Genomic DNA, 72,089 nt, shown 5'->3' on the forward strand with positions numbered 1-72,089 from the left:
AAAACCTTGAACTTCTCCCCGTACAAATAGTGTCTCCACCCCTTAAAGGCAAAGATAACTACTGCCAACTCCAAATCATGTGTCGGATAGTTCAACTCATGAGTCTTCAACTGTCGAGACCCATAAGCTACCACAGGTTCAGTCTGCATCTAAACACAACCCAAATCTTCTCACAAAGCATCACAATAGACCACGTAACCCAAACCACGTTCAGGTATGATCAAAATTGGAGTTGATGTCAACCTGACCTCCAACTCCTGAAAAGCAAAATCACAAGCCATATTCCATATGAACTTGACCCCCTTGCGAGTAAGTCGAGTCAAGGTGCCGCTAAACGAGAGAAATCCTGAACAAATCTCCTATAATAGTCGGCTAGGACAAGAAAGCTCTGAATCTCAAACACTGTCTTCGGAAGCTCCCAATCCATCATAGACTCAATCTTCGACTGATCCACTGCAACACCGCCCCCCGACATGATGTGTCCAAGGAACTTCACCTCTGGTAGCCAAAATTCGCATTTCTTGAACTTAGCATATAATCGGTTATCCCTAAGGATCTGCAAAACTGCTCTCAAGTGATACTCATGCTCCTCCCTCGAAGCTGAGTACACGAGAATGTCATCAACGAACACCACCACAAACTTGTCAAGATAGTCACTGAATACGCGGTTCATCAAGTCCATAAAAGCTGCTGGAGCATTGGTCAAACCAAATGGCATCACCAGAAACTCATAATGGCCATACCGTGCACGAAAAGCGGTCTTGGATATATCCTCATCCTTAACCCTCAACTGATAGTAACCTGATCTCAAATCAATCTTCGAAAAGCATGTCGCTCCCTTCAACTGATCAAACAAGTCATCAATCCTAGGCAAAAGATATCTGTTCTTGATCGTTGCTTGATTCAACTTGCGATAATCGATGCAAAGTCTCAAAGACCTATCCTTCTTCTTCGCAAAAAGAACCGGTGCTCCCCATGGTGAAGCACTAGGACGAATAAAGCCCTTAACCTTCAAATCATCGAACTAACCTTTCAACTTATCAAGCTCTGCCAGTGCCATACGGTACGGTGCCACAGAGATGGGTGCCGTGTTGGGAATGACATCAATGGCAAAAACCACTTCCCTTAAAGGAGGTAACTCCGTTAGCTCCTTTGGAAAGACATCAACAAAATCCTCAACACCTATTAGAAAAACACGGCCCAAACTACTATCCTCGTTAACTAGCAAACTAGCCAAGTAGGATCTATGGCGACTCTAGTCACCAATGCTGAAAACCATAGCCGGGTATGAATCACTCCGATCTCGCACAAAATGGAAACAATCTCCCTTGGGAGTTCAAACGGTCACCCTCCCGCGGAAGCAATCGATTGTAGCCCGAAAGAATGACAACCAATCCATCCCAAGAATGACATCAAAACCCGTCATGTCGAGAACAACAAAATTGAACTCTAAGGTCCGCCCAGCTATCTCAATAGCACAACCCCAACAAACACGATCCAAAGACACTGGACCCCCTACTGGTGTGTCAACATAGAGAAAACTGTCCTGAAGTGTGACCTCCAGACCCAATGAATGTGCAAATGATGTAGAAATGAAAGAATGTGATACACCCGTGTCAACAAGAACTTGTACCCAAGAACTGAAAACTGGAAAGATACCTTGAACTGAAGAGGTGCCTATGGAAGCATCTGCCTGCGGAAGAGCATAGGCTCGTCCCTGTGCTCTGCTGTGAACTGCCATGATAGCCTGACTGATGTGTAGAAACAGTAGGTGTAGAACCCCTGGCTGGATAAGTGCCAACCGGCGCCACTGACTGTGGTGCCTGAGGAACTCTGAAACCAAAATGAACCCTTACAGACTATGCCGGTACCATCTGCGAATTTGTGCCACTACGTGGCTTATTCAACAATCTTAGACAATTCTTCTTGAAATGACCTGGTTTCTTGCAATAGAAGCAAGCTCCCTGCCCTGTCTTCATAGAAACTGAAGTCTGACTAGCCTGTGGATGAAGCTGTGGGCAGCGAGGCTTGATGTACCCTAGCTGCTGACAATGGTAACAAACCACTCCCTGAGCTGATCCAGTAGATACAAGAACTGTGGGTGTAGAACGATTCTACTGTGATGCCCCTTGTGAGTGAGTATTGTTCCCTACCCTGGCCTTCTTCCACTGACTCCCGGAAGATGATGGATTATCTCCGCTAGGCTGCTTAGGTGAACCCCTGATCCGTTACTGATCCCGCTCCTCTGCTTCAGCTAGCATAGCCCTTTGGACCACTTCCATGTAGGTCCTCAAATCAAGAATTGAGACTCGTGGCCTGATGTCAAGATGTAACCCATCCTGAAACTTCATTGCCCATGCCTTGTCTGTCGGCTACCATGTCCTCGGCATAACGAGAGAGAGAAATAAACCGTGTCTCATACTCAATGACACTCATAGTGCCCTGATAAAGACTTGCAAACTACATCCTCATCTCTCGCCTTATAGCCCTCGGAAAGAAGCGCTCGAAAAATATATCTCTAAACTCATTCCAAGTCATCAACTTAACATTGTGGACATTGGTCATAGACCTCCACCATATATCTGCATCCCCCATGAACAAAGAAGCAGTTAAGGAAATCCTCAACCTATCCGTGGGTACTGCCATACTGTCTAACTTGCGAACCATAAGGTCCAACCAAGCTTCCGAGACTAGCGGATCTGAACTCCCTGTAAATGGATTAATCTTGACCCTCTATAGTCGCATGAAGTACTCCAGTGCCTCATTGACTATCAATGCCAGTGCTGGAATCTGCACTCCTGCCACCTGCCTACGTATCAACTCCTGTAGGGATTCAGCAATCCCCTGATTGATTCCCTGAGCCACTCGCTCCTCATAAGTCGGTGCCCATGGCGGATTAGCATCCACGCCACGAACAGGAATGCTAGGCCTTCCCGGACCCCTCGTGAACTCGATGTTAGCCACCTATTCCTCAGTGCCCTGACGTGAAGACTCTCCACGCGTGACAACTATGATGCTAAATGCACGAAGGAAATGTGGTCAACAATAACACAAGTTATTATAACCAAGTGAAACTCACACTATGAATGCACAGAACACAAAGCAAGACAAGATATGCAACATACTATCATGCTAAAATAATTAACAAAAGCTTCTTAAATAGTTAAGCACTTAAGTAGATAGGCATACATGTCAAACAAAGGTTCTCTTAAGCACATAGGCATTTAAGCATAAAGACATGTCATACTACTAAGCATGTTATCACGAAACACCTAAACATGTTATGAAGTCAAAACATGTCATCAAAAGTATGTGAATGCATCAAAGTAAATCAACAAAAGCATGATATGCACCCAAAACCTATCGTCCTAAGGTATTCAGACCTAGGAGCTCTGATACCACTTGTGACGGCCCAAGTTTTTTTACCCGGTGCGTCAGTGATGAACTGAAAGTTAATCCGATAACGGATCCAAAATGCGGAAGCAAAAGGTAAATCGAGGTCTTAAGAGGTAAGAGTCACTCCTAAGACACAAATGTGACCCTCCATGAGTTCACAAAGCTCAAAGAGAGCGAAGACGGAAACAAGGGTCAAAAAGGACAAAATTTGCTATCCAAGGGGCAAAAAGGTCAATTCACTATTAAAAGAAGAAACTTGACTCTAAAAAAGTTAAAATGGTGACTATAACCTAATCTAATCATTTTGAAACATTCCAATAGGTTCCATGAACATTGGCTAAGAATCCCACAAAATGTCCCGTCCCGGTTGAAGTGAAAACTGACACTGCTTCACTAAAATATACATAACTCCATTTGTGTTTAGACTTTTAGAATGGAATTGATACCATTGGAAAACTGACTCAAAATCCTTGAGTTTAGGCTCAAGAATCACCCTATTTGGATTAGAAACGAAGAAGTTATGACCCGTTGAAGTTGCACGATCAGTGCTGAAACTCAACAAAAGCAAGGCTCGGGTTCTAGCTATTTCGGTCAACCGAAATGAAGTTTTGGATGACCGAAATGAAGATGTTGAGACCTAAAATCATGATGAAAAGGTTCGTGTTGCTTTGGTAGACCGAAATAAGGGTTCGGTCGACCGAAATGACCTTTGAACAGTGTTTTTGGCTACTGGAATGTGATGTTACTGTGCAAATAGAAAACCATATACCATCGTTCGACCGAAATGGAGTTTTGGTCGACCAAAACACCACGAAAAGCTGCTGAAGAACCTGCTAAAAGCCTAAGGTGCTAAGGTCCAACTTCTACTTTGAATCCCTTTATGAAATGGTTCAAAATGGATGTGCAAAACTGATTTTCAATGAGTTTTGTGAATGTGAACATGTCAACAACAGTGATATGAGTAAATGAATATAAAACAATGGCCCATGGCCCTATACACATCATTTACAAGATTTTTACCCCTCAAACCTCAAATTTTGTTTAAAAGACAATTGAAGCAAAAATGTTATACCAAAAGTGTCTAAGTACCAAGGTAAACATGCTTGGCCCTTAGCCTCTTTACATAAATGTTTCTAATGTCAAAAGTGATTACTTAAGCATCTTACACATCAAAGAGATTACATAATCTTCAAAAGTACCATACATTCGTGGTATACAAAATATAACTTCAAAATTTAAGCATGATAAACACTTGCATGTCAATATATAAAAATGTTTCAAATAGCTCAAAAGCTTCTAAGGATGATGTGCATCCAAGAACATAGTCACTTTACCTAAAAAACAACCCAAACCACTAGGGTGAGTAATCAAGTTACTCATAGGAGAAGCATATGCGTATACCCTAAAGTTTCAATATCATTGCAAGATCAATATAGACGAATACAAGGAAGTATTCCACTTAATGTCTATGTTCAAGATGTGCTAAGGGATCATCTTAAGCTAACTTAAATGATTCTTTAGCAATACAAATCAATATCAGTGTACTTAACAACATCAATTCGCCAATAACAAGAATTTCAAGCTACAATTAAGCATTGGTTGTCAACTTGAAATTTAATGCGAAAACAAGTAATGAAAGACTTGGACATCACGTCTCGGACTTAACCAAGATCAATAGGGTTATTCTGGGTATTAACCCATTGAGAAGACCACCCTAGTGCGCACTATCTCAATTGTAGAGAACTCAAACCTCCCGCACTAAAGCCAAATTTTAGCCATGTCACATGTAACAATGTCCTAAGAGAATCCAAAATATATTAAGTTCAAAAATTATATATATATAATAAGGCATATCAACCACCTTACAAAAAGAAGTACTTTGAAACCACACAAACCATGTCTTAGGGTTCCAAGTCTAGAATGACATGCCAAATGACAAATTCACATCATGATATTATGCACAATACAATATCACAAATTTATCAATTTAAGTAATGCCTCAATAACAAGCTCTATATACTAATTATCAACATTTAGCAATAGGCTCATAAATTAATCACAATTTGTAATTCACAAGAACATAGAATTATTATCACAAAAATATAGCAATTCAAGTCAATAAGAATTACATATAACACTAATAATTCTACTAGAGTTCTATATTACTACCACATGTGAATTTACTAGAATTTAACATCTACTAAATTATATAATCCTTCTACACATGGTTTACACATATCATACATGCTTAAATCAATAAACCCTAAGTCAGGAAGTGAGGGTTTCCTATAATATGCAATACTATCGTATCAAAAGCATGTACATAATATATATCAACCACAAGGACTATAAAACACTTAGAATATAAACATACTACCACCCCTACCTCAATAGAGAATTGAATCTCTATAATCCAAGCTACCAAGCACAAAATGGAAAACAAGCTTAGGATTCTTGAAGAGGAGAGTGAGGGGAATCTTTTCTCTCCCAAGGTTTTTACTCTAAGGTGAATGGAAGAGTGCCAAATGTGAAGTCAAAGCTCTATAATAAGCTTTCCTCTAATGGAGTCTTTGCTAGGGTTCATGAGAGATAATGAAATGAAGAAGGTAAAGTGTAAAATGGTGAGTGGAAGGGCTAGAAATCCTCCACTCACTATGTGCTCTTGCACTACCTCTCTCAGACACACAATGCAAGACTAAATCTTAATCCTACACTTGTCACTAATCTAATGTTCCACCCTAGGCTTAATCCTAAGCCTACACTTGTCACAAATCGAAGGCTACATGTGCACCAATCCTAGGCCAACAAGTGGGTGTATCTCCACCCTCCAAATGTCAAGAAGTCATGGTGCCAAGTCTCTTCACCCAAATGCAAACAAATGGCTTCATGAGAGTGTGACACTTGTCACACTTTCCAAAAATTGCAAAATGGTCCTTTTTCAAAATATCTTCCAAAATAAATTACAAAAAGGTCCCTAAAATGAAAAATAATTATTTTACATAATTACACTAAAACCCCAAAAGTTATAAATAATTACACTAAAGTATGCATTCATGCCCTTTACAAGAAAAGTACTAATCTAGCATGCTTTTCAAGAAAAGTGAAAATACCAATGTCATGGAAATCAAATATCATGAATGCATACAAAAATGGAATCAAATCCGAGCACAACAAGTGAGGTTATGCAAGAAAAAATGAAAAATGGAAAAAGACAAAATAGGAAAAAGACAAAATAGGAAAAAGACAAAAAAAGGAAATCACTGAAAATGAAAAAGGAGGAAAAAGACCGGATCATTACATTTATTATGCCTTAATTATTGTGTATGAGTTTTGAACTTAATTATGATTTTGGATTCTCTTGGGACATTGTTACAAATGACATGGCTAGAGTTTGGCTCTAGTGCGGGTGGTATGAGTTCTTTACTTTTTTAGCGCGCACTAGGGTGGTATTCCTAGTGAGTTAGTGTCCGGAATAACCGCATTGGTCTTGGCTTTATCCTAGATTTGATGTCCAAGTTTTCCACTAATTGATTTCGCATTCGATTTCTAGTTGACAACTAATGCTTAATTGTGACTTGTAATTTTTGTTATTGGCGAATTGATTTTATTAAGTTCATTGACACTAACAATGTGTTATAATAGAATCAAGTAAGTTAGCTTAAGATGATCCTTTAGAACACCTTGAACATAGACGTTAAGTGGAATGATCCCTTATATTCCTCTATTAATCTTGCAATGATATTAAAACTTTAGGGTATACGCATATGTTTCTTCTTATGAGTAACTTGATTACTCATCCTAGTCGTTTGGGTTATTTTACAGGTAATGAGACTATGTTCTCAAATGCTCATCATCCTTAGAGGCATATGAGCAATTTGGAACATTTTTGTATATTGTCATGCAATTGCTTAGCATCCTTTACTTTTGTTGTCATATTTTTGCATACCATGGATGTATGGTATTTTAGAATCTCATGTGGCTTCCTTGATGTGTAATGTGTACTTAAGTACATTTTTTGTAATGACCCGGTCATTTTCCTCCTTTTCCTTTTTCTCAAATTTTACAGATAAATTTTTTCTGTTTAATTTTCTTTTCTGAGTTCTATTTCTCATCACTGGGTGTCATCTTGAGTGCTTGGAAATGGTTTCCGAGACTCTTTCGGTTGGATTGACAACTTCCTTTAAGGACCGAGTCATTTCCGTATTTTCACTTTTTTGACACTATTCACTTTTCGTCCTTTTCCCTGTTCTGTCTTTGTACCGTTTGTCACTTTTTGGCATAACCTCACTTTTCATGCTCAGAGTTGGTTTTTGACTTCACGTATCTTCATTCTAAGTGGTTTCCACGAAATATGTATCCTTACTTTTATAGAAAAGTACTCTGGTTGCTCCCGGTGTCCATAAGGGTATGGATCACAGTTCTTCATAAACATTTTCTTTTCTTGGGGTGTTTTTCATAAATATCTTTTGAAGATATTTTATTTCAGGGGTTTTTAAGAAAATATTTTAGGAAGATATTTTCATTCTCGGTCATTAGTGCAGTTAACCCTTTTTGGAGGGGCCATTGTGCAATTAACGAAAGTTATTGCAAAATACCTCGTTTTGAGCCTGGATCCTCATATGGGATTCATTTTCACAATTGTTCGAGTCGTGTACTCTTAGAATTTCCTCCTAGTTGTTTTCCCTAGTTTTAGGGATCTCTGACCCCGATTACCGCCGAACTTATTCGGGGCATATCCCTCTGCTCGGGACTCGACTATCGACGCCATTTCTTCCGTTAATATATTTTCTCATTTTAGCTCTCTTTCATTCATAGAGTTTTGCCGTTTGAGCGCCTCTGCTCAAATTCCACTTTTCTGAACCAGGCGGGGCCCTTTCGGGGCACTTTTAGGGTTTTGCTATAATTAGAATATCTTAAAGTGAAAAGTCACTTTTTCCATCATCTTCCCCACTCCTTGGCCGGCAGCCAAGGCAGCCCCTTGGGCTGCCACCACTTCTTCTTCTTCTCCACTTGATTTCCTTGGTATTGTCTTCCGCCTTAACATTTATCGTAGGCCTTGACAACGCGCACTTTTTTCCCTTGTTAGAATACTTTTTTGATCATTTTTGAGTTTAGGTTTCAAGTTTAAGTTTGGATTTTCCTGGTACCTCAAAGGTTAAAGTTGCTTCCCTCGTTGTCCCTGACATAACCTAGGAGTATCGTCGGATTTGGAGCACTTTTCTTTCGGTGGGGATTTGAGATTTCATCTCAAATTGAGGTAGGGGATGTCTTAGGTTTACTTAAGTGTTGTATTGATTGTTTTATAGACTTATACAACTTGTATGCATGTTCTTGTTTAAGTTCTAGAAATTAATTTAATTTGATTTAAATTCTACTTAATTGTGCCTTGCTTATATTCCATTTTTAACTTGGTATATGGCATGGCCATGACTTAATCCTGGATATATATTAATTTGGGATCATTTGAATAACCTTTAAAATTTAGAGATTTAATTAATTTTAAATTAATTAAATTATACGTGATGATATCTTGCTCATTTTGCACTTTTGATTTGATATATGAAAACACCATAGAATGGACATTCACATATATTATTTTAAGAATTTTTGGGTAACTATTGAAAATTAGTAATTTAATTATTTTTATGTAAATTAAATTCCACATATTTATATCTTGCTCACTTTGTAAAATTGATGTGATATTTGCAATCACCATAGAATGGACATTCAAATATATTATTTTGAGAATTTTTGGACAACTATGATTTCTAGAGAAATTAATTAATTAGGTTAATTAATTTTTACTTAGTGTTCTAATGATTTGGACATCTATTTCATGGGGCTTTTGCCTTTTTATCATGTATCATGACTTGTTGCAACTTAACTTCACTAACGTAGTTAATGAACTCGCACCCTTACATTGGAATGATTTAATTATTCAAGTGTTGTTAAACAAATAATTAAATCATTAATCTTATACTAGTGGTATATTTACATCAGTGGGTTCCTTGTGTTATAAACGCTAGTTTGTAGTCTATGTAGATGCACATTATGATTTCTTGACATTTCACTTGCCATCATAGTTGAGAACTTAGGGCATTACTTGTGTGTTCCAAAATCTTGGATGTGCATGGAATGTGGTTTAATGCATTACTTATATCTTGATACACTCTTGGTTGCACAACTTATTGATTTTGGAACTTTGGATATCAATCAGGAATTGACATGGCTAGGACTTGGTTCTAGTACGGGATATAGAGAGCTCCCTGCACTATAGTGTGCATTAAGGGAAGGTACCCATGGGTTAGTAGCCCTAAAGTGATCCAAGAGTGCGGTTTTAATCCGGGCAATATTCGAGTATCCACATTGGTTAATTTCACTCTTTAAATTTCAATTTGCTATTCCTTGAGGATTTAAAACTTATCGTGTTATATGGAATGCTTCAATCTTGTTAATTACATAGATATTATGCTTATTCTTCGATTTCAATCCTTAAATTTCAAGTGTTGTATTCCTTGAAGATTTAAGACCTTTTCATGTCATATGGAATATACTAACCTTGTTTAATTGCATAGACTTTATGCTTCATCTCGGATTTCACTCTTTAAATTTTAAGTGTTGTATTCCTTGAGGATTTAAAACTTTTCGTGTTCTATGAATTATTCCAACTTTGTCTAATTGCATAGATATTATGCATTATCCTTGATTTCATGTATTATTCTTGTCATGTTAATTGCATTGAAAATGTGATCCTTGTATCCAAGTATCCTTTTTGTCGTGTTGTATGGATTATTCCAAACCTTATTCAATTACATTGATAATGTAACTCATGTTAAATTATAAACCTGTCGTGTTCCTTGGATTATTCCAACCTTGTTCAATTTCATATATATCTTGATTCATGTTGCTTCATGTTGATATGACTTAGGAATGATCCTATATAAGCATCTTGACTTAGATTCTAGGTGGTATGAACCGTTTCAGTAGTTATTGCATTCTAGGTTAAAAGTTGATAACTTTGGATACCTATGCCTTGTTGCGTTACACAATGTGCTCCTATACTGTTTAAATTGCATGAATGATGTGGTTTATTCTAAAAATACTCTAAGGTAGCTTAGGATGCTCCTTGAGTCTCATCTTGACATAGACGTTAGGTGGCATGAGCCCCTTTAACATGTTTCACCCTAAGGTGATATAATTGTAAAATGCTAGGTGGATGCATGCTCATCTCCTACGAGTAGCCTTATGTTACTCACCCCAAAGTTACTATGGCATTTTTCAAGTATGAAGACTTAGTTCGTGATGCTCATCATTCCTTGGATGACTTGTAGCTTTCAAGTTTCCATTTCATGCAAATGTTAGCATGAAATATCATTTTGTAGCCTTATATGTCAAAACTTGTATCCTTGATTCCATGTATGTAATATGTACATTAGTGCACCTTTTGCAATGTATTTGACATATATGAAATGAGGCCGGTGGCCAATGATCATCATTTTGCATCCTATGTAATTTTTGACTTCATGGAATATTGTAAAAATATTGAAAAATGACAAGTCATTGTCTCACCGTGGTTGCATCGGGTGTGGGAATTCCATTTTTATTCTTTCATAGAGTCTTATTAATCATGTATGAAGTGTGGCCAAAGGCCAAATTGTCATTTAACTCCATTTTATATTTTTGGATTTCATATTTTCCATTTCAAGTTCATTTTTACCTTTTTGGCCGTTGGGGGTCAGATTTGCCATCAACGGTATTTTTAAGTCATGGACCATTGTAACATATCCTAATAGGTAAGTTGCTTTTGCGTGCATGATCGGTTTCAAGAAAAACTTCTTCTTTGGTGAAATGAGCCTCCTATGGACTCATTTTACATTTTTTAAGCATAATCTGATTTAAGGGTATTTTGGGGTCTTATTTTTAAAAATAAATTCCAGTCTTGATATGGTCACTTAGAAAACGTGATTTTAGTGGGGGTTTCTTCTTCGTGTTTTCCAAGAAAATGTCGTCTTGGTACCAGAAATCCCTTGCGATGTTCAGCTTTTAGTTTTACATTTTAACAACTTTTTAACCCTCATGACCTGATTTCATGGAGGGGCATTTTGGGCATTTTACAGATAGTTGTTTTTTTATTTTATTTCACGTTGTTAAGTAGACAACTCGTTTTTGGGGGGGCTTCTTCTTTGTGTTTTTTCAAAAAAATATCATCTTGGCCCTCAAAAACCCTTTTTTTCTCGAAAAACCCCTACTGTCATCTTTTTGCTAACCTGTAGTACAACTGTTCGAGTGGGCTTGATCTTGTAACTGGTTAAATGACTTGTGGCAGTGTTATGGTCATCTTGTTTTGCCTCATAACCGGTTAGGAAAGTTTGGTAACTGGTTAGATGGTCTTGGGTTGACTATTTTGACCTTTTTACCCCTTTTTTCTTCCGTTAGCCGTATCTTCTTCATCTAGACTCCGAATTAAGAGATTTTTGAGTCTAAGTTTATTGATTTTTCATCATCTATCCAACGATGTGCTCAATTGCACCTGGATATTCCTAAATAATTACCAGTTTACCCCTTTTAGCCTTAAGTGCTCGTTTTCTTCGTCTTGCCGTTTCTCCTTTGTCCGAACTCCGAATCATGCGATTCTTGAGTCCATCTCAATTAATTTTTTATTGTCTTTCCAATGGTGTACTCGGTAGCACCCACTTTTACCATGGAAATGACTATTTTTCCCCTTGGTTCATTCTTGTCCCTTTTTGAAACGTCGCTTCCGTATTTATTTTCTTTAGGTTCCATGACCTCATTGAGGGTCACATTGGTGTCCTAGAGATGTGTTATATCTCTAGAGACCATTGTTTTATCTTTTGCTTTTGTATTCTGGATTTGTTGTCGGATCTATGTTCGGTTCATCGTAAGACGCACTGGCCTAAAAACCAGGGCCGTCACAAGTGGTATCAGAGCGTTCAGGTTCAGATACCTTGGATGACGGGTTTTAGGTGCATATCATGCTCACGTTGTTATGCTTTGATATGTCATTTGTATCTTGATAACATGTCTTGTTTGATAACATGTTCACATGTTTTGGTGTTTTAAGACATCTAATAATTGTTAAGGATGTTTTATATGTATATATGCTTCTAGATAACATGGTCTGGGTAGCTATCATATCCTGGTGTGATATCGTGTCTGCGTGCTTATGCTAGTATGACCGTATGCGACGTATGTCAGCATACCTTACGCTTTTCATTCACGTATATTGTCGTACCATGTACTTACGTGCTTCTTCATAACATGTTTTGATTTGATAACGTGTCTGTTTGCTTATGTGGCAACTTGTTTAGAAGCTTACTTTGACTGTCTTAACATATGATATATGCTTGTTTACCTTAGTAAATTGTACCTGTTTGTTATACTAGCATGTGGTATATGTTTATCTTCCTGAGTACATTGTATACGATTGTTCATCTTAACATGATTATATGTAGCATTTCGTCATGCTTTACGTCCTTTTCCTGTTTATACTGACATGGTTTACGTGATCTTACTACTTGTGCGAGTAGATAGTCCGTTGCTATGTTGCATGCTAGCTGTTTCCTTTTTTATTTGGTTTTGACATTGTCTCTTAAGATCTGTCGTATCCCATGGATGCATTCTTATTTCATGAAGTTTTTTCATGAATAGGAGAAATTCATTCTGTAAGGACCCATATCGAGAACCTTCTTGTCTATTTTGTTTGTATGATATTTTGAATCATGGGGTTATTAGTTTTTCCAACATTGAGGATTTAAGGCCTTAAACGTAGCAATGCCTGTGACATTATTGTCAGAGTTTTGGTATTGGCCAACATGGTCTGGCCGGACATCATTGGGCCATACCCCACTCTTGCAAAATGCCTGGTTCCCGTAGTGCTTCTGGTAATGATCATTTCTGACATTAATGTCATCCATATCGATAAGTTTTTCAAGTTGACCTAGTCGGGACAGGTTATGAACTAGTGCCTTATACTGTCATACTACCGTACCAAGTTGTGTGTTGTGGGCAGGTATTAGGTGCCGTTGATGCTAACTTATTGACGAGTAAGTATGGGCGAGCACTAGGCACTGTCGTTGCTACCACACATTTGAGTACGTTGTGGGCGGGCTCTGGTCGTTGTTCATACTACCTTGTCACTCTCTTCTTTTGTTGTGTTATAACATTTCGTTGTCTTGGGATTCTCTTGGTGGTTGACATTGAGTTAACGTGCCGATTCATATGAGGTGTTGTCTCGGTTCGTGGTGTCGTGTTCCTTCAGTTGATCTTGAGACTTCTGGAGTTGTCCTTCGGTGCCTTATAAGCTGTCCTTTGATTTGACCTTTTGTTCAGTCCTTGCTCTGTTCTTTTTTCGGTATGTTCCTAATTTCGGGGACGAAATTCCTTTAAGGAGGGTAGGTTGTAATGACCCGGGCATTTACCTCCCTTTCCTTTTTTTCAAATTTTATGGATAAATTTTTTCCATTTAATGTTCTTTTCCGAGTTATGTTTCTCGTCACTGGGCGTCGTCTCGAGTGCGTGAAAATGCTTTTTGAGACTCTTTCATTTAGATTGACAACTTCTTTTAAGGACCGAGTCATTTCCCCATTTTCATTTTTTTAGACACTATTCACTTTTCATCCTTTTCCCTATTTTGTCTTTTCCCCGTTGTTGCCCAAGTAATGACTCTAGAGGGGGGTGAATAGAGTTTTAGCAAACAATGGTCAATTTTTGATTTCAAATGATGTGCAATTACAAGGCTAATCTCTCAACAATAGTTTAACAAAGCAATATGAATTTTAAGTTGGTTGTACCAGCAATTATCAAGAGATTAATCTAAATGAACTTGAAGCAATAAATGAAAGAGATAAAGATAGAGATTGCAAACAAGTACTCAGCGATTTTAGCAAGGTTCAGAAACTCCTACTCCTCGGCTCAAGACCCCTCTTGAGACTTCCCAATCCACTATGGCTTCTCCTTACGGTGGAGAGCAAACCTTTTACAAGAAGCTCTTCTTTGCTTCTAAGTGCTAAGAGAAACACCTTCTCTTAGTCTTCCTTGGACCACACCAGTCCTTACAAGATTTAAAGAAAATAGACAGGGTACAAGATGATCTCTTTCAGATCTAAAGTATAAATTTTAGCTCACTCTAAAGTATGTATGAATAGATTAAAGCGTAATGCACTTTGAAGATTATGAAGTGTGTGAATGATGATTCAAAGATCGTATGATTATAAGGATATGATTCTTAATGGTTGCAATGCTATTTTACGAAGACAACAAGTTATTATATAGAGTTACAGACATGTCTGATGTGAATTCTAGCTGTTGGACACACAGTTCGAGGCAAAATAACCGTTTAAAATTTGAGTCCGCACAGGTTCGATCGACCAAAATAAAACACCAATGTGTTCCGGTAGACCGAAATAACTCTAGGTTATCTGTCATAATATATTTTGGTAGATCGAAGAAATTTTGCCTTCTGTTTTGGTTGACCGAAATAGATTGAGCATATGATGTAAAAGTCTCTGTTTAAATCGGTCGTCTAATTCATTTGATCCTTCTATTTCGGTCGTCCGAAATAACTAGAGGTTGGATTCCATGAATTCATTTCGGTAGGTTGAAATGATTTGGTGCTCTATTTTGGTAGACCGAAATAGCTTGAAGTTCAGTTCCAAACTCTCTATTTATATCGTCGACTATTTTAATTTGTCCTTCCATTTCGGTCGACCAATGAGGTTCTATGCATGATATGGATATGTGAGCTTCAAAATGTTCATACATGCTTTAACAAAGGATCCTATTCACTCACCAACTTAGCTACCCCTTTTTACATTGGTATTTGCATGATCGTTTAACTGTTTGTGTAATCTTAACAACTTCCTTTTGAATGTTGATTTCTTAGCGACCCTTTCATGTAATGCCTTGACTTGATGAATGCTTAGATCTGTAATTTGCTCAAGATAAACATTAGACCACACAGAACAACATTAATGAATTATGATCATCAAAAGCCTTGGATTTAAGGTCAACAATCTCCCCCTTTTTGATGATGATAATTCATTGATGTGTTCGATAAATAAGAATATAAAATATGAGCAGTTCTCCCCCTATCAATGTGCATAGTTTTTGAAAATGAAATTATACATGTAAGAGATTACAAATCTCCCCCTTTCCTTGTGCATCCATTTTAACATTCTAAGCAAGCTTTAGATAACATATGCATTTCATAGTCAAAACACATATTTTATTAATCAATAAAGTCAAATTACAGCATGGCCATCAAAAAAATAATAATGTCTTATAAAGTAATCAATAAAGCATGGATATGGAGACATATAGACATTTAGACCAAAAGAAACATCCATAACTACTACATATCCATAACAACACATCATCTCATCCTTTCTCCCCCTTTGTCATTTATCAAAAAGGTGGGGGGGGGGGGGGGGTGGGGGGAACATCAGAAATGAGGGAGTCCTATGACTCGGAGATCAGCAAGGTCATGCTTCATGAGGTCAACTTCATTGGCCACTTCTTTAAGACGTTCTCGTAATGCGAGAATGTGTTCTTTATTTTCTTTACCAATGGCAATTTGATCTTTAGAAAGAACAATACTTTCTAAGAGAAGCTCACGGAGGGATTGGTCTTTTGATGGAGGGACTGGGGAAGCATAAGTGGTTTCTTGATGTGCTTCTTCTCCTACTTCCTCTTCTTGCCTTCTTCTCATTCTCTCTCTTCATCACCACCCATTTCAGCACCTTCAGCTTGCTGCTCTGCCATAACAATTTATTGGCCTTCATTTACTAGATCACCAAACTTAGGGTTATACCAAATGTTGTCTTCAGATTTTTTAAGACCCATTCAGCCCACCAAATCTCTATCAATCCGATAGAGATTGGTCAATTCTTTCACATCCTCTCCTGCTAGCTGTACCTTATAGGCTCTGAATATCAAGGTAAGAGGCGTAGCATAGAACAGATGAGTTTTTTGCTTCCTCGCACAATCTTGCATATAGTGATAGATGAGGAAAGTGAGATCAAACTTCTTCCCATTCATAGAACACCAAATTAGAAAAGCTTCCATAAATGATACATCCGAGTGGCCACCGGATTTTGGAAGGATGGTATAGATAATAACATGATAAATGAGGCGAGCTTGCACGGTTAATTGACTGGCAATTATTTTGTCCCTGTTCTTAGTAGGAAAGTGGCTCATTTGTTAAACCGCTTGTAGAGGATTAAACCCTTCCCCATTATACCAGTCATAGGCAGTGAAGTAGGTAATATCCCTATGAGGAATTTTGAGAATGCTGCGTATACTAGACAGGGTAAGGTGAATGTGAGTACCTACGATGAAGGAATCGAAAGTGTTTTGCCTTAGTTGTTTCTCAAGATGAGTGTAAAACAATCTTACAAGCTTGAGGTAAAAAGGGACTTTGAGGGATACAAATCCACCCAAGCTGATAGCTTCAAATAGAGAGAAGGTATGTTGAATCAGTGCTTTGTTTTCACTGCTATCGAAAAATTTTCCCTTCTCAACAACCTTATGGATGAAATTGGTTTCATAGATTTCTTTGAACTCAGGTTCTCGAAAGAGACGCATTGTTGGTGTAGGATAGGGGTTGGGTGGTTCAGAGCCACCGGCATCTAGATCATGAGAACTCTTATGATGTTTTTCTAAGTATCTATCCATTCTAGATGAATTCTTCCTGGAAGCCATGGGAAACAGATTCAAGATTTTTCTCTAGTAGATGAGAGATTTAAGAAAGGATGATGACAAGGTTTGTGCAACAAAATCTAAACTAGAGTGTTATAATGAAGATTAATAATAGAGAATATGAATTTGACAAGGAATTGAGTGATTTTTAGAGAAAGATTTGAAATTTACCTTAGATGCGAAGAGGGGAGAGAGAGAGGGGTTTGCAATTTCCTTCTGTGAGAGAGAGAAGGGGTTTTGAGTTTGAGAAGAAGGATAGGGTTCGCGGGCCATTTAAAATCGAATTTGGGCCGTTACGAGTTTGGGCCCCGAAGCATCGATCAACCAAAATAGCTCCATCGGTCGGCCGAAATGGCATTTTTATGAAACGTTAGTTTTTTTGTTTCGGTCGACCGAAACTAAGTTTGGTCTACCAAAATGAATGTAGAGGCAGCCTTGTGAGAGATTTGTCATTGAATTTCATTTTCCATTGCCATTCTGATTTCTTGACGAAGTGTGCAAAATCTATCTTCTTGAAGTGGCTTCGTGAGAATGTCAACCAATTGATTCTCGGTACAAATGAATATTAATTCAATATCACCTTTAGATACATGATCCCTTAAGAAATGATATCGAATCTCAATATATTTTATTTTTGAATGCTAAATGGGATTCTTTGATATACAGATGGCGCTAGTGTTGTCACATTTGATAGGAATCTTATTGAAGAATAAGCCAAAGTCCTCAAGCTGTTGTTTGATATAGAGGGATTGTGCACAACAGTTGCCAACAACCACATATTCAGCTTCAGCAGTGGATAAGGCAACTGAATTTGTTTCTTGCATAACCAAGACACAGGTGATTAACCTATAAAGTGACATGCACCGCTTGTACTTTTTCTATTAACTTTACAACCGGCAAAAACAGCATCCGTAAATCCTACAAGTTCAAAAGATGTGTACCTAGGATACCACAATCCTAAGCTAATAGTGCCATTTAAATATTTAAAAATACATTTGACATCATTCAAGTGAGACTCTTTAGGAAAAGATTGAAACCTAGCACATAAACACACACTAAACATAATGTCCGGTCTACTAGCTATTAACATCCTTGCCTTTCTCATCCTTATCAAGCTTCAGGGATGGACTCGTGTGAGTTTTGGCATGTTTGGCGTCCTCCGAGCCAAATTTCTTTAGCAAATCTTTAGTATCCTTTGATTGGGAAACAAAAATTCCATCAAGAGTTTGTTTAATTTGCAGCTCTAAGAAGAAGTTGAGCTCACCCATCATGCTCATTTCAAACTCATTTTGCATGGAGGTGGCAAACTCTTTGCTTAGCAAATCATTAGTTGATCCAAAAATAATGTAATCAACGTAAATTTGAATGATCAACAACTTGCCATTAATGATTTTGGTAAAAAGTGTATTGTCAATTTTACCTCTACCAAGACCATTTGAAAGTAGAAATCCACTAAGTCTTTCATACCAAGCTCTAGGAGCTTGTTTCAAACCATATAATGCTTTAGACAATATATAAACATGGTTTGGACTTACATAGCTTTCAAAGCCTGGTGGTTGTTCAACATATACTTCTTCATCTATAAAACCATTTAAGAAAGCACTCTTAACATCCATTTGGAATAATTTAAAATTTTTGTGAGATGCAAATGCAAGCAACATTCTTATAGCCTCAAGTCTAGCAACGGGAGTAAAAGTCTCTTCATAATCTATACATTCTTCTTGGTTATAGCCTTTTGCAACAAGTCTAGCCTTGTTCCTAACAATAGTTCCCGACTCATCCTTTTTGTTCCTAAAAACCCATTTTGTACCGATGATAGCTTTATTTTAAGGTCTAGGGACAAGATGCCAAACCTTATTTCTTTTGAATTAAATGAGTTCTTCTTGCATTGCCAAAAGCCAAGATTCATCATTTTTAGCCTCATGTATATTTTTAGGTTTGAATTGAGAAACAAATGCCACAAAGTTGCATCAATAACTTGATGCAACTTTGTACTAACACCTTTGGATGGATCACCAATAACTTGATCTAATGGATGATTGTGAACTAACTTCCATTCATTTGGAGTAGTTCTATTTTGAGAGATATCATCACTTGAATTGGTATTTTGAGAGACATCAATAGGAGACTCATTTATACTGAGTTCATTGATACTCTTCTCAAGCACCATAGGGATTCATTTGTATTGAGTTCATTGGTACCCTTTTCAAGTTCAATTTCTGCATCATTGCTCATCACACCATTTATGGGAGAAGTTGGGGATTCATCAAACATAACATATATGGATTCAACCACAACTAAAGTTCTCTTATTATATACTCTAAACGCTTTACTTCTAGAAGAATAGCCAAGAAAGATGCCTTCATCGGATTTGGCATCAAATTTTCCTAGATTGTCTTTGCCATTAAGAACGAAACATTTACACCCAAAAACTTTGAAATAACTAATATTAGGTTTCTTTTTGTTCCACAACTCACAAGGTGTTTTGTTGAGAATTTTCTAATGGCAACTATATTTATGACATAGCATGAAGTATTAATGGCTTAGGCCCATAGAGATCTAGGTGATTTGTGCTCATTTAGCATGGTTTTAGCCATCTCTTGGAAAAATCTATTTTTCCTTTCAACAACTCCATTTTTGTTGGGGAGTCCTAGGTGCCAAAAGATTGTGATTATAGCCATTTTCGTTGCAAAATCTTTCAACGTCTTAATTGTCAAACTCTCTACCCCTATCGCTTCTACTGGTTTTAATCTTACATTGTTTTTCATTTTCGACTCTTTTGAAAATTTTTGAAAGAATTGAATGCACCTCATTTTTGCATGCAAGAAAGAATACCCAAGTGAATCTAGAGTAGTCATCAACAATTAGAAAAAACATAAAGTTTACCGCAAAGGCTAGCAATTTTCTCCGGTCCAAATAGATCCATGTGAATCAATTCAAGTGGTTTTTAAGTGGTTATATCCTTTTTCCTTTTGAAAGAAGACTTGACTTGATTACCTATTTGGCAAGCACTACAAGGTTTGTCTTTTGAAAAATTTGTCTTTGGGAGACCTTTGACTAATTCGTTTTTAGACAATCTTGAGATTAAATCCATGCTAGCATGTCCTAACCTTCTATACCACAACCAACTATGTTCATTTGATGCCATAAAGCATTTAGCATCTTGATCATGAAGTTCTCCTAAGAGCAAATTATATACATTACTACTTCTAGGAGCACAAAATATTTGAGTTTCATTTCTTTTAACAATACACTTATCCGTTTTAAAGATCACATCAAAACCATTGTCACAAAGTTGACTAACACTAAATAGATTATTCTTTAAACCTTCAATAAGCAAAACATTTTTAATAGACAAGGAAGGAGAAATACCTATGATTCCAATGCCAATTACCTTGCCTTTAGAATTGTCTCCAAATGTGACGCGTCCTCCGTTGTATGCCTTTAGAGAAGAGAATTTTGAGTAGTCTCCCGTCATGTGTCTTGAACATTCGCTATCTAAAAACTATTTGTACTTAAAGGATGTGAAGGTCTTTAAATCATCCTACAAGAGAGATTTTAAATAGTCTTCACTTGGTACCCAAATGTTGTTGGGTCCATAAGAGTTAGCTAGAAGCACGTATATTCCTTTAGGAACCCACTTCTTGATAATATTCGGCCTTCTCTTTGAGCAATTTTAAATGAGATGACTTAATCTTTTACAATAGTTGCATCTAGAATTTCTGTTCTTACTTTTAACAAAATAGTTAGCCAAAGGCTCTCTCTTTTTCAATAGGTATGCTTTTTTGTCAAAAGGATCAAATCCTAATCCATTTTTATTAAAGACACTTCTTTGTGCACCTAGCTTGAGTTTTAGATTTTTTGTGCCTTGAGTAAACTTTGCTAGATCATTAGTTTGGTCTTCAATAATTAATTTCAAGGATTCATTTTCATTTTGAAAAGTTTGAAGTTTATTTTCAATGATAAGCTATTCTCTTCTTTGAGAAACACATTTTTTTGACCATTTTACCCAGTTTATCATGAAATTCTCTAAAACCATCAAGTAGTCCATTATAAGCATCAACTAAATTATCATAAGACATTTCACATTCAGATGAAGAATCAAGATTAGAGTTTACCTCATCCCTGTTTGCCATAAGACAAAGAATAGCCTTTTCCTCATCACTTTCGGAGCCGTTTGAGTCATCATCTTCCCAAGTGGCTTGCATTGCTCTTTTCTTTTTTCTTCTCCTCTTTAGAAGCAAGACAATCAGCTTTGAAATGTCCCTATTTTTTGCAATGAAACCAGGTAGGAGTGTCTCATTTACTTTGTTCATTGGATGATTCACCCTTTTTGAATCTTCCCTTGTTAAATTTCTTCCTATGAAGAAATCTTTTAAAGGATTGAGTAATGAGGACTAGATCATCATTTTCACTTTCGTTGTCGGCAACTTCCTTTTCTATTTGAGAGGATTTGAGAGCAATTTCTTTCTTTCAATTATGATCTCCTTCTTTATCTTTTAGGGTGATCTCCCATGTAAGAAGAGAGCCAAGAAGTTCATCCAGATCAAGTGTGTTGAGGTTGTGAGCCTCCTTAATAGCTCTGGCTTTTGCATCCCATTTTTCAGGTAAGCTTCTTAGAATTTTCCTTGTAAAGATCAGAGTTAGTAATAGTTCTACCAATATGCTTTAAGCCATTTATAATGTCAGTAAATCTTACAAACATTGCACTAATAGACTCATTTTCATTCATATGAAATAGTTCATATTGATGCATGAGAATGTCAATTTTGGATTCCTTAACTTGTGATGTCCCTTCATAAGTAATCTGAAGTTTATCCCAGATTTCTTTAGCTGTGGTACAAGTATAGACTCTATTATACTCACTAGGGCTTATGGCACAATTTAGATTAACTTTGGCTTTAGCATTTAGGGAAATAAGTTTGTAATCCTGAGTGTCCCATTCAGCTTCATTTTTAGGGACTTTTCTTATGTCAACAACTTTCATTGGAACAAAGGGTCCATTAACTATAACTAACCAAATTTGATAGTCTACAGATCGAAAAAAGTCTATCATTCTATTTTTCCAATAACCATAGTTTGTTCTATCAAACCAAAGGGGTTCAGAATTAGATTGACCTTTTTGGTGAAAGTGACCGTTTAAGTTTTCCATGATCGTTATCTAATACACTTAAGTCTTTTAGAGATTAGGCTCTGATACTAATTGTTGCCCAAGTAATGACTCTAGAGGGGGGGTTGAATAGAGTCTTAGCAAACAATGATCAATTTTTTATTTCAAATGATGTGCAATTGCAAGGCTAATCTCTCAACAATAGTTTAACAAAGCAATATGAATTTTAAGTTACTTCTACCAGCAATTATCAAGAGATTAATCTAAATGAACTTGAAGCAATAAATGAAAGAGATAAAGATAAGATTACAAACAAGTACCCAGTGATTTTAGTGAGGTTCGGAAACTCCTACTCCTCGGCTCAAGACCCCTCTTGAGATTTCCCAATCCACTATGGCTTCTCCTTACGGGTAGAGAGCAAACCTTTTACAAGAAGCTCTTCTTTGCTTCTAAGTGCTAAGAGAAACACCTGCTCTTAGTCTTCTTTGGAACACACCAGTCCTTACAAGATTTGAAGAAGATAGATAAGATACAAGATGATCTCTCTCAAATCTGAAGTACAAATTTTAGCTCACTCTAGAGTATGTATGAATAGATTGAAGCCCAATACACTTTGAAGACTATAAAGTGTGTGAATGATGATTCAAAGATCTTATGATTGCAAAGATATGATTCTCAATGGTTGCAATGCTATTTTATAAAGATAACAAGTTATCAGATAGAGTTACAGACATGTTTGATGTGAATTCTAGCTGTTGGACACACAGTTCAAGGTAAAATAGCCGTTCAAAATTTAAATCTGCGCAGGTTCAATTGACTAAAATAAAACACCACTGTGTTTCGATAGACTGAAATAACTCTAGGTTGTCTGTCATAATATATTTCAGTAGACCGAAGAAATTTTGCGTTCTATTTCGGTCGATCGAAATAGATTGAGCATATGATGTAAAAGTCTCTGTTTGAACTGGTCGTCTAATTCATTTGACCCTTCTATTTCGGTCGTCCGAAATAACTAAAGGTTGGATTCCATGAATTTATTTCGGTAAGCCGAAATGATTTGGTGCGCTATTTCGGTAGACCGAAATAGCTTGAAGTTCAGTTCTAAACTCTCTGTTTATATCGGTCGACTGTTTTAATTTGTCCTTCCATTTCGGTCGGCCGAAATGGAACTTCAATTTTTAGAAACATGTTTTGATGATTTCAATTTTAGTCTAATGTTCCTTAGGTTTGATGAATGAGGTTCTATGCATGATATGGATATGTGAGCTTCAAAATGTTCATATATGATTTAACAAAGGATCCTATTCACTTACCAACTTAGCTACCCCTTTTTACATTAGTATTTGCATGATCATTTGACTGATGGCCCAAGTTTTGTAAACTCAGTGCGTCAGTGATGACCAAAAGATAACCCGATAACAGATCCAAAATGCGGAAGCGAAAGGTGAAACAACGGTCTCTAGAGATAGAATGCATCTCTAAGACACCAATGTGACCATCAATGAGGTCATGGAACCCAAAGGAAAACAAAAACGGAAGTGTCATTTCAAAAATGGACAAAAAGGAACCTAGGGGCAAAATGGTCATTTTGTAAAAAAATGGATTCAAGTGCTATCGAGCACACCACTAGGAAGACAATGAAAAACTAATCATGATGGACTCAAGAATTTCATTATTCAAATTCCGGACGAAGGAGAAACGACAAAGCAAAGAAAAACGAGCAATAAAGCTAAAAGGGTAAACTGGTAATTATCTAGAAATATCTGGGTGTAACCGAGCACACCGTTGGATAGACAATGAAAAATTAATCAATTTCAAAAAAAAAAAATTCACTTGATTTGGAGTCCGGATGAGGGAGAAAAGTCAAAAACAAAATTGACGTTGTGGCGGCCCGACGAAGGCTGTGACAGCTACAGTGCCGTCAACCCACTACTGCTGCAACTCAGAGTAAAAATGGGCATCTAAACGGACTTTTCTGGAAAAACTCAAAGAAGAAACCCCCCCTAAAATCAAGTTTCCTACCCCAAACATGAATGGAAACAAAAAAAATGCATTGTAAAATGTCCAGAATGCCCCCAAGAAAATCTAGTCAAGGGGGTAAAAATTTCTCTGAGCTATTGCCCAAAGAAAGGAAATAGGGCTTCGGAAGGTTTTTAAATTGCCTAAATTGAAAATACAATCTTAAAATACACCCACAGCAACACACAGTAGCTTTATAGGCTGCTGCTAGCCATGGTGCACCCAGCGCACGCACGGCGTGCATGGGCGAGCGCATGGGCCTGCGCATGGGCCGCGACGTCAATTCTTCTTTTGGGCTTTTCTCCTTCGTCCGAACTCCGATTCAAGTGAATTTTTTTTTTAACTTGATTAATTTTTTGTCATCTATCCAACGATATGCTCAGTTACACCTAGATATTTTTGGATAATTACCAATTTGCCCTTAAAGCTTTAAGTGTCCGTTTTTCGTCGTCATGCCGTTTCTCCTTCGTCCGGACTCTGAATCATGCGATTCTTGAGTCCATCTTGATTAGTTTTTCATTTTCCTTCCAGCGGATTGCTCAGTGGCACCCGAATCTACAATTTTTAGAAATGACTATTTTGCCCCTAGGGGCTTATTTGTTATATTTTTGACCTTTTGCTTCCGCATCAGTTCTCATTGAGTTCCACGACCTCATGGAAGGTCACTTTGACTTCTTAGAATCTTGTTTTCTATTTTCACTTCCCCGTATCGGATCTGTTATCGGGTCAATCTTCGGTTCATCACAGGACACAATGGCCTAAAAACCAGGGTCGTCACATGTAATCTTGATAGCTTCCTTTTGGATCTTGATTTCTTGGTGACCTTTTCATGTAATGCCTTGACTTGATGAATGTTTAGATCTGTAATTTGCTCAAGATAGACATTAGACCACATAGAATAACATTAATGAATTATGATCATCAAAAGCCTTGGATTTAAGGTCAACACCCGTTTGTCACTTTTTGGCACAACCTCACTTTTCATGCTCAGAGTTGGTTTTTGACTTCACGTATCTTTATTCTAAGTGGTTTCCACGAAATACGTATCCTTATTTTTGTAGAAAAGTACTCTAGTTGCTCCCGGTGTCCATATGAGCATGGATGCACAGTTCTTCAGAAACTTTTTCTTTTCTTGGAGTGTTTTTCATAAATATGTTTTGAAGATATTTTTTTCAGGGGTTTTTAAGAAAATATTTTTGGAAGATATTTTCATTCTGGGTCAATAGTGTAGTTAACCCTTTTTGGAGGACCATTATGCAATTAACGAAAGTTATTGCAAAATACCTCATTTTGAGCCTGGATCCTCGTACGGGATTTATTTTCACATTTGTTCGAGTCATGGACTCTTATAACTTCCTCCCAGTTGTTTTCCCCAATTTTAGGGATTTCTGACCCTAGTTGCCGCCAAACTTGTTCGAGGCATATCTCTCTGCTCGGGACTCAGTTTCTGACGTTGTTTCATCCATTGTTCATATTTTCTCATTTTGGTTCTCTTTTATTCATGGAGTTTCACCATTGGAGCACGTCTGCTCAAATTCCACTTTTCCGAACCCGGCCAGGCCCTTTCGGGACACTTTTAGGGTTTTTCTATAAATAGAATGTCTTAAAGTGAAAAGTCAATTTTTCCATCATCTTCCCCACTCCTCAGCCGGTAGCCATGGTAGCCCTTTGGGCTGCCACCACTTCTTCTTCTCCACTTGATTTCCTTAGTATTTTGTCTTTCGCCTTAACATTTATCGTAAGTCTTGACAACGCGCACTTTTTCCCCTTATTAGAATCCATTTCTAACCATTTTTGAGTTTGGGTTTCAAGTTCAAGTTTGGATTTTCAAGGTACCTCAAAGGTTAAAGTTGCTTCCCTCGTTGTCTACGACATAACCTAGGAGTATTGTCGGATTCAGAACACTTTTCTTTTCGGTGGGGATTTGAGATTTCATGTCAAATTGAGGTAGGGGACATCTTAGGTTTACTTAAGTGTTGTATTGATTGTTTTATAGACTTATACGACTTGTATGCATGTTCTTACTCAAGTTCTAGAAATTAATTTAATTTGATTTAAATTCTAATTAATTGTGCCTTACTTGTATTCCATTTTTGACTTGATATATGGCATGGCCATGACTTAATCCTTGATATATATTAATTTGGGATCATTTGAATAACCTTTGAAATCTAGAGATTTAATTAATTTTAAATTAATTAAATTATACATGATGATATCTTGCTCATTTTGCACTTTTGATTTAATATATGCAATCACCATAGAATGCACATTCACATATATTATTTTAAGAATTTTTGGGTAACTATTGAAAATTAGCAATTTAATTATTTTTATGTTAATTAAATTCCACAAGTTTATATCTTGTTCACTTTGTGAAATTGATGTGATATTTGCAATCACCATGGAATGGACATTCACATATATTATTTTAAGAATTTTTGGACAACTTTGATTTCTAAAGAAATTAATTAATTAGGTTAATTAATTTTTACTTAGTGTTATAACGATTTGGACATCTCTTTCATGGGGTTTTTGCCTTTTTATCATGTATCATGACTTGTTGCAACTTAACTTCATTAATGTAGTTAATGAACTCGCACCCTTACCCTTACATTGGAATGATTTAATTGTTCAAGTGTTGTTAAACAAATAATTAAATCATTAATCTTATACTAGTGGTATATTTACATCAATGGGTTCCTTATGCTATAGATACTAGTTTGTAGTCTATATAGATGCACACTATGATTTCTTGACATTTCACATGCCATCATAGTTGAAAACTTAGGGCATGACTTGTGTGTTCCAAAATCTTGGTTGTGCATGGAATGTGGTTTAGTGCATTACTTGTATCATGATACACTCTTGGTTGCACAACTTGTTGATTTTGGAACTTGGAATATCAATCAAGAATTGACATGGCTAGGACTTGGTTCTAGTATGGGAGATAGAAAGCTCCTTACACTATAGTGCACACTAAGGGAAGGTACCCATGGGTTAATAGCCCTAAAGTGATCCCAAGAGTACGGTTTTAATCTGGGCGATATCCGAGTATCCACATTGGTTGATTTCACTCTTTAAATTTCAAGTTGTTATTCCTTGAAGATTAAAACTTGTCTTGTTATGTGGAATGCTCCAATCTTGTTAATTGCATAGATATTATGCTTATTCTTCGATTTTACCCCTTAAATTTCAAGTGTTGTATTCCTTGAAGATTTAAGACCTTTTCGTGTCATATGGAATATTCCAACCTTGTTTAATTGCATAGACTTTATGCTTCATCTTGGATTTCAGTCTTTAAATGTCAAATTTGTATTCCTTAAGGATTTAAAACTTTTTATGTTCTATGAATTGTTCCAACTTTGTCTAATTGCATAGATATTACGCATTATCCTTGATTTCATGTATTATTCTTGTTGTGTTGATTGAAATCTTCCAATCATGTTAATTGCATTGGGAATGTGATCCTTGTATCCAAGTATCCTTTTTGTCGTGTTGTATGGATTATTCCAAACCTTGTTCAATTACACTGATAATGTAACTTATGTTAAATTATAAACTTGTCGTGTTCCTTGGATTATTCCAACCTTGTTCAATTTCATTAATATCTTAATTCATGTTGCTTCATGTTGATATGACTTAGAAATGATCCTATATAAGCATCTTGACTTAGATTCTAGGTGGCATGAACCGTTTCAGTAGTTATCGCATTCTAGGTTAAAAGTTGATAACTTTGGATACCTATATCTTGTTGCGTTACACAATGTGCTCCTATGTTGTTTAAATTGCATGAATGATGTGGTTTATTCTGGAAATACTCTAAGGTATTCGGATGCTCCCTCAGTCTCATCTTGACATAAACGTTAGGAGGCATGAGCCCATTTAACATGTTTTACCCAAAGGTAATATAATTGTAAAATGCTAGGTCGATGCATGCTCATCTCCTACGAGTAGCTTTATATTACTCACCCCAAAGTTACCAGGGCATTTTTCAGGTACGAAGACTTGGTTCGTAATGCTCATCATTCCTTGGATGACTTGTAGCTTTCAAGTTTCCATTTCATGCAAATGTTAGCATGAAATATCATTTTGTAGCCTTATATGTCAAAACTTGTATCCTTGATTCCATGTATGTAATGTGTACATAAGTGCACCTTTTGCAATATATTTGACATGTATAAGATGAGGCTGGTGGCCAATGATCACCATTTTGCATCCTATGTAATTTTTGACTTCATGGAATATTATGAAAATATTAAAAAATGCCAAGTCATTGTCTCACCCTGGTTACATCAGGTGTCAGAATTCCATTTTTATTCTTTCATAGAGTCTTATAAATCATGTATGAAGTGTGTCCAAGGGCCAAACGGTCATTTAACTCCATTTTATATTTTTGTATTTCATGTTCATTTTCGCCTTTTTCACCGTTGGGGGGTCGGATTTTGCATTGCCTGTATTTTTAAGCCGTAGACCATTGTAACACATCCTGATAGGTAAGTTGCATTTGTGTGCATGATTATTTTCAAGAAAAACTTCTTCTTTGGTGAAATGAGCCACCAATGGACTCATTTTGCATTTTTTATGCATAATCTGGTTTAAGGGCATTTTAAGATTTTTCTTCAAGAAATAAATTCCAGTCTTGGTATGGTCACTTAGAAAACGTGATTTTAGAGGGGGTTTCTTCTTCATGTTTTTCCAGAAAATATCGTCTTGGTAGCAGAAATCCGTCGCGAAGTTTAGCTTTCAGTTTTACATTTTAGCAGTTTTTTAACCCTCATGACCTGATTTCATGGAGGGGCATTTTGGGTATTTTACAATCAATTTTTTTCATTTTCTTCCTCGTAGTTGTGTAGAAAACTCAATATTGGGGGGGGGGGTGTTCTTTCTGTTTTTCTAAAAAATGTCATCTTAACCCTCAAAAACCCATTTTTTCTTGAGAAACCCCTTCTATCAGCTTTTTGTTGACCTATAGTACAACTGTGTGGGTGGGCTTGATCTCGTAACCGGTTAGATGACTTATGGCAGTGTTATGGTCGTCTTGTTTTGCCTCCTAACCGGTTAGGAAAGTTTGGTAACCGGTTAGATAGTCTTAGGTTGACTATTTTGACATTTTTTCCCATTTTTCTTCCATTAGCCATATCTTCTTCATCTGAACTCCGAATCAAGTGATTTTTGAGTCTAAGTTTATTAATTTTTCATCGTCTATCCAACGGTGTACTCGGTTGCACCCGAATATTCCTGAATAATTACTAGTTTACCCTTTTTAGACTTAAGTGCTCGTTTTCTTCGTCTTATTGTTTCTCCTTCGTACAGACTCTGAATCATGCAATTCTTGAGTCCATTTAGATTAATTTTTCATTGTCTTTCCAATGGTGTGCTCCGTAGCACCCACTTTCACTTTAGAAATGACCATTTTTCCTTTAGGTTCATTCTCGTCCCTTTTTGAAACGTCGCTTCTGCATTTATTTTCTTTGGGTTCCATGACCTCATTGAGGGTCACATTTGTGTCCTAGAGTGTTGTATCTCTAGAGACCATTGTTTTATCTTTTGCTTCCGCATTCTAGATTTGTTGTCGGATCTACGTTCAGTTCATCACAGGACACACTGGCGTAAAAAGCAGGGCTGTCACACTTTTTGATACTTGTTTTGTATGTATAACATGAGGCCAAGGGCCATTAACTTCAAAGTTTATAAGCATGTTTTACAAATTCAAGATTGCCATTTAAGCCAATTTTGTGAAAATTGGGGGTTAACATGTCAAAATTTGAAAATGGATTGTAATGAGGCTGTGGGCCATTGTAGTGCGTCTACTTTATCATTTTACGTTTGTGTGCATGCTCACATCCTATAAAACTCTTAAGCTTTGACTTTTGAACTATTTATGGATGATTTATGGAATTTTATGCAAAATTCATGCATTGGAATATGACTTAGAGTTCCCTTTTGATTTAGCATGTTATGGATGCTTGTATGAGGCTAGGGAGTGTTTTGAAACTTGTTCGGATCATTTAAGATGCATGCACAACCTTAGGAATGGATCGAGCACCCTTTTCTTTCATTGTAGCATATTTTTCTACTGCAAGCAAGTGCGTCGGCCGGTTGATAGCAAACATCAGCCGGCTAACCAACTCTCGAGACCAATTCCAGTAGCCTTTTAAGCAAAAGAGTCATTTCTGCTAGCTGATGATTGGGGTTTGGTAGGCTGATGATGGGGGTTCAGCCAACAGGTCCTTGCTGTCGGTCGGCTGATCCTCCCTGGATCCTTCATCTTTCAGTTTTCTAATCCAAATCAAGTCGTTCTTAAGTCTAAATTCAAAAGCTTGAAGTCAACTTTCCAATGGTACTAACCACAAAAAAAAAATTTAACTATAGTGAGAGTTATTGTATTTTTAGAGAGATAGGTTCGTGGTATCTTCTAATCGGAGAATGTCACTTTGTTCCAATTTTATATTTTTTCCATCCAGACTCCGAATAAGGTGATTCTTGAGTCTAACTTCATTCATTTTCATTGTATTTCCAATGGTGTGTACAGTAGCACCCATTTCTGTTAGAAATATCCATTTTACCCTTGGTTCATTACTTTTCGAGTTTGATATCCTTACTTCAGTTCTCAACTCATTTGAGTTCCATGGCTTCATGGGGAGTCAATTTGGTGCCTTAGGGATGATGTCCATCTCTAAAGGCCATTTTGCTTCTTTCGCTTCCTCATTTCAGATCTGTTATCGGGTCAACTTTAAGTCATCACTAACGCACCGGGTTTATAAAACTTGGGCCGTCACAAGTGGTATCAGAGCTCCTAGGTTTGAATACCTTAGGACGACGGGTTTTGGGTGCATACCATGCTTTTGTTGATCTATTTTGATATATTCACATGCCTTTGATAACATGTTTTGGCATTGTAACAAGTTTACATGTTTTTTGATAACACATTTGGTGTTATGACCTGTTTCTATGCTTATATGCTTATGTGTTTTAAAGTATCCTTGTTTGGCATGTATGCTTAATTGCTTAAGTGCTTAACTATTTAAAAAGCTTTCTTTAATTGCTTTAGCATAACCGTATGTTGCATACCTTATCTTACTTCGTGTTTCATGCATTTATAGTGTGAGTTGCACTCGGTCATAATAGCTTGTGTTATTATTGACCTTTTTCCCTTCATACGTTTAGCATCATGGTTGTCACGTGTGGAGAGTCTTCACATCAGGACATTAAAGAGCAGGTAGATGACACTGAGTTTATAATGGGTCTAGGGAGGCCTAGGATTCCAGTTCGTGGCGTGGATGCTAATCAGAGGATCACTAAATCCCTACAGAATTTGATACGTAGGCAGGTGACAAGGATACAGATTTCAGCACCGGCACCGGCACCGGCACTGATAATTAATGAGGCAATGGAGTACTTCATGCGATTACAGAGGGTTAAGATTGATCCATTTATGGGGAGTTCAGATTTGCTAGTCTCAGATGCTTTGTTGGACCTTATGGTTCACAAGTTAGACAGTATGGCGATACCCATGGACAGGTTGAGGATTTTTTTGACTGCCTCTATGTTCATGGGAGATGCAGATATCCGGTGGAGGTCTATGACCAATATCCAAAATTTGAGTTGATGACATGGAATGAGTTCAGAGATTTGTTCTTCGAGCACTTCTTTCCTAGGGCTATGAGGCAGGAGATGAGGATACAGTTCACAGGTCTTTATCAGGGCACTATGAGTGTCATTGAATATAAGACATGATTTACTTCTCTCTATCATTATGCCAAAGATATAGTAGTGACAGATGAGGCTAAGGTAATAAAGTTTCAGGATGGACTATATCTTGACATCAGGCCACGGGTATCAATTCTTGATTTGATGACTTACAGAAAGGTGGTCCAGAAAGCTATGCTAGCTGAGGCAGAGGAACGGGATCAGTTACGGATTAGGGGTTCACACAAGCAGCCTCGCGGAGACACTCTGTCATCTTCCGGGAGTCAGTAAAAGAAGGCTAAGACAAGGAATAGTACGCATTCATAGGGGGCACCATAGTAGGTTCGTTCTGTACCCACAGTTCTAGTATCTTCGGGATCAGCCTAGGGTGTGACTTGTTACCATTATCAATAGCCGAGGCACATCAAGCCTCGCTGCCCACAGCTTCGACCACAGGCCAATCAGACATTATTTTCTACGAGAGCAGGGCAGGGAGCTTGCTTCTATTGCAGGCAACCAGGCCATCTCAAGAAGGATTGTCCAAAGTTGTTGAATAAGTCACACAGTGGCATAAATTCATAGGTAATACCGGTACAGTCTGCAGTGGTTCAGTCTAGTTTCAAAGTTCCTCAGGTACCACAGCCAGTGGTGCCAGTTAGCACTTATCCAGCCAAGGGATCTACACCTACTGCTTCTAAACATCAATCAAGCTACCATAGTAGTTCATAGTAGGGCTCAGGGACGAGCCTACGCTCTCCCACAGGCAAATGCTTCCACAGGAACCTCTTCAGTTCGAGGTATCTTTTCGGTTTTCAGTTCTTGGGCACAAGTTCTTGTTGACACGGGTGTATCATATTCTTTCATTTTTGCATCATTTGCATATTTATTGGGTCTGGAGGTCACACTTTTAGATAGTTTTCTCTGTGTTGACATGCCAGTTGGGGGTCCAGTATCTTTGGATCGTGTTTGTTGGGGTTGTGCTATTGAGATAGCTGGGCGGACTTTAGAGTTTGATTTTGTTGTTCTTGACATGATAGGCTTTGACGTCATTCTCGGGATGGATTAGTTATCATTCTTTCGGGCTACGATCGATTGCTTCCTCAGGAGGGTGTCCGTTTGTACTCCCAAGGGAGATTGTTTCCATTTTATGGGAAATCAGAGCGATTCCCACCCGGCGATGGTTTTCAGCATTGGTGACTAGAGTCATCACAAATACTGCTAAGCTAGTTTGCTAATTGACAAGGATATAAGTTTGGACTGTGTTCTTCCGATAGTTGTTGAGGATTTTGTTGATGTCTTTCCTAAGGAACTAACAGAGTTACCTCCTTTAAGGGAAGTTATTTTTGCCATTGATGTCATTCCCGGTATAGCACCAATCTCTATGGCACTACACTGTATGGCACCGATAGTGCTTGATAAGCTGAAAGGTCAGTTGGATGATTTGAAAGTTAAGGGTTTTATTCGTCCTAGTGCTTCACCATGGGGAGCACCGGTTCTTTTTGCAAAGAATAAGGATAGGTCTTTGAGACTTTACATCGATTATTGTAAGTTGAATCACGCTACGATCAAGAATAGGTATCCTTTGCCTATGATTGATGACTTGTTTGATCAGTTAAAGGGAGTGACATGCTTTTCGAAGATTGATTTAAGATCAGGGTACTATCAGTTAAGGGTTTAGGATGAGGATATATCCAAGACCACTTTCCACACACAGTATGGCCATTATGAGTTTCTAGTGATGCCATTTGGTTTGACCAATGCTCCTGGATTTGATGAACCATGTATTCAGTAACTATCTTGACAAATTTGTGGTGGTGTTCGTTGATGACATTCTCGTGTACTCAGCTTTGAGGGAGGAGCATGAGTATCATTTGAAGACAGTGTTATAGGTCCTTAGGGATAACCGATTGTATGCCAAGTTCAAGAAATGTGAATTTTGGCTACCGGAGGTGAAGTTCCTTGGATATGTCATGTCAGGGGGCGGTGTTACAGTAGATCCATCGAAGATTGAGTCTGTGATGGATTGGGAGCGTTCGAAGACAGTGTTTGAGGTTCAGAGCTTTCTTAGCCTAGCCAGCTACTACAGGAGATTTGTTCGGGATTTCTCTCGTTTAGCGGCACCTATGACTCGACTTACTCGCAAGGTAGTCAAGTTCATATGGAATGAGGCCTGTATTTTTCTTTGCAGGAATTGAAAGTCAGGTTGACATCAGCTCCAGTTTTGATCATACGTGAACGTGGTTTGGGTTACGTAGTCTATTATGATGCTTCGCGAGAAAGTTTAGGTTGTGTTCTGATGCAGACTAAACGAGTGGTAGCTTATGGGTCTCAATAGTTAAAGACACATGAGTTGAACTATCCGACATATAATTTGGAGTTGGAAGTGATTATCTTTGCCCTGAAAGGGTGGAGACATTATTTGTACAGGGAGAAGTTTGAGGTTTTCTCCGATCACAAGAGTCTCAAATATCTCTTCTCTCAAAAGGATTTGAATTTGAGATAGTGCAGATGGGTTGAGTTCATAGAAGACTATGACTTTGAGTTACAGTATCATTCGAGAAAGGCCAATGTGGTGGCCGATGCATTAAGTAAGAAGTCACGGGGTACTCTTGCTAGCATTTCCGTTCATAGATGGAAAATGCTAGAAAAGCTTGTAGATATTAGTTTACAGTTATATGAGGATGTTTCACCGGCTATCTTGTTTAGCCTTGTGGCTTAACCAGCTCATCCACGTTCAGATTTCAGGCGGCGAGAATGTAGAGGGTTGGACCTTGCATTCAGACAGTGGTCTCAGGTACAGAGGAAAGATGTTTGTTCCTTTGTCTTGTCGGGACATTATACTACGGGATTTTCACCATTCTTGACTCGCAATTCATCCTGGTGGTACGAAGATGTATCACAATTTGCGGAGACAGTTTTGGTAGAAGGGCATGAAATGGGATGTTTCTCAATTCATGGCTAAATACCTTACTTGTCAACAAGTGAAGGCAAAGCATCAGAGACTAACAGGTTTGTTGCAACCACTACCAATGGTAGAGTGGAAGTGGGAGCACATCACTGTGACGGCCCTGGTTTTTAGACCAGTGTGTCAGTGATGAACCGAAAGGATGATCCGATAACGGATCCAAAATGCGAAAGCGAAAATAGAACACAAGACTCTAAGAAGTCAAGTGACCTCCCTTGAGGTCGTGGAACTCAATAAGAACTGATGCAAAAGCAAAAGATTGAAAATATGACAAATAAGCCCCTAGGGGCAAAATGGTAAGTTTCTAAAAATATGAATTCGGGTGCCACCGAGTACACCGCTGGAAATACAACAAAAAACTAATCAAGATGGACTCAAGAATCACATGATTTGGAGTTCGGATGAAGAAGAAATGGCATGACGAAGAAAAAGTAGCACTTAAGGCTAAAAGGATAAACTGGTAATTATCCAGGAAGATCCAGGTGCAACCGAGTACACCATTAGAAAGACAGCAAAAAATTAATCAAGTTAGACTCAAGATTCACTTGATTCGGAGTCCGGATGGAAGAGAAAAGTCAAAACAAAGTTTTGACGTTGTCGCGGCCGTGAATGGTGTTTTGACAATAATGAATAGTAACATGGGCAAAATGCTGAAATTTGTGTGCCGTTTTGAGGCAATAAATGACGTTTTCTGGAAAAACACGAAGCCCCCCTCAAAATAATATTTCCAAGCCGACCATATCGAAAGAAAATTTTATTTTTGACGTGAAATCCCCAAAATGCCCTCAAGAAAATCAGGTCAAGGGTGCCTAAAAGCTGCTGTAGGGACTTCTGAATTATGCTAGAACTGAGAGCAAAAACGGGCCTTTAACGACATTTTTTGGAAAAACACGAAAAAGAAACCCTCCCAAAATCTAATTTTCTACCCGGCAACACGGGAGAAAATGAAAAAAAAAAAAAAACACACTATGAAATGCCCAAAATGCCCCTAGATCAGAAAAGGTCAAGAGGGCAAAAGCTGCTACAGTAACTGTCCTGATCTGAGAGTAGAAACAAGCTATCAACCAAATTTTTCTGGAAAAACACGAAAAAGAAACCCCTCCCGAAATCAAATTTCTACCCAACAATGTGGAAGAAAAGGAAAAAAAAAAAAAAACACTGTGAACTGGCCAAAATGACCTTAGATTAGTAAAGGCTTAAAAACTCAAAAGTAAATCGATAGAGTACTCATTTTGTGAAATATGACTCTAAACTTGAAAACAATCATGCACGCAAACGCAACTTACCTAATAGGATGTGATACAATGGTCTACAGCTTAAAAATACCACCGATACAAAATTCGACCCCCGACGGCCAAAAAGGCGAAAATAAACAAGAAATGAGAAATTTAAAACCAAAATTAACAAATGATCTCAAATTACCGTCTGGCCCTTTGCCACACTTCATACATGATTATTGAGACCCTATGAAAGAATAAAAATGGAAGTCCCATAGCCGATGCAAACATAGTGAAGCAAAGACTTGTTATTTTTCAATATTTTCATAATAGTTCATGAAGTCAAAAAGTTACATAGGATACAAAATACATGTCATTGGCCTCTGGCCTCATCTTATACATATCAAATATATTACAAAAGGTGTACTTATGTACACATTACATATATGGAATCAAAAAATAAATTTAGACATATAAGGCTACAAAATGACATTTCATGCTAACATTTGCATGAAATCGAAATTTAAAAGTTACAAGTCATCCAAGGAATGATGAGCATCACGAACTAAGCCTTCAGACCTAAAACAAATCCCCAGTAACTTCGGGGTGAGTAACATAAAGCTACTCGTAGGAAATGAGCATGCATCGACCTAGCATATTACAAAATCACCTTAAGGTGAAACAAGTCAAAGGGGCTCATGCCACCTAACGTCTATGTCAAGATGAGACTCAGGGAACATCCTAAGCTACCTTAGATCATTTCTACCATAAATCACATCATTCATGCAATTTAAACAACATAGAAACATGTTATACAAAGTAACAAGATATAGGTTCTCAAAAGTATCAACTTGCAACTTAAGATACGAAAACAACTAAAGTGGGCTATGCCACCTAGTGTCTATGTTTTAATGAGTCTAAGGAATCATCCTAAGCTACCTTAGACCATTTCTAGCATAATCATGTCGTTCATGCAACTCAAATAATCATAGAAACATATTATACAAAATATCAAGATATAGATTCTCAAAGTCTTCAACTTGAAATCTAAAACACGAAAACAACTAAAGTGGATCATGCCACCTAATGTCTATGGTCTAATGAATTTATAGGATCATTCCTAAGTTACATTTGAACATCAAAACACAAATCATAATATCGATGCAATTTAACCAACATTGGAACTTCCAATACAACGCATAAAGCATAATTCCTCTAAGTTAACATCTTGAAACTCAAAATGGGAAATCAATTAAAGAACAAAAAGTACGATATCATCTAGTTATCAACTTGAAACAAAATGCGAAATCAAACAAAGTGGATACTTGGACATCACGCCGGATCAGACCGACACCATAGTTACTTTAGGGTTACTAGCCTATGGGTAAGCCCCCCTATGTGCGCACTAGACTGTAGAGGAACAATTCCCCATACTAGGACTATTTCCTAGCCGTAGTCAAACAACGACATCCCCAAGTTTTCAAAATCAACAAGTTATGCAACAACGTATATATCAACATGTATATACAAGATAATCAACTATCTACCATGCACAACCGAATTTGGAAACACATACAATACATGCTCTAAGTCCACAACTACTAAGGCATGGCAAATGTCGAATCTTCAATGTGCGATTCGTTACACACTATAACAATATATCTCAGCATTGAAATCATAAACTCATAAATCTAATACAAGTCCAAAATCATGATTTAAACATATAACCAATGTCAAACACATGATTAAATCATTAACGCTATAGAAATGAAAATTAATTAAATAAACTAATTAATTTCTCTAAGTTTCAAATCTTAATCAAATGATCCCTAATTAACACATGTTAAACAACATTGCATGGCCATTACATACATCCATTCAAAATCTTAATTAAGCCAATGGAACAACAAAGTAGAATTTAATTAAATCATAATAATTAAATCTCTCACTTCTAAAGCAACTTCTTTAATGACCCGGATTTTTTTCGGATAAATTTTTTCCGTTATCTTTTCCCTTCTGAGTTTGGTTTCTTGTCGATTAATGTCATCTCGAGTGCTCTGAAATGATTTTTGAGACTCTTTCTTTGGATTGACAACTTCCTTTGAGGACCAAGTAATTTCCACATTTTTCGTTTTTTTGACACTATTCACTTTTCGTCCTTTTCCCTATTTCGTCCTTTTCCCTATTTTGTCGTTTCCCCGTTTGTCACTTTGCTGGCATAACCTCACTTTTTGTGTTTGGAGTTGGTTTTTGAATTCGCATATCTTCATTCTCAGTGGTTTCCACGAAATACATATCTTTACTTTTGTAAGAAAGTACTCTAGTTGCTCCCGGTATCCATAGGGGCATGGATGCATAGTTCTTTGGAATTATTTTCTTTTCTTGGGGTATTTTTCGTAAATATCTTTTGAAGATATTTTATTTCAGGGGTTTTTAAGAAACTATTTTTGGAAGATATTTTCATTCTAGGCCACTTGTCCAGTTTTCACTTTTTGGAGGGGCTATTGTGCAATTAATGAAAGTTATTGCTAAATGCCTTGTTTTGAGCCTGGATCCTCGTACATGATTCATTTTCACTTTTTGTCGAGTCGTGTACTCTTGGGATTTCCGCCTAGTCGTTATTTTCCAGTTTTAGGGTTTCTGGCCCTAGTTAGTGTTTCTTTTGTTGTTCATATTTTCTCATTTTGAATCTTTTTTGTTCATAGAATTTTGCCATTTGAGTGCGTGTGCTCAAATTTTACCTTTTCGAACCCGGCAGAGCCAGTTCGGGGCACTTTTTGAGATTTCTATAAAAGGGGGATCAGATATTTCATTTTTCATCTTCCCCACTCCTCTTACACGACCTGAAGCTCCCATGGCAGCCCAAGGGAGGCTACCACCTTCTCTCTCCTCTTTTGAGCTTCATTCCTTTTTCAAGACATAGTAGTGCCTTAAGTGTTTGTTGCTCGTCTTGGCGGTGCGCATCTTTCACCCTTATTGGAACCCATTTCTGACCATTTTTCAAGTTTGGGTTTAAAGTCAAGTTTTGATTTTGATGGGGCTTCCTTGGGGGTTATGATCATCGTGTTGTCCTCGACAAAACCTAGTAGTTTCGTCGGATTCAGAGCCGTTCCTTTTTTATGGCTTTTGAGATTTTCATCTCAAATTGAGGTAGGGAATGTTTTAGGATTGTTTGTGTGTTGTATTAAGTGTTTCTCATGATTATACAACGTATATATATGCCTTGTATCAAATCTAGAAAATTAGTATTTTTATTTCTTTATATAAGATTTAAAATTCAAAGGTGTATATGGCTTAGATTTGAATTGTGGCATGATGATAAATTATGTTTTAATATGTTTGTTAACATATATTAAATTGGGATTAATTGAATAAGAATTGCACTTTTTATTTAATATTTATCTTTTGTGGAAGATTAAATCCCATGGCCGTACCTTACATGAAATTGACTTGTGATATGCTTTTAAATTATGTCTTGGCATGTTATTTAACATACTTTAATTTGAGAGCATTTGGACAAGTATGAAAATCTAGAGATTTTAATTAAAATAATTAATTAAAATCTAATTAAGGGTTCCATTGGCTAAATTAAGTGTTTAACTTGATATTTGTGATAACTATGACTTATGTTCTAGCATATGTTAATTTGGAACCATTTGATATTGTTTTAGTAGTTAGGGATTTGATTATCATGATTTAATTAAATTCCACTTTATTGTTCTTATGGCCTAATCGAGTTTTGATGTGGTGTATGTAATGACCATGCTATATTGTTATCATGTATTAATTGGAGGCCATTTGATTGAGATTTTAAACCTAGGGAATTTAATTAATTTATTGATTAAATTCCGTTTCTATTGTACTATTGATTAACTCATGTATTTGACATTGATAGTATGTTTAAAGCATGACTTTCGACTTATAATGAATTTATGAGTTTATGTTTTCAATATTGGATTATATTGTTATAGTGTGTAATGAATCGCACTTTGAAGATTCGACATTGTCATCCTATAGTAGTTGTGAATTTAGAGCATGTATTGTGTGGATACAATCTACTTGTGCATAGAAGGTGACTTAGTGCATTATGTAAATTACGTATAAGTTGTGAACTTATTTGATTATTTTGGAGTCTTGGGACATTGTTACTGTGATATGGATAAGTTCGGCTTTAGTGCGGTAGATATAAGTTCTCCCCAATTGAGATAGTGCACACTTAGGGTGGTCTTCCTTGCGAGTTAGTGCCCAGAATAACCATTGAGGTCTCGGCAGAATTCCGAGCGTGATGTCCAGGTCTACTACTATTTGTTTTCGCATTCAATTCCAAGTTGACAACCAATGTTTAATTGTGACTTGTGGTTTTGGTTATTAACGATTTGATGTTGTTAAGTACAACCATACTAAATTGTTATATCTAGTTGTTATTGCATTTTAGATTTCAAGATGGTAACCTTGAGAATCTATATCTTGATACTTGTGTAGTATGCTTCTATGTTGGTTAATTGAGTAGATATTGTGATTTGTGCCTTGTTGTTCAAATGTAGCTTAGGAATGATCCTATAGATTCATTTGGAAGATAGACGTTAGGTGGTATGACCACTTTTATCGCTTTCGCATTTTAGATTTCAAATTGATGACTTTGAGAATCTATGTTTTGTTACTTTGAATAGCATGCTCTTATTTTGTTTGAAAAGCATGAATGATGTGATTTATGCTAGAAATGATCTTAGGTAGCTTAGGATGCTCCCTGGGTCTCACATTGACATAAACGTTAGGTGGAATGAACCACAATAATTAAATCATGCAAACTTGTAAAACGTAGGTCGATGCATGCTCATTTCCTACGAGTAGCTTTATGTTGCTCACCTCTACGTTACTGGGGCATATTTCAGGTACAGGATTCGAGATTGGAGTTTTGCACTCGCTTTGGGTGAATTGCAGAGTTGAAGTCTCTTTAGAAGTATTCTTGTTTACATGCAAGTGTCGGCATGTTTAGTTTTGCTTATGAAATGTAATTTTTCTAACTTGGAGGTTTGACATGTCAAATATTGTAAATGAATTGTAATAAGGCCTTGGGCCATTGTAACATGTTTAAAATGTTATTCATCACTTACGTGGATGTTCACATCATCACACACTTGCATATAATGTAATTTGATCATGCTATGGGGGATTTAAATGAAAACATAAGATCAATTTTCAAAAATTGTGCATAGCAGGTTCATTCTCAGTATTTCAACCTATTTCGGTCGACCGGTGGGTTATTTTGGTCAACCGAACCTCCTCGAATTTCAATTGTTCAGTACAAAGTCCAATTCCAGTAGCTTTTTGCACTTCGAGGCTTGTTTCGGTCGACCGGTTTGTTATTTCGGTCGACCGAAGTGAAGGTTCATCTCCTTTTTTTCTTGATCCATTTCGGCAGACCGAAGCTCCATTTCGGTTTACCAAAATGGAGCTGTTTTGTGGTTTTTGCTTGGTCGTTTGTTTCGGCTAGTTAGTTTTGTCTGTTGTTCCCATAGAAATTGGTTGATCTTGTTTAAACCATTTAATGGTGTACTTGGTCTTGCTTGAACTAGATCTTGTTCCTTTGGTTGTCATGGGTGCCATAGGGTACCATTTGACCTTTCATTCTAGTTTTGCTTCCGCATTTCGAATCCGTTATCAGGTCAACTTTCGGTTCATCACTAATGAACCGGGTTGAAAAACTCGGGTCGCCACAACTTCAAATGGTCCCAAATTAATATATGCTAGTAAACAAGTCCTAGTCATTTCAAATATTAAGTTTAAAACTCAATTAAGCCAATGGAACCCTTAAATCGATTTTAATTAATTCATTTAATTAAAATTTCTAGATTTTCATACTCATCCAAATGCTCCAAAATTAAAGTATGTTAAAGAGCATACCAAGACTTAATTTAATAGCCTATCACAAGTTAATTTCATGCAAGGTACGGTCATGGGAATTAATCTTTCACAAAAGAAAAATATTAAATAAAAGTTGCAATTCTTATTCAAATGACCCAATTTTAATATATGTCAACAACCATACCAAGGCCAAATTTACTAGCATGCTATACTTTAATTCTAAGTTATACACATCCCTGAGAATTAAATCCTATACAAGGAAAATAATTAAATTAAATTATAGGATTAATACAAAACATGCATACAAGTGGTATAAGTGATAAAATCATCAATACAGCATAAATAAAAGCCTAAGACATCCCCTACCACAATTTGAGATGAAAATCTCAAAAGCCACCAAAATGAAACGGCTCCGAATCCGACAATACTTCGGGGTTTTGTCAGGGACAACGCCGTGAACATTAAACTCCAAAGAGGACCTACCAAAATCCTAACTTGACCTCAAACCCGAACTCAAAAATTGGCCAAAAATGGGTTCTAATAAGGGGGAAAGATGTGCATAGTCAAGACAAACACAAAACGCAAAGGCACTATGACTTTTTAACAAAGGGAAGAAGGTTTAATTGAGAGAAGAAGGGTGATAGTCCCTCTTGGGCTGCCATGGCAGCTTCTGGTCATCCATGAAGAGAAGGGAAGATGACTTTTTAATTTTATAACCCCATATTTATAGGAAAACCCTAAAAGTGCCCCGAAAGGGTCCCGCCGAGTTCGGAAAAGTCAAATTTGAGCAGACGCGCTCAAATGACAAAACTCTGTGAATAAAAAAGAACTAAAATGAGAAAATATGAACAACAGAAGAAACAACGTCAAAAATCGAGTCCCAAGCAGAGAGATATGCCCTGAACAAGTTCGGCGGCAATCGGGGCCAAAAACCTTAAAAACTGGGGAAAAACGACCAGAAAACAATTCTAAGAGTACTCAACTCGATGAAAAGTGAAAATGAATCCTGTATGAGGATCCAGGCTCAAAACGAGGTATTTTTGCAATAACTTTCATTAATTGCACAATGGCCCCTCCAAAAAGTAAAAACTGTACTAATGACCCAAAATGAACATATCTTCCAAAAATATTTTCTTAAAAACCCCTGAAATAAAATATCTTCAAAAGATATTTACAAAAAACACCCCAAGAAAAAAAAAATTCTAAAAAATTATGCATCCATGCCCCTATGGACACTGGGAGCAACCAGAGTACTTTACTACAAAAGTAAAGATACGTATTTCGTGAAAACCACTTAGAATGAAGATACATGAAGTCAAAAACCAACTCCAAGCACAAAAAGTAAGGTTGTGCCAAAAAGTGACAAACGGGGAAAAGACAAAATAAGGAAAAGGACGAAAAGTGAATAGTGTTGAAAAATGAAAAATGTGGAAATGACTCGGTCCTTAAAGGAAGTTGTCAATCCAAATGAAAGAGTCTCAAAAATCATTTTCAAGCACTCGAGATGACACTAAGTGACAAGAAACCCAACACAAAAAAGAAAAGACAACGAAAAAAATTTACCGGTAAAATTTGAGAAAAAGGAAAGGGAGAAAAATGACCGGGTCATTATAATCACTATAGATTTCGTGACGGGACTTCCGAGATCTAAGGCAGGGAATGATGCCGTTTAGGTCATTGTTGACAGATTGACTAAGACGGCTCACTTTTTGCCTATGGTAGTGACAGATGATGCAAAGAGACTCAGTGGACTGTATGTAGGGCAAATTATCAAGCTTCACGGGGTTCCAGTGTTCATTGTTTTGGATAGGGATCCCAGATTCACGTCTTACTTTTGGCAGAGTTTTCAGGAGGCTCTTGATATGAGGCTTCATTTCAACACGACATTCTATCCTCAGACTGATGGTCAGTCAGAGCGTACCATTCAGATATTAGAGGATATGCTACGGACTTGCATTTTAGATTTTGGGGGTAGTTGGGAAGACTACTTACCCTTAGTTGAGTTTGCCTACAACAACAGTTACCAGACCAGTACTGGCATGGCACCTTTTAAGGCATTGTATGGTAGACCTTAAAGATTTCCAGTTTATTGGACCGAGGTAGGTGATATAGTTGCCTTGGGTCCAGACATTGTCTTTAAGACTACAGAAAAGATTAAGTTAATTCGGCAGCAGTTGGCTACAGCTCAGAGCAGGCAGAAGAGTTATGCTGACAGGAGGAGGAGATCCTTGTCTTTTGAGGTAGGGGACCACGTCTTTCTCAAGATTTCTCCATGGAAGGGACTTCTGAGATTTCAGTAGATGGGCAAGTTGTCTCCTAGGTTCATTGGACCATTTCAGATTTTGGAGTGCATTGGTGAAGTTGCTTATCGTTTGACATTACTGCCAGGCCTGGATAGGGTTCACGACGTCTTTCATGTCTCTATGTTAAGAAAATATGAGCCAGATCCATCACATGTTTTATGGTAGACATGTGGCGACCCGAGTATTTCAACTTGGTTCGTTAATGATGAACCAAAAGTTAACCCGATAACGGATCCGAAATGCGGAAGCAAAAGATGAAACCAAAGTCTTTAGAGATATAAACCATCTCTAAGGCACCAATGTGACCTTCCATGAAGTCACGAAGCTCAAAGAGAATGAAAGCAGAAACAAAGGGGTCAAAACGGGCAAATCTGTGAACCAAGGCGCAAAATGGTCACTCCACAATTAAAATGAGAAACTTGACTCTAAACAAGTAAAACAAGGTGAAAACAACCTAACTTAATCATTTCATGACTTTCCAAGAGGTTCTAAGAACATTGGACAAGAATCCCACAAAACGCCCTTTTCCGGTTTAAGCGAAAACCAACACCCTCTCACTAAAACTTTAATAACTCCCACTGTGATTGGAATTTGAGAATGGAATTAGTACCATTAGAAATCTGACTCAAAATCCATGAATTTAGGCTCAAGAATCACCCCATTTGGATTTAAAAAGAAGGAGTTATGGTCATTTGAAATCGGAAGATTAGTGCTGAAACTGGACTAAAGCTACTCTCGGGATCTAGCTATTTCAGTCGACCGAAATGAACAAAATCTGTGCTAAAAACAAGTCTTTAAGGCTTGGTTGTTTCGATACACCAAAAGGAACCATCGGTCGACCGAAATGACCCTAAATGCTAACTTTGGCTATTGGAAAATAAGGTTTCAAGGTTCAAACAAAACCCAAAAGGCTTCGGTCAACCAAAATGACATTTTAGTCAACCGAAATGACTCGAGAAAGTGCACAAACCTCTTGTTATGCATCCATGACTAAAAGCTTACTTGGAATCCCCCATGGCATACTCAATTTGCATTATATGCAAGTATGTGATGATGTGAACATGCACGCAAGTGTAATATAACATTTGAAACATGTTTCAATGGCCTACGGCCTCATTCCATTCCATTTACAAAATTTCACATGTCAAACCTCAAAGTTTGGAAAAATCTACATTTCCAAACAAAACTTGAAACTTAAAAGCATATACTTGAACTTTAAGGTTAGTGACCCTTGGTCACAAATCATACATATCAAATGAGCTCTAAATAACATACTTAAGTACACTTTACACCCAATGAAGCAAAATTAGCATATTGAACCTAACTAAGTATTACAACACCAAATGTAAAACTTAAACATGCTAACACTTGCATGTGAACAAGAATGCCTTGAAAGAAACTTCAAATCTCTAAACCACCAAAGGTAAATGCTAATCTTCATATCTTGAATCTTGTACCTGAAATATGCCCCAGTAACGTAGGGGTGAGCAACACAAAGCTACTCGTTGGAAATGAACATGCATCGACCTACGTTTTACAATTTTATCACCTTAAGGTGAAACATGTTAAAGGGCTCATGCCACCTAATGTCTACATCAAAGTGAGACTCAGGGATCATCCTAAGCTACTAATGCAATTGAAATGAACAACGTCATACAAGTATACATGCTCAAGTACACTAAGTCATGTTAAAAAAGTTATGCATTATCTAAGCATGCATATACAAACATACAATTAACATGGAAAACTCATGAATCAAGCATACATGCATAAGTATATTAAGCTAAATGAATCACGCATGAGACAAGCATACACGACACAAGTATACATAATGAAGTCCGATTGCACAAATCAAACATGCAATACTTAAGTATACTAATTGAGATCTAAATACACAAAACAAGTATACAATTTCAAGTATACTAAATAGGATTCAAATACCCAAAGTAAGCATCAATTCTCAAGCTACCAGTAATCTATGATTAACAACTTGAAATTAAATGCGAAATCAAATAGTGGAAAGACTAGGATCCTTGGCTGCAGGCCAATCAAGTTATTCTGGGTTACTAACCCGCAAGGTACTACCTAGTGCGCACGTGTATAAGTTATTCCGGGTAATTATGACCAACAAGGTACTACATACTGCGCACTTGTAACGACCCGGTCATTTGCCTTCCTTTCCTTTTTCCTGAAATTTTACGAATGAATTTTTTTTTTTCGTTTAATTTTCTTTTCTGAGCTCTATTTCGTGTCGCTTAGTGTCATCTCAAGTGCTTGAAATTGGTTCCTGAGACTCTTTTCAGTGGATTGACAACTTCCTTTGAGGACCGAGTCATTTCTGCATTTTCACTTTTCGGACACTATGCGTCTTTCGTCCTTTTCCCTATTTCGTCTTTTTCCCTATTCTGTCTTTTCCCCATTTGTCACATTGTTGGCACAACCTCACTTCTCATGCTCAGAGTTGGTTTTTGACTTCACGTGCCTTCATCTTGAGTGGTTTCCATGAAATACGTATCTTTACTTTTGCAAGAAAGTACTCTGGTTGCTCCCGGTGTCCATAGGGGGCATGGATGCAAAGTTCTTTGAAATTATTTTCTTTTCTTGGGGTGTTTTTCGTAAATATCATTTGAAGATATTTTATTTCAGGGGTTTTTAAGAAAATATTTTTGGAAGATATTTTCATTCTGGGCCATAAGTGCAGTTTTCACTTTTTGGAGGGGCCATTGTGCAATTAATGAAAATTATTGCAAAATGTCTTATTTTGAGCCTGAATCCTCATACGGAATTCATTTTCACATTTCGTTGAGTTGTGTACTCTTGGAATTTTCTCCTGGTCGATGTTTTCCAGTTTCAGGGTTTCTGGCCCCAGTTTTCGCCAAACTTGTTTTGGGCATAACTTTATGCTCGGGACTCAATTTTTGACGTCGTTTCTTCCATTGTTCATATTTTATCATTTTGAATCTTTTTTGTTCACAAAGTTTTGCCATTTGAGCGCGTCTGCTCAAATTTTACTTTTTCAGACTCGGCGGGGCCCGTTCGGGGCACTTTTTGAGATTTCTATAAAAGGGGGGTGAGATATTTCATTTTTGATCTTCTCCCCTCTTCATGCACGACCTGGAGCTCCCATGGCAGCCCAAGGGGTGCTGCCATCTTCTTTCTCCTCTTTTGGTTTACTTTTCCTTGATGGAAAATCTTCGGCCTTAACGTTTGTTGTTCCCCTCGCCGTACTCTACCTTTCCCCCTTATTAGAATTCAGTTTTGACCATTTCTTGAGTTTGTTTTTGAGGTCAAGTTATGATTTTGATGGGGCTTTGATGGGGGTTATGTTCACGGTGTTGTCCCCGACAAAACCTCTCAGTATCGTCGAATTCGGAACACTTTTATTTTGGTGGGCCTTTGGGATTTTCATCTCAAATTGAGGTAGGAGATGTTCTAGGTTTAAATTCTTGTTATATAGCATGCTTGTGATGCTTATACTACTTGTTTGCATGATTAAATATAAAATCTAGAGATTTTATTATTTATTTTTCTTGTACGGGATCTAAATTTCCCGGTTGCTCATGACTTGATTTAAACATGTAGCATGATTTTATATTGCCCCTTGATATGCTCATTGTCGTGTATTAAAATTGGAACATTTGAATAAGTATTAAAGATTTTATTTAAAATTTATCTTAGGTGAAAGATTAATTCACATGGCCTTAACTAGCTTAAAATCAATATGTGTTAGCATACTAAATTGGGCCTTAGCATGCTCTCCAACATAGTTGAATTTGAAAGTGATTGGAGGTGTTTTGAAAATTAGTAATTATTAATTAATTTGCCCCGAGTGCACTATTCACTCTATTCGAATTCCGACTTGATATTCTTGATTTACATGCCATATAGTTTCACATATAATTCATTTAGAATATTTGGTTAGGTTTTGAAACCTTTTATTTAATTAAATTCCATGTTTAAGATTTAATCCTCATGGTGATATACAACTTGGGATTGTATTGTGGCATGCTAGAAAATTAAGCTTAGGTATAGTTGTTCACATATATTAAATTGGGATTAATTGCATGAGAATTGCAACTTTTAATTTATATTTAACTTTAGTGAAAAGTTAAGTCACATGGTCTTAAATTGAATAAAATAAACTTGTAATGTGATATTACATTAGTCCTTGGCATATTCTCTAAGATATGTTAAATTGAGAGCATTTGGTTAAGTTTAAAAATCTAGAGATTTTAATTAAAAGAATTAATTAAAATCTATTTTGTGGTCCCATTAGCTTAATTAAGGTTTTAACTTGATATTTGTATTGGCCATGACTTGTTTACTAGTATATATTAATTTGGGACTATTATAAGTTGTTTTAGAACCTTGGTAATTAAATTAGCATGATTTAATTAAAGTTCTACTTTGTTGTTCCAACAACCTAATTGAGTTTTAAAATGGATATAGGTGATGACCATACCATGTCCTTTAACATGTATTAAATTGAGGTTATTTGGAATTGAATCGGAATCTAGAGAATTTAATTGTGTTTATCTATTTAAATTCTTTCAATTTGCTCCATGATCTAGTTGTGTTTTAGAAGTGGTTTCTATATTCAAATCATGGACTTAGACTTGTTGTATATTCATTTGGTTATGTTTTGAACATTGGATAACATAGTTGCTATGTTTGTATTCATGAGAATATGCTTTCCTTATTGAATATATTGTTGCCTTCTGTAATGATTTGCACCCTTCGTGTTTGATATCTTTCATGCATAGCGTGTAACGAATCGCACACTGAAGATTCGACATTCATCATATCATATTAGTTGTGGATTTAGAGCATGTATTGTATAGGTTTTCAAATTTGGTTGTGCTTAGTAGATAGTTGATTATCTTGCATATTCCTGTTAATATATGCGTTGTTGCACAACTTATTGATTTTGGAAACTTGGGGATGTCGTTGTTTGACTATGGCTAGGACGTGGTTCTAGTACGAGGGATAGTCTCTCTATGTGGTCTAGTGCACACATAGGAAGGTTACCTATGGGCTAGTAACCCTAAAGTAACTATGTTGTCGGTCTGATCCGGCGTGACGTCCGAGTATCCACTTTGTTTGATTTCGCATTTCAATTTTAAGTTGATAGATGATGTTGTAACTTGCTATTTCTTATTTGTCGTTCCATTTTAAGTTATAGGATGTTAACTTTGCGAAATTGTGCTTTATGCGTTGTATTGGAAGTTCCATTGTTGGTTAAATTGCATCGATATTGAAAATTGTGTTTTGACGTTCTAATAAAGCTTAGGATTGATCCTATTGATTTATTTATATCATAGACGTTAGGTGGCATGAACCACTACTGTTATTTTGTGCTTTAGATTCTAAGTTGATGGCTTTGAGATAAACCTTGTTGCACTGTATAACATGCTCTTTTGTTGTTGAATTGCATGGATAATGTGATTCTTGTTAACTTGTATTCAAATATGCTTTTGTCATGTTGTATGGATTACTCTAGACCTAGTTCAATTGTATTGAAAATGCAATTCATGTTAATCTATGCTCAAGCATTCTTCTTGTCGTGTTCTTTGGATTATCCCAACCATGATTCGCTTCATACACGTATGTATATCATGATTCTTGTTGATTAGACTCTAAGGTAGCTTAGGATGCTCCCCGAGTCTCACTTGGACATAGACGTTAAGTGGCATGAGCCCCTTTAACATGTTTCACCTTAAGGTGATAAATTTGTAAAATGCTAGGTCGATGCATGCTCATCTCCTACGAGTAGCTTTATGTTACTCACCCCTACGATACTGGGGCATATTTCAGGTACGAAGACTTGGTTTGTGAAGCCTAGCATTCCTTGGATGTTGTGTAGCTTTTAAGTTTCCATTTCATGCAAATGTTAGCATTATATGTCATTTTGTAGACTTATATGTCAAAATATGTATATTTGATTTCATGTATGTAATGTGTACATAAGTGCACTCCTTTCAATGTATTTGACATGTATGAGATGAGGCCGGAGGCCAATGACATATGTATTGTATTCTATACAACTTTTTAACTTCATGAAATATTATGAAAACCTTGAAAAATCGCAAGTCATTGCTTCACCATGGTTGCATCGGGTGTGGGAATTCCATTTTCATTCTTTCATAGGGTCTTATTAATCTTGTATGAAGTGTGACCAAGGGCCAAATGGTCATTTGACTCCATTTTACATTTTTGGATTCTATGTTTTCCATTCCAAGTCCATTTTTGCCTTTTTGCCCGTTGGGGGGTCGGATTTTGTATCGGCTATATTTTTAAGCCATGGACCATTGTAGCGCGTCTAAATTGGTAAGTTACGTTTCCGGGCAAAACCTTATCATATGTGTTTTGAGCCTCTTGTGAATTCATTTCGCATTTTTTTTTGCATATTCTGATCTAGGGGCATTATGGACCTTTCACATCAGTTTTATTTTCTTCTTTTGACATGGTTGAATAGAAAACATGATTTTAGGGGGGGTTTCTTCTTCGTGTTTTTCCAAAAAATGTCGTCTTGGTACCGGAAATCCCTTGTGAAGTTTCAGCTTCCAGTTTTCATTTAGCAGCTTTATGACCCTCTTGTTCAGTTCTGATCTAGGGGCATTTTGGGGATTTCACAATGAGTTTTTTTCGATTCCGTTCATTGGGTCGGGTAGAAAACTCGATTTTAGGGGGGGTTTCTTCTTTGTATTTTTCCAGAAAAACTCATCTTAACCTCTGTTTCAAGCCTCAGTTCTGGGCAGATCAAAAAAAAAAAAAAATGTAGCAGCAGCCAAAGGCTGCCACAAGCCATGTCTTTGGGCGCCGGCATGCACACCGGTGGGCTTGCGCATGGGCGCCGTGTGCGCCATGGCCCCTCGTCGAGCCGCCGCGACGTCAATTCTTCTTTTGGGCTTTTCTCCTTCGTCCAGACTCCGATTCAAGTGAAATTTTTTTTGAACTTGACTAATTTTTCGCTTTCTTTCCAACGGTGTGCTCGGTTGCACCTGATTCTTCCTGGATAATTACCAGTTTACTCTTTTTGCTTTAAGTGCTCGTTTTTCTTCGTCATGTCGTTTCTCCTTCGTTCGGACTCCGAATCATGCGATTCTTGAGTCCATCTTGATTAGTTTTTCGTTGTCCTTCCAGTGGTGTGCTCGGTGGCACCCGAATCTATAGTTTTTAGAAATGACTATTTTGCCCCTGGGGGCTTATTTGTCATATTTTCGATCTTTTGCTTCCGCATCAGTTCTTGTTGAGTTCCACGACCTCATAGAAGGTCACTTTGACTTCTTAGAGTCTTGTTTTCTTTTTCGCTTCCGCATTCGAATCCGTTATCGGATCATCCTTACGGTTCATCACAGGACACGCTGGCCTAAAAACCAGGGTCGTCACAGCACTTCATATGACTTAGGAAACTCACGAATCCGTACTAGGGCCAGACCCTAGCAATCATATGAACATGATCCTTACAAGCCTCCAAAAACAATAAGTTCAAAACTTATGCATATTACTACTACATAGTAACAAGTTAGCAATATAACTCTCAATTGTGCATAATAAGCATTTCATATTCATAACGCAATGAAATCACAAGTTAACAATATATTCATATTAGAAACATATTCCCATGAATATAAATTTAACAACAGCGTTTTCCAATGCTTAAAACATAATCAAGTGAATACACCACAAGTCTAAATCCATGATCTTAAAATAGAAGCAACTCCTAAAACATGATTAAATCCATGGATAAACGAGATAGAATTTAATTACATCAAAATAATCAAACTCTCTAGATTTCAAATCATCCCCAAATGGCCTCAATTTAATATATGTTAAAAAACATATCATGGTCATTACATATATTCATTCAAAAGCTTAATTAGGCCCACGAAACCACTAAATCGATTTTAATTAATTCTCTTAATTAAAGTCTCTAAATTTTCAATCTCAACCAAATGCTCTCAAATTAAAGTATGTTAAACAACATGCCAAAACTTAATTTAGAAGCATAATACAACTCAATTTCATGCAAGGTATAACCATGAACTTTAATCTTTCACAAAAGATAAATATTAATTAAAAAGTGTTATTCTTATTTAATTAATCCCAATTTAATATTTATTAACAAATATATTAAAACTAAACTTTCTAGCATGCCACAATTCAAATCAAAGTTATATATCATCATGAATTTTAAATCTTATACAAAGAAATAAAAATTAATAAATTTCTAGATTTGATACAAGCCATACATATATGTTGTATAATCATGGCAAACACACAATACAACACACAAATAATCCTAAAACATTCCCTACCTCCATTTGAGATGAAATCTCAAATTCTCACCAAAATGAATGTGCTCCAAATCCGACGAAACTTCTAGGTTTTGTCGGGGACAACACCGTGAACATAACCCCTAAGGAAGCCCCATCAAATTCACATCTTGACTTCAAACCCGAGCTCAACAAATGGCCAAAACTGAATTCTAATAAGGGGGAATGGAAGAGCACGTCGAGGGGAACAATAAACATAAAGGTACTACACATTTTCAATCAAGGGAAGTGACCGGAAAAGAAGAGAGAAGCATGGCAGCCATGGCTGCCATGAGATCTGGCCAAGAGAGAGGAGAGAGAGAGAGAAAAATCTGATATTTTCTCTTAAGTGCTCCTATTTATAGAAAATCTCAAAAAGTGCCCCGAAAGGACCCTATCGGGTCCGGAAAAGTGAAATTTGAGTAGACGCACTCAAACAGCAAAACTCCGTGAACAAAAAAGATTCAAAATGAGAAAATATGAACAACGGAAGAAATGGTGTCAAAAACTGAGTCCCAAGTAGAAAGTTATGCCCCAAACAAATTTGGCCCAAACCGGAGCCAAAAACCCTGAAACTGGAAAATATTGACCAGGAGGAAATTCCAAGAGTACACGACTCGACAAAAAGTGAAAATGAATCCTGCACAAGGATCCAGCCTCAAAACAAGACATTGAACAATAACTTTCATTAATTGCACAATGGCCCCTCCAAAAAGTGAAAACTGCGAAACTGCCCCAAAATGAAAATTTCTTCCAAAAAGATATTTTCTTAGAAACCTCTGAAATAAATATCTTCAAAAGATATTTATGAAAAAAACCCCAAGAAAAGAAAAAGTTTCCAAAGAACTTTGCATCCATGCCTCTATGGACACCGGGAGCAACCAGAGTACTTTCTTGCAAAGGTAAAGACACGTATTTCATGGAAACCACTGAGAATGAAGATATGTGTAGTCAAAAACCAACTTTGAGCATAGGAAGTGTGGTTATGTCAACAAAGTGGCAAACGGGAAAAAAACAAAATAAGGAAAAGGACAAAATAGGGAAAAGGACAAAAAGTGAATAGTGTCGAAAAATGAAAAATATGAAAATGACTCGGTCCTCAAAGGAAGTTGTCATTCCAAATAAAAGAGTCCTGAAAATCATTTCAGAGCACTCGAGATGACACTAATCGACAAGAAACCAAACTCAAAAGCGAAAAGACAACGAAAAAAAATTTATCCGAAAAATCCGGGTCATCACAGGACAGATGTTGTTGTTGATAAGGATGTGATCTACGAGGAGGGTCCAATCCAGATTCTTGATTCACGGGAGCAGGTCTTGCAGACCAAGACCATTCCATTGGTTAAAGTCTTGTGCAGACATCACGGTGTTAAGGAGGCTACCTGGGAGCTCGAACAGGAGGTTCGCTCTCGGTATCCCAATTTATACTCTCTTTCAGGTACGACTTGATTTCGAGAATGAAATCCTTTTAAGGAAGGTAGGTTGTAATGACCCGGTCATTTCTTTCCTTACTTTTTTTTGGTAATTTCTTTTTTTTTTTTTTCGTCTTTTCCCTATTTTGTGTTTTTCCTATTTCATTTTTTTCCTGTTTATTATTTTTCCTTGCATAACCTCACTTTTTGTGCTCGGATTTGATCCCAGCTTTGCATGCATCCATAATAATTGATTTACAAGATAATCGCATTTTTACATTTATAGGAAAGCATGTTAGTTGCTTACTTTTTTCGTAAAGGGCACAGATGCATAACTTCTTGGAAACATTCTTGATTTTTGGGGTTTTAGTGTAATTATGTAAAGTAATTATTTTTCGTCTTAAGGACCATCTTGTAATTTAATTTGGAAGACATTTTGGAAAAGGATCTTTTTGCAATTTTTGGAAATTGTGACAAGTGTCACACTCTCATGGAGCCACTTGTTTGCATTGGGGTAGAGAGACTTGGAAGCCTAATCTCATGACACATGGAGGGTGGAGATTCACCCACTTTTTGGCCTAGGATAGGTGCACTTATTGGCTTGGATGGGTGACAAGTGTAGGCTTAGGATTAAGCCTAGGAAGGAGCCATGGATTGGTGACAAGTGTAGGCACCAAAGTGAGTCTTGCATTATGTGTGTGTGTGAGGTAGTGTAAGAACACCTAGTGAGTGGAGGAATACTAAATCCTCCACTCACCATTTTCATTTTATCTTCATCACTTTCATTATTCTCAAAACCCTAACCTAGCCACCATTGAAGAAAAGCATGGTTAAAGGCTTATTGCTTCCTTTTGGCCTCCTTCCACTCACCTTAGACATTGAACCTTGGGAAGTAAATGTTTCCTCTCACTCTTCTCTTCAAAACCCTAGATTTGTTTTCTATTTTAAGCTTGTTTGCTTGAGATTATAGAGATTCAATTCTCTATTAAGGTAGGAGTGGTATTATGTTTATGCTTTACGTGTCTTATATCCCTTGGGATTTAATATATATTGTGTACATGCTTTTTAATATGATAGTCTTGCATATTATAAGAAACCATCACACTTTGACTTAGTGTTTATTGATTTAAGCATGTATGATATGTATTTGTCTTGCGGAGAAAGATTATATGATCTAGTAGTATGCTAAACACTAGTATTTTCATATGTGATATTGATATAGAACTCTTGTAGAACTGTTAGTGTTATATACAATTCATATTAACTTGAATATATATATTGTGATGACAATACTATATTCATGTTTATTACTTTTTAATTATTCTAGAAGCTTATTACTATGATGTTAAGATTTAGTATATAAGGTTTATTGTTGGGGCATGATTTAAATTGATGAAATTGTGGTATTGTATTGTACATTATATCATGATGAAGACTTGCCATTTGGTATGCCATTTTAGACTTGGAACCTTAAGACATGGTTTGTGCGCTTTTAAAGTACTTGTGCATGGAAGATGGTTTATTATGCCTTAATTATTATGTATGAGTTTTGAACTTAATTATGATTTTGGATTCTCTTGGGACATTATTACAAATGACATGGCTAGAGTTTGGCTCTAGTGCGGAAGGTATGAGTTCTCCCCATTTTTAGTGCGTACTAAGGTGGTATTCCTAGCGGGTTAGTGCTCGGAATAACCGTTTAGGTCTTGGCTTTATCCAAGATTTGATGTCCAAGTTTTCCACTAATTGATTTCGCATTCAATTCCAAGTTGACAACCAATGCTTAATTGTGACTTGTAATTTTTGTTATTGGCGAATTGATGTTGTTAAGTACATTGATACTAGAAATATGTTATAATAGAATCATGTAAGTTAGCTTAAGATGATCCTTTAGAACACCTTGAACAAAGACGTTAAGTGGAATGATCCCTTCTATTCGTCTATATTAATCTTGCAATGATATTGAAACTTTAGGGTATACGTATATGCTTCTTCCTACGAGTAACTTGATTACTCACCCTAGTCGTTTGGGTTATTTTAAAGGTAAGGAGACTATGTTTTCGAATGCTCATAATCCTTAGACGCTTATAAGCAATTTGAAACATTTTTGTATATTATCATGCAATTGTTTAGCATGCTTTACTTTTGATGTCATATTTTTGCATACAATGGATGTATGGTATTTTAGAAGCTTATGTGGCTTCCCTGATGTGTAATGTGTACCTAAGTATACTTTTTGATACTTGTTTTATATGTATAACATGAGGCCAAGGGCCATTAACTTCAAAGTTTATAAGCATGTTTTACAAATTCAAGATTGCCATTTAAGCCTATTTTGTGAAAATTGGGGGTTGACATGTCAAAATTTGAAAATGGATTGTACTGAGGTCGTGGGCCATTATAGCTCGTCTACTTTATCGTTTTACGTTTGCATATATACTCACATCCCACAAAACTCATAAGCTTTGACTTTTGAACTATTTATGGATGATTTATGGAATTTTATGCAAAATTCATGCATTAGAGTGTGACTTAGAGTTCCCTTTTGATTTTGCATGTTATGGATGCTTGCATGAGGCTAGGGAGTGTTTTGAAACTTGTTCGGATCATTTAAGATGCATGCACAACCTTAGGAACAAACCGAGCACCTTTTCCTTTCATTGCAGTAGCTTTTTCTGCTACTAGCAGGTGCATCGGCCGACTGATAGCAAACATCAACCGGCTGACCAACTCTCGAGACCAATTCTAGTAGCCTTTTAAGGAAAAGAGTTATTTTAGCTGGTTGATGATTGGGGTTTAGCCGACTGATGATAGGGGTTCAGCCGGCTGGTACTTGCCGTCGGTCGGCTGATCCTCCCTGGAGCCTTCATCTTTCAGTTTTCTTGGACAGTTTTGTTACATCAACTTCAGAGAGTCATAACTCTTTCATTTTCAATCCAAATCAAGTCATTCTTAAGTCTAAATTCAAGAGCTTGAAGTCATCTTTCCAATGGTACCAACGACACACAAAAAATCCAACCGTAGTGAGAGTTATTATATTTTTAGTGAGATAGGTTCGTTGTATCTCCTAATCAGAAAATGTCACTTTGTTCCAATTTCATATCTTTTCCGTTTAGACTCCGAATCAGGTGAATCTTGAGTCTAACTTCATTCATTTTCATTGTCTTCCCTATGGTGTGTACGGTAGCACCCATTTCTGTTGGAAATGTCCATTTTACCCTTGGTTCATTACTTTTCGAGTTTGATATCCTTGCTTTAGTTCTCAACTCATTTGAGTTCTATGGCTTCATGGGGAGTCATTTTGGTGCCTTAGGGATGATGTCCATCTCTAGAGGCCATTTTGCTTCTTTCACTTCCACATTTCGGATCCGTTATCGAGTTATCTTTAAGTCATCACTGACGCACTGGGTTTATAAAACTTGGGCCGTTACACACTCTCCTTTACAAAACCCTAGTTTGGTTTTCCATTTTAAGCTTGTTTTCTTGGGTCTATAGAGATTCAATTCTCTATTGAGGTAGGTGTGATTTATGTTTATGATTTTGTTGTTATATATGCTTTATAACTTGGTACAAATGGAATACATGTCTTTAATCTAAATTTTAAGTTAGTAGTTAATGGTACCTTGCATGAAATTAAGCTAAGACATTGTTTTTGGAAAGGCCATGACTTAATTTATAACTTATATTAACTTGAAGTCATTTAGGGTTGGTTTGAAGTCTAGAGGAATTAATCTTAATTTAATTAATTTTTCTTTATATGTTTCCATGATTTAAATTAAGTTCTGAAGTGATATATGTAATGATCATGATATGTTCTTTAACATATATTAAAGTGAGCATATTTGGATTAGAAATGAAATCTAGAGGGATTAATTATTTTATTTAAATTAATTTCCATCCTTGTTGTATCAATGAATTGAGTATGTATTTTAAGTTGATTGTATGTTTAAATCATGATTTTAGGCTTGTATCATATTTGTGAGATTATGTCCTTAATATTGGATAATATTGTTATAGAATGTGACAAGTTGTACAATGTTGATTCAACATTCTTCATGCCATAGTAGTTGTAAACTTAGAGCATGTATTGTGTTTCCAAAAATTGGTTTGTGGATGGTAGATGGTTTTTGTAATGACTCGGATTTTTCGAATAAATTTTTTCCGTTGTCATTTCCCTTCTGAGTTTGGTTTCTTGTCGATTAGTGTCGTGTTGAGTGCTCTGGAGTGATTTTCGAGACTCTTTTCTGTGGATTGACAACTTCCTTTGAGGACCGAGTCAATTCCGCATTTTTCGTTTTTTGACACTATTCACTTTTTGTCTTTTCCTATTTTGTCTTTTTCCCTATTCCGTCTTTTCCTCATTTGTCACTCTATTTGTGTAACCACACTTCTTGTGTTCGGAGTTGGTTTCTGACTTCACGTATCTTCATTCCCAATGATTTCTATGAGATACGTATCTTTACTTTCGTGAGAAAGTACCCTGGTTGCTCCCGGTGTCCATAGGGGCATAAATGCAAAGTTCTTTGGAAACTTTTTCTTTTCTTGGGGTGTTTTTCATAATATCTTTTGAAGATATTTTATTTCAGGGGTATCTAAGAAAATATCTTTTGGAAGATATTTTCATTCTGGGGCAGTTTCGCAGTTTCCACTTTATGGAGGGGCCATTGTGCAATTAATGAAAGTTATTACTCAATGCCTTGTTTTGAGCCTGGATCCTCGTATGGGATTCATTTTCACATTTCGTTGAGTCGTGGACTCTTAGAATTTCCTCTTGGACGATGTTTTCCAGTTTAAGGGTTTCTGGCCCTAGTTTGCGCCAAATCTGGCCTTAGTTTGCGCCAAACTTGTTTTGGGCATAACTCTCTGCTCAGGACTCAGTTTTGGATGTTGTTTCTTCCGTTATTCATATTTTCTCATTTGGAATCTTTTTTGTTCACAGAGTTTTGCCTTTTGAGCACGTCTGCTCAAATTTCACTTTTTCGAACCCAACGGGGCCCGTTCGGGGCACTTTTTGAGTTTTTCTATGAATAGGAGGTCTTTAAGTGAAAAATTAGATTTTTGCTCTCTCTCTCCTCTCTCTTGGCCGGATCTAGAGGCAGCCATGGCTGCCATCTTCTCTCTCTTCTTTTGAGCTTCTTCCCTTCAATGAAATACCTTAATGCCTTAGTGTTTATTATTCCCCTCGGCAAGGCCTTCGATTCCAACCGATTGGAATCTCATTTTGGCCATTTCTTGAGTTCGGGTTTGAAGTCAAGTTGTGTTTTTGATGGGCCTTCCTTGGGATTCATGTTCGTGGTGTTGTCCCCGACAAAACCTAGGAGTTTCATCGGATTCGGAGCCGATTTATTTTGGTGGGGATTTGAGATTTCATCTCAAATGGAGGTAGGAAATGTTTTAGGCTTTTGTGTGTGTTGTATTGAGTATTTAGCATGATTATACAACTTATATATGTGTCTTGTATCAAATCTAGAAAGTTAGTAATTTTTAATTCTTTGTATAAGATTTAAAATTCATGATGATATATAACTTTGATTTGAATTGTGGTATGGTAGAAAATCTTGTTTTAATATCTTGATTAACATATATTAAATTTGGATTAATTAAATAAGAATTACTCTTTTTAATTAATATTTATCTTTTGTGAAAGATTAAAGTTCATGGCCGTACCTTGCATAAAAATTTAGTTGTATTATACTTCTAAATTAAGTTTTGGCATGTTTGTTAACATACTTTAATTTGAGAGCATTTGGTTGAGTTTGGAAATTTAGAGACTTTAATTAAAAGAATTAATTAAAATCTAATTTTGTGGTTTCATGGGCCTAATTAAGCTTTTGTGTGAATGTATGTAATGACCATAATAAGTCTATTAGCATATATTAAATTGGGGCCAATTGGAAATGATTTGAAATCTAGAGAGTTTAATTATTTTGATGTAATTAGATTCTATCTTGTTTATCCATGGATTTAATCATATTTTAGAAGGTGTTTTTATTTTAAGATCATGGATTTAGACTTATGAAGTATTCACTTGATTGTGTTATATGCATTGAAGGGCATTGTTGTTAAATTTATATTCATGAGAGTATGTTTCTATATGAATATATTGTTGGCTTGTGATTTCGTAGCATTATGGATATGAAATGCTTATTATGCACAATTGAGAGTTATATTGCTAACTTGTTACTATGTAATAGTAATATGTATAAGTTATGAACTTATTTGACTTATTTTGGAATCTTAGAACATTGTTGAGTTGAGATGGCTAGGGTTTGGCTCTAGTACGGGGACGTGAGTCCTCTAAGTCATTGAGATAGTGCGCATTTAGGGTGGTCTTCCTTACGGGTTAGTGCCCGGAATAACCATTGAGGTCTCGGCAGAATTCCGAGCGTGATGTCCAAGTCTTCCACTTTTTGTCTTCGCATTCAATTCCAAGTTGACAATCATTTTACCTTGTTGACTTGTGGTTTTGGCTATTAGCGATTTTGATGTTGTTAAGTACATCTATACTAAATTGCTATATTTAGTTGATTTCACACTTTTAGATTTCTAGTTGATAGCCTAGAGAATCTATGTCTTAATGTATGGTATTAGATATTCTAGTTATGCTAAATTGTTATATTTAGTTGATGTTGCATTTTAGACTTCAAGTTGATAACCTTGAGAATCTATATGTTATTGCTTTGTGTAAGCATGCGCCTATGTTGTTGCTTTGTGTAAGCATGCTCCTATGTTGTTGCTTTGTGTAAGTATGACCTTATGTTGTTAAAATTACATGAATGAGGTGATTGATGCTAGAAATGATCTTAGGTAGCTAGGATACTCCTTGAGTCTCACCTTTGACATAGACGTTAGGTGGAATGAACCACAATAATTAATCATGCTAACTTGTAAAACGTAGGTCGATGCATGCTCATTTCCTACGAGTAGCTTTATGTTACTCACCCCTACGATACTGGGGCATATTTCAGGTACAAGAATTAAAGTTGAGACTCTCATTGTGCTTGGATGACTTGTGGACTTGAAGACTTCCATTTTTGTGAAGGTTGGCTCGGAATGCCAATTGTAGTCTTATTTGTTAACATGTGTACATTTGATTCCTTATATGTAATGTATACATGAGTACACTCTTTATGATGTATTTGACATGTATGAGATGAGGCCGGAGGCCAATGACTTGTAATTTGTATCCTATGTAGATTTTGATTTCATGGAATATTATGAAAGTATTGAAAAATATTGAGTTCTTGCATCACCATGTTCGCATTGGGTGTGGGAATTCCATTTTGATTCTTCCATTAGCATTCATTCACCATGTATGAAGTGTGGCCAAGGGCCAAGTGGCATTTTGAAACCATCTCATGATTTTAAATTCCAAGTTTTCATTCTAAACTTCGTTTTTGGCATTTTGGCCGTTGGGGGTTCATATTTTGCATCGACCATATTTTTTGGGCCATGGACCATTGTAGCACATCTTACTAGGTATGTTACGTTTGCATGCATGGTCATTTCCAGGCAAAGCTTCTTCTTTGGTGAAATGAGCCTCCTACGGACTCATTTTACACTTTTGTTGCATAATCTGACCTAAGGGTATTTTGGGAATTTCCTTTGGGAAATAAATTCTGTTCTTCACATGGTCACTTAGAAAATTTGATTTTAGTGAAGGGTTTCTTCTTCGTTTTTTTCCAGAAAATGCCATCTTGGTATCGGATATCGATCGCAAAGTTCAGCTTCTGTTTTTCCATTTAGCAGCTTTTTCGACCCTCTCGACCAGTTTTCTTGGGATAGAATTTTGGGAATTTCAAAGTGTGTATTTTTCGATTTTTCTCAATGGTCACGTAGAAAACTCAATTTTGAGGGGGGTTTCTTCTTTGTGTTTTTCCAGAAAATGTCATCTAGGCCCTCAAATTTCCATTTTTTCCGGAAAAACCCCTACTGCCAGGTTTTTGGGCTGCCCATTCTGCCTCCTTCACATGTAAACGGTTAGAAGGGGCTTCGTAACCGATTACATGTGCATGAGCAGTGTTTTGGTCAAAATTTTTGGTCTCTTAACTGGTCAGGAGGGCTTGGTAACCGGTTAGATGTTCTTGGTTGTCACCTTTTTGACCATTTTGCCCCTTCTTCTTCCGTTAGCCATATCTTCTTCATCCAGACTCTGAATCAAGTGATTCTTGAGTCTAAATTCATTAATTTTTCGTTGCCTTTTCAATGGTGTGCTCGGTGGCACCCACTTTTAAGCTGGTAATGACGATTTTTCCCCTAGGTTCATTCTTGTTCATTTTTGAAACGTTGCTTCCCCATTTGATTCCTTTGGGTTCCGTGACCTCGTTGAGGGTCATAATGGTGTCTTAGAGCCATGTTGTATCTCTAGAGACCGTTGTTTTGTCTTTTCCTTCCGCATTTCGGATCCTTTATCGGGTCATCTTTCGGTTCATCACTGACGCATCGGGTTGAAAAACTTGGGCCGTCACAAGTGGTATCAGGGCTCCTAGGTTTGAAAACCTTAGGACGACGGGTTTTGGGTGCATATCATGCTTTTGTTGCCATGCTCTCTGTGTTTATATGCTTTATGATAACATGTTTTGGTTGATAACATGTTTATGTGTTTATGTGTTACATGTTGTATGCCGTTTGTTTAGCATTATTTTATTCTAATATAAAAAGCATGACATGTGATGTATGCTAGATTAGAATTATATATACATAATTATGTTGCATATTTGGCATGACATGGGATTGGTCATTGAGGCACGAGTTGAGGTTGATGGTGATTGTAGTCATAGTCTCGTTGTGGTATAGGTTGTTGTCGACCTAGCATTGGTTTTAAGGTAGGTGGATGGTCACTTTTTGTTTAGGCTCTTGTGAGATGAGTCATTTGGCGTTGCCGTAGTGGTGGATTTGTTGGTTTTGGGCCATTGTGAGGTTATGGACCTCTTAGGATCCTTGATTGTCTAAGAAGATTCCTCTGGAACTTGCATTTTTCGTGGGCGGGTACGTTTGTGGGCGGGTGCATGGCACTGTCATGCTACCGTGTTGGCTAGCTACAAGCGCAGTTCGGATGGAATCAATGTTGGTTTTGTTTTGATAGGCGTTGTCTTTTGATCGATGATGATGATGGTTGTTTTGGAGATCAGTCATAGTGATTGATTTGGTTGTTATTAGTATGGCTGTAGTTGCCATTTTCCTTAAGGAGTTCTTACGTGTTGATGCTTTTGGGATTAAGTCGATTGATTGATGTTCCGGATAGTGAGAGCACTGCACTATTAGTGTCACTTGTAGTGTCACCTCTAGATTCGGAGATGGATTGTTAGAGTCTTACCATTATGGTAAGGGCTCCCGTTTGCTTTGAGACAGGTTGTTGTCGTATTGGTTTTGGAGACAGTTTATGACTAAGAATTGTCCTTTCTTTTTTTAGACACTCTAGGACACGATGTCCATAGGGTTCATTATTGCATCATGTTATCTTATGCAGTTTCATTTACTATCTTGTTAGTAGTATGATTTATGATATTCTGATACATGAGTAGGTGGAGGTATATCCACATTTGCCTTCTTATTATGCGGCATTAGCATGCCTTCTTTATTTGCTTAGAGATGTCAGGTTGTTACTGTATTTTACTGACATGATTTTTGTGCTTACGTGGAGACGTGCCGCATGTATCTTTGGTTTTTACCTATGTGAGTAGATTTTCTTTCTGGTAGTTGCATTCCTTGTCATATGCATGACTTCCAGGTTTGGTATTCCCTTTTATTTTCCCTCGGTCGCACGTAGCATGTATGCGAATTTCCACAAGGGTTTTATGTTGGTTCGTTTTAGGGACTTCACAAGAAGTGAGTCTTTTCTCTTCGTTGCATTGTGCACAGTTTTGGGGTTGGTTGGTCCATGAGGATCACTATCGTTGTCTTGAGTCATTGGTGAGGATTTGATGGATTTTGGTCAACTTACTTCCATGTAGAGGGTGAAGTATTTGACCTTGTTGTCTTTCATTTCAAAGATGGAGTCGTGGTGTTGTCCTTTTTAGGACTGGTGGTCCCTTTCTTTTGTGTCTTCCCTTGAGGAGTTTTTGCCGTGGTTGTTGACAGAATTGTGGTGCTCAGAGTGAGTTGATTGGTGTGAGATCATTTTTTGGGGACTTGTGTCCATACCATTGAAGATTCGTTTGATTCGAGAGGTGAGCTCGATAGTCTTTTGAGAACGTCTTTTGGAGACTTGTTTCAGTTTTGGAAATCTTGATGTTGTTGACTCTTAGGAGGAGTTTTGAAGGATCGTTGTTCGATATGACTATTTGTGGAGTTTTCTCGTCTTAGTTATGGCTAGGCGTAGTTTTGAGGAATCGTAGTTCCAGTGGTTGTTTATGGATCGATAGAAATTGAAGAATTTTGATTTAGCTTGGTGCTGCCAAGCATGGTTTTGAGAGATTCATCTTGTGACCTTGGTTGTTGGCATTTTGATGTATGTGCACCTGGTGGATTTGTATTTTGAGGATTTAGTTATCCATGATAGGGATGCGGATCTGATGTTTGATTACAGTGTAGTCTTATAGTTGATCTGTTTTAGGGAGATATGAAGGACTTTCAATGAAATGTCTTATTGTGAGGTTCGTTTTGATTTCTGTAGGCGTTGATTTGCTTGTCAGGTTTTGGATTCCTGATTAATGTTGTTAATAGGGGTATTTTGAGACATTGGAGATGTTAGTTTTGCTGTATTGAGGATTTGGGGCCCTAAGCATAGCGGTACCTATAGCATTGTTGTCGGAGTTTTGGGATTGTCCAGGATGGTCTGGCCAGACATCTTTGGACTATATCTCAACTCTCATAAAATGTTGGTCTCCGTAGTGCTTTTGGCAATGATCATTTTTGACATTGATGTCATTTGTATCGAGAGGTTTCGTGGGTAGACCTAGTGGGGGGCAGGTTATGAATTAGTGCCTTATACTGTCATGCTACCGTACAAGTTGTGTGTTGTGGGCGAGTACTAGTTGCCGTCGATGCTACTTTACTGACGAGTAAGTGTGGGCGGGCACTAGATACTGTCATTGCTACCACACATTCAAGTACGTCATGGGCGAGTTCTGGTCGCTATTCGTACTGCCACGTTGTGTTTGTTCTGTACCCTGATTTGATATGTGGTTATCTTGGAGTTCTTTTGGTGGTTGTTTTTGGTTCCTTATGATGGTTTGTCAGGAGGGACGCTTATAGTTGTTGTTTTCCATTCTTTTGTCTGACCTTGGGTTCTCTGTGTGAGTTCAGACTTGTCGTGTGGCCATGTGGTCACTTTTTCCTTGAGGGGTTATCTTGTCATGAGCACGCGGGTGCAATTGACAATGGTTTGTGTGTTCCTTTCAACTTCGAGGTCGCTGGTTTAGCGCATTATGAGGGATACTCAGAGATGTACTCTATAGTTGTCCTGGTTTTGCTTTCTATTTCGTTGGGCTGGATTTCGGGGACGAAATCCCTTTAAGGTGGGAAGGTTGTAATGACCCGAATTTTTCAAATAAATTTTTTCCGTTGTCTTTTCCCTTCTGACTTTGGTTTCTTGTCAATTAGTGTCATCTCGAATGCTCTGGAGTGATTTCCGAGACTCTTTTTTATGGATTGACAACTTCCTTTGAGGACCGAATCAATTCCGCATTTTTCGTTTTTCGACACTATTCACTTTTTGTCTTTTCCCTATTTTGTCTTTTTCCCTATTCCGTCTTTTCCTCATTTGTCACTCGTTTTGCGTAACCACACTTCTTGTGTTTGGAGTTGGTTTCTGACTTCACGTATCTTTATTCCCAATGATTTCTATGAGATACGTATCTTTACTTTCGTGAGAAAGTACCCTGGTTGCTCCCGGTGTCCATAGGGGCATAAATGCAAAGTTCTTTGGAAACTTTTCTTTTCTTGGGGTGTTGTTCATAAATATCTTTTGAAGATATTTTATTTCAGGGGTATCTAAGAAAATATCTTTTGGAAGATATTTTCATTCTGGGACAGTTTCGCAGTTTTCACTTTTTGGAGGGGCCATTGTGCAATTAATGAAAGTTATTACTCAATGCCTTGTTTTGAGCCTGGATCCTCGTATGGGATTCATTTTCACATTTCATCGAGTCGTAAACTCTTAGAATTTCCTCCGGGACGATGTTTTCCAGTTTTAGGGTTTCTGGCCCTAGTTTGCGCCAAACTTGTTTTGGGAATAACTCTCTGGTCGGGACTCGGTTTTAGATCCCGTTTCTTCCGTTGTTTATATTTTCTCATTTGGAATCTTTTTTGTTCATGGAGTTTTTCCTTTTGAGTATGTCTGCTCGAATTTCACTTTTTCGGACCCGGCAGGGCTTGTTCGGGACACTTTTTGAGTTTTTCTATAAATAGGAGATCTTTAAGTGAAAAATCAAATTTTTGCTCTCTCTCTCCTCTCTCTTGGCCGGATCTAGAGGCAGCCATGGCTGCCATCTTCTTTCTCCTCTTTTGAGCTTCTTCCCTTCAATGAAATACCTTAATGCCTTAGTGTTTATTGTTCCCCTCGGCGAGGTCTTCGATTCCAACCGATTGGAATCTCGTTTTGGCCAATTCTTGAGTTCGGGTTTGAAGTCAAGTTGTGTTTTTGATGGGGCTTCCTCGGGATTCATGTTCGTGGTATTGTCCCCGACAAAACCTAGGAGTTTCGTCGGATTCGGAGCTGATTTATTTTGGTGGGGATTTGAGATTTCATCTCAAATGGAGGTAGGGAATGTTTTAGGCTTTTGTGTGTGTTGTATTGAGTGTTTAGCATGATTATACAACTTATATGTGTGCCTTGTATCAAATCTAGAAAGTTAGTAATTTTTAATTCTTTATATAAGATTTAAAATTCATGATGATATATAACTTTGATTTGAATTATGGCATGGTAGAAAATCTTTTTTTAATATCTTGGTTAACATATATTAAATTTGGATTAATTAAATAAGAATTACCCTTTTTGATTAATATTTATCTTTTATGAAAGATTAAAGTTCATGGCCGTACCTTGCATGAAATTGAGTTGTATTATGCGTCTAAATTAAGTTTTGGCATGTTTGTTAACATACTTTAATTAGACAACATTTGGTTGAGTTTGGAAATTTAGAGACTTTAATTAAGAGAATTAATTAAAATCTAATTTTGTGGTTTCATGGGCCTAATTAAGCTTTTGTGTGAATGTATGTAATGACCATGATATGCCTATTAGCATATATTAAATTGTGGCCAATTGGAAATGATTTGAAATCTAGAGAGTTTAATTATTTTGATGTAATTAGATTCTATCTTGTTTATGCATGGATTTAATCATGTTTTAGAAGGTGCTTCTATTTTAAGATCATGGATTTAGACTTGTGAAGTATTCACTTGATTGTGTTATATGCATTGAAGGGCATTGTTGTTAAATTTATATTCATGAGAGTATGTTTCTATATGAATATATTGCTGACTTTTGATTTCGTAGCATTATAGATATGAAATGCTTATTATGCACAATTGAGAATTATATTGCTAACTTGTTACTATGTAGTAGTAATATGTATAAGTTATGACTTATTTGGCTTATTTTGGAATCTTGGAACATTGTTGAGTTGAGATGGCTAGGGTTTGGCTCTAGTACGGGGACGTGAGTCCTCTAAGTCATTGAGGTAGTGCGCACTTAGGGTGGTTTTCCCTGCGGGTTAGTGCCCGGAATAACTATTGAGGTCTCGGCAGAATTCCGAGCGTGATGTCCAAGTCTTCCACTTTTTGTTTTCGCCTTCAATTCCAAGTTGACAATCATGTTTACCTTGTTGACTTGTGGTTTTGGCTATTGGCGATTTTGATGTTGTTAAGTACATCTATACTAAATTGCTATATTTAGTTGATTTCACACTTTTAGATTTCTAGTTGATAACCTAGAGAATCTATGTCTTGATGTGTGGTATTAGATATTCTAATTATGCTAAATTGTTATATTTAGTTGATGTTGCATTTTAGACTTTAAGTTGATAACCTTAAGAATCTATATGTTGTTGCTTTGTGTAAGCATGCGCCTATGCTGTTGCTTTGTGTAAGTATGCTCCTATATTGTTGCTTTGTGTAAGCATGACCCTATGTTGTTAAAATTGCATGAATGAGGTGATTGATGCTAGAAATGATCTTAAGTAGCTAGGATGCTCCTTGAGTCTCACCTTTGACATAGACGTTAGGTGGACTGAACTACAATAATTAAATCATGCAAACTTGTAAAACGTAGGTCGATGCATGCTCATTTCCTACGAGTAGCTTTATGTTACTCACCCCTATGATACTGGGGCATATTTCAGGTACAAGAATTAAAGTTAAGACTCTCATTATGCTTGGATGACTTGTGGACTTGAAGCCTTCCATTTTTGTGAAGGTTGGCTCGGAATGCCAATTGTAGTCTTATTTGTCAACATGTGTACATTTGATTCCTTATATGTAATGTGTACATGAGTACACTCTTTATGATGTATTTGACATGTATGAGATGAGGCCGGAGGTCAATGACATGTAATTTATATCCTATATAAATTTTGATTTCATGGAATATTATGAAAGTATTGAAAAATATTGAGTTCTTGCTTCACCATGTTTACATTGGGTGTGGGAATTCCATTTTGATTCTTCCATTAGCATTTATTCACCATGTATGAAGTGTGGCCAAGGGCCAAGTGGCATTTTGAAACCATCTCATAATTTTAAATTCCAAGTTTTCGTTCTAAACTTCGTTTTTGGCATTTTGGCTGTTGGGGGTTCATATTTTGCATCGGCTATATTTTTTGGGCCATGGACCATTGTGGCACATCTTACTAGGTATGTTACGTTTGCGTGCATGGTTGTTTCCAGGCAAAGCTTCTTCTTTGGTGAAATGAGCCTCCTACGGACTCATTTTACACTTTTGTTGCATAATCTGACCTAAGGGTATTTTGGGAATTTTTTTGGGAAATAAATTCCGTTCTTCACATGGTCACTTAGAAAATGTGATTTTAGAGAGATTTTCTTCTTCATTTTCTTCCAGAAAATGCCATCTTGGTATTGGAAATCGATCGCAAAGTTCAGCTTCTGTTTTTCCATTTAGCAGCTTTTTCGACCCTCTCAACTAGTTTTCTTGGGAGGGTATTTTGGGAATTTCAAAGTGTGTATTTTTCAATTTTTCCCGTGAGTCATGTAGAAAACTCGATTTTGAGGGGGTTTCTTCTTTGTGTTTTTCCAGAAAATGTCATTTAGGCCCTCAAATTTCCATTTTTCCCAGAAAAACCCCTGCTGCCAGGTTTTTGCATTCTGCCTCCTTCACATGTAAATGGTTAGAAGGGGCTTCGTAACCAGTTACATGTGCATGGGCAATGTTTTGGTTGAAATTTTTGTTCTCCAAACTGGTTAGGAAGGCTTGGTAACCGGTTAGATGTTCTTGGTTGCCACCTTTTTGACCATTTTGCCCCTTCTTCTTCCGTTAGCCATATCTTCTTCATCCGGACTCCGAATTAAGTGATTCTTAAGTCTAAATTCATTAATTTTTTGTTGTCTTTCCAATGGTGTGCTCGGTGGCACCCAATTTTAAGTTAGAGATGACAATTTTTCCCCTAGGTTCATTCTTGTTCATTTTTGAAAAGTTGCTTCCCCATTTGATTCCTTTGGGTTTCGTGACCTCGTTGAGGGTTATAATGGTGTCTTAGAGCCATGTTGTATCTCTAGAAACCATTGTTTTGTCTTTTGCTTCCGCATTTTGGATCCTTTATCGGGTGATCTTTCGGTTCATCACTGACGCACCGGGTTAAAAAACTTGGGCCGTCACAATTTTACATTATATATATATGTTGATGTTAATATATATGCGTTGTTGCACAAATTTTTGATTTTGAAAACTTGGGATGTCGTTGTTGTGACTACAGCTAGGGCATGGTTTTAGTATGGGGGATTGTCCTTCTACAAGTCTAGTATACACATAGGGAGGTTACCCGTGGGCTAGTAACCCTAAAGTAACTATGTTGTCGGTCTGATCCGGCATGATGTCCAAGTATCCTCTTCGGTTTAATTTCTCACTTTAAATTCCAAGTTGATAACTTTGTAAGTTTGCATCTTATTGCGTTATGTTGGAAATTCCAATGTCGGTTAACCATTTTGGATTAAATTACATGAATTGCAAAGTTGTGTAAAGATAAATTTATGCACGCTTATTTCCTACGAGTAAACTTGTTTACTCAACCCAAAGTTACCGAGTGTTTTTCAGGTAAAGAAACGTTATTGTGGGATGCACAACACCCCTAGGCTTGCTTGACTACTTGGAGTATTTTTGTTATATTATAATATGCACTTGGTAGCATATCATACTTCATTTTGATTTATTTTGACAAAACATGTATTTATTGTTTAAACTATGTAACGTGCACTTAAGTGCACCTTTTGATACTCTTTGGATGTGTATGTGTTACCCAAGAATTGACTCTAAAGCCCCGTAAATAGAGTTAATAGCCAATTTTCACAATTTATAGAAATACAATTTCTAATTAATAATCTAACCAATTATGCAATAATCAAGATATGAAAGTAAACAATTTATAGCACAATTGTAAAAGAGATAAGGGAAGAGAAATTGCAAACTATAACACGGCGATTTTTACGAGGTTTGGAAACTCCTACTCCTCGGCTCAAGAGCTCTCTTGAGACTTCTCAATCTACTATGGCTTCTCCTTATGGGTGAAGAGCAAACCTTTACATAAAGTAACTCCTTGCTTCACCTTGCTAAGAGACAACCTCTCTTAGTCTTCCTTTGGGTCACACCAACCATTACAAATTGAAGCTAGCTTGCTTCTTCTTCCTTTAGCCACACCGGCCCTTACAAATGAATATTAATTCGTTGCATACAAATATATCTCTCAAAGATTAATATGCAAATCAAGGCTCACAACTAGAGTAGATATGAATATAAATGAAGCTCAATACTCTATAAATAAATATGAATGAGAGAAGATGATTTAAATGAAGAACAAAAGCTCTTTTGAACTCAATAAGCTCTCTCAAGTGTAGAATAGAGCAAAAGCTCTTTAAGGATTAGAACTAGAGCAAAAGCCCTTTGAATCCTTAGTTTAATCTCTCAAGATTAATAGAAGAATGAAATGAGAGAGAAGAAGAAAAAATGAGAACAAAAGCTCTCTTTGCAATGTAATGTCTCTCACAATGATGTGTGTTTTATGCTTAGACATTCCCTTGGTATTTATAGAGGTTTTAGAGGCTGAAAAATGATGCAAGAGGTAGACAATTTTGAATTTTAAATAGAATAGCCGTTGGACTCAGATCAAAGGAGCAAAGCCTGCTCTATCCTGAAGGGAGCAAGCTCCCTTAGCTCTGAGAGCCGGCTCTCTATGGCATGAAGCCGGCTCCCTACCTCTAAGAGCCTGCTCCTCAACTTGGGAGCCTGCTCTCTACTTGGGAGTTGGTATTTTTCATGAGAAAAGGCTAATAGAATGACAAAGAGCTGGCTCTACTTGAATGGAGTCAGCTCCATTGATGGGCAGAACTTCAAATGGACGTAACTTAGTCCATTTAACTCCAAATGAGGTGAAATATAAATCTAAACTAAATTCCTTGAAATGCCATTGGCCTTACTCAAAAATTCCAACCACAGAAATAGTTATGGCCATTTTAGTGCAACCTGGTTAGAAATTTCGCAGACCAGAAACATGCATCTTGTGATGCTCATATCTTATTCAATTTAAACCCAATTTAAGTGAAATTTGAGTCTAAAATTAAGGGCTCGAAGTCAAATTTCTAATGCCACTAGCCTTACTTAAAAAATCCAACTATAAAAATAGTTATAACAGTTTTAGTACAAGCTGGTCTGAAATTTTTCTGGGCTAAAAATTGCTTCTTATTAGATAGCTATCTTTCTACCACCTAGGACTTTGATGTATGGTTTAATTCAGTTCAAGTCCACTTTCTAAGAGTTTAGGGACATATAAGGATGATAAATTTCAGGTGCATTATGTCCTAGAATCATTTACCAAATCATAGTAACAAAGGCTTTAAAGATGAAGGATGAAGTTCAATGCTTTTACCTTTACTTTCTAGAGACCAAAATAAATCTTATGATTAATGT

This window comes from Cornus florida, unplaced genomic scaffold, assembly GCF_030987335.1.
Source record: "Cornus florida cultivar Cherokee Brave unplaced genomic scaffold, ASM3098733v1 CherokeeBrave_3.0.0_Hap2_Chr03, whole genome shotgun sequence".
In the NCBI taxonomy this organism is placed as follows: domain Eukaryota; kingdom Viridiplantae; phylum Streptophyta; class Magnoliopsida; order Cornales; family Cornaceae; genus Cornus; species Cornus florida.